This window comes from Glandiceps talaboti, chromosome 3, assembly GCF_964340395.1.
Source record: "Glandiceps talaboti chromosome 3, keGlaTala1.1, whole genome shotgun sequence".
In the NCBI taxonomy this organism is placed as follows: Eukaryota; Metazoa; Hemichordata; class Enteropneusta; family Spengelidae; genus Glandiceps; species Glandiceps talaboti.
In genome coordinates, this window is record NC_135551.1 from 29,309,773 (window position 1) to 29,381,861 (window position 72,089).

General features: G+C 38.2%; 4 protein-coding genes across 6 annotated transcripts in view; all 4 read left to right on the top strand.

Moving 5' to 3' along the window:
• Nucleotides 1-6,193: 6,193 nt before the first annotated feature.
• On the top strand, nt 6,194-15,765 carry LOC144432524 (uncharacterized). Of its 2 annotated transcripts, none has more exons than XM_078120749.1 (4): nt 6,194-6,320; nt 9,622-9,999; nt 10,663-11,576; nt 12,914-15,765. In XM_078120749.1, exons 1-4 carry the CDS (start codon nt 6,200-6,202, stop codon nt 13,013-13,015), a joined length of 1,515 nt encoding a protein of 504 aa, XP_077976875.1. In that variant the 5' UTR covers nt 6,194-6,199; the 3' UTR covers nt 13,016-15,765. The 2 variants fall into 2 exon arrangements, with proteins under 2 accessions (XP_077976875.1, XP_077976876.1); XM_078120750.1 differs by having other exon boundaries at nt 10,663-11,570.
• Nucleotides 15,766-23,694: 7,929 nt separating this feature from the next.
• Nucleotides 23,695-32,066, top strand: LOC144432906 (L-rhamnose-binding lectin CSL3-like). Its single transcript, XM_078121208.1, has 7 exons — nt 23,695-23,784; nt 24,838-24,921; nt 25,899-26,168; nt 29,022-29,131; nt 30,026-30,041; nt 31,154-31,423; nt 31,895-32,066. The coding sequence occupies exons 2-7, from the start codon at nt 24,867-24,869 to the stop codon at nt 31,909-31,911; spliced, it is 738 nt and encodes a 245-aa protein (XP_077977334.1). The 5' UTR covers nt 23,695-23,784; nt 24,838-24,866; the 3' UTR covers nt 31,912-32,066.
• A 10,015-nt stretch (nt 32,067-42,081) lies between these two features.
• Nucleotides 42,082-45,870, top strand: LOC144432844 (uncharacterized). The gene is made up of 4 exons (XM_078121138.1): nt 42,082-42,164; nt 43,201-43,273; nt 44,169-44,438; nt 45,330-45,870. Exons 2-4 carry the CDS (start codon nt 43,219-43,221, stop codon nt 45,713-45,715), a joined length of 711 nt encoding a protein of 236 aa, XP_077977264.1. The 5' UTR covers nt 42,082-42,164; nt 43,201-43,218; the 3' UTR covers nt 45,716-45,870.
• A 17,348-nt stretch (nt 45,871-63,218) lies between these two features.
• Nucleotides 63,219-72,089, top strand: part of LOC144432823 (dapdiamide synthesis protein DdaC-like) — a 9,526-nt gene continuing 655 nt past the window's right edge. For both annotated transcript variants that reach the window (XM_078121110.1, XM_078121112.1), the window contains exons 1-4: nt 63,219-63,768; nt 67,287-67,469; nt 69,180-69,312; nt 69,714-70,026. In XM_078121110.1, coding sequence (XP_077977236.1) covers nt 63,226-63,768; nt 67,287-67,469; nt 69,180-69,312; nt 69,714-70,012 — 1,158 coding nt within the window. In that variant the 5' untranslated portion in view covers nt 63,219-63,225 and the 3' untranslated portion in view covers nt 70,013-70,026. The remainder of the gene's footprint in view (nt 63,769-67,286; nt 67,470-69,179; nt 69,313-69,713; nt 70,027-72,089) is intronic.

Sequence of the window (72,089 nt, forward strand, 5' to 3'; positions counted from 1 at the left end):
TGACGTGTTCTTTCACTAATATTCCTCAAATAATAGCCTTTGCCCTGTGGGTTGGAATCCATTTTCACAGCACGTGATAAAATGTCTTCTAGGAATCATCACTTTCTATGCTTCGTACAACTATGGATGGGAGTGAATCATGGACGATTGAGAAGAGAATGATCAATGCTGGTAGCAATACCAAATCTTTCCTAGACGAAAAGGATCAATGTTGCTTATTTTCAAAAATCCTTTTATAGCAAAAATAATACGCATGCATAATAACATTCTGAAACAAATCAATTATTTATTATTTTTAAAGATTCACATCTCTTATTGATGTTTCTGTGTGACATGTTTATGGCTTTGGATTTGCTGCTGATAAGGAAAAAAGTTATCAGTGTAATACATTAGTTGAAATTGTTGGGTGACGATTCATCAAACAATGACATTAGATTTTAACGTGAATATGGCTTCTAGGGAAGAATGCACTGCCACAATACAGACGTTTGCGTCTTAGGTTCGGACTATAAACACCCATATATAATATTTGTATTGCGTGATCGTTCATATGGTTAGAACTATTAAATGATATTTACCTCCAGCAAAGTGAGGTTATGTTATGGACGGCGATGTCTCTGTCTGTCTGTCTGTCTGTCTGTCTGTTAATTTTCCTAAATTCAATTTGGTTCAATTTAATTTACATATTAGCATAATAGCTAAAACCGGTTACTTTTCAGGCGAGATGTAAGCAATCTAATAAGAGAAATTTTTATCGTTGACATTTTTACTATTTTCGTTTGATATCTTATATGCACATACCAATTTGAAATAATGACACTTTGGAGTTTTTATCACATTTGTTACATCATCAAATATATCTTTAAGTTAGTCACGTTCGTATTATCATCAGAAATGTGACTGGAGACGCTACCCACTTGTTATTGGAAGCATGTCCCATGCCCAATTCATCCCCCCCCCCTCCGGTCCATTGCACACTGGTCATTTTGCCACCCCCGCCCCCATTTCGATCGAAAAAGTTTTGTTCTACCCTTAAGTAACGGACTTCATGCTATATAACAAACATGACATGGTAAACGAATGACTTTGACTTTACCTGTTATGCCTTCCGTGTACAGTAAATTAACTGTGGCACTAATGTGGTGTGTCATACAAAAACAAAACAAAACAATCTTTTCGCGCGATTTGTCGCTTTTATTGGTGATAACGTCTTTTAACACAAACTCCAGAAAAGAAATATTCGATCAATTGCGACTGGTACAAGAGGTGATATATATGTCGTTAAAATAAAGCAATCACTAAGCAATGTACATATTTCATGACTTGGGGTGATGTAAGACAGCTAAAACAGAGACCATGGTCGATAATGTCGTATTTGGTATATGCACAAAACGTTTGAAAAGTAGCCGGTCATGTTATCGAACGAAATACTGTGGGCATAGTTGGAATACTTCCATAACCAACAATAAAGTATTCCAACTAATCACACAACCATCTCTGACGCCACAGTAGACGTAGGTATGTAATTAATAATCTCATTGCACAGGATGCCTTTTTTTAGATGAATACAGATAAAAATTATGATTATGACAGAAATATTCCCTGAGTTATCATTACAATGTATGATTGGTGAGGCTAAACCAACAGCAGACATTAAAAAGAGATCATAATTAGTCATCGTTCCTAAATTGAATAATGAAAAATGATCAAGATCTCGAACACATATTGAAACGAAACAAGTGACTCATGACAACTGAAATGGTGTGTCTGTAGCAATGATATTCAATTTGTGAAACGTTGCCTATAGCAATGACACTGAAGTTGTGAAATGTTGTGTCAGTAGCAATGGTATTATTAAAAGTTGTCACAGACAGCCCTACATTTGAAAAGATGCAGACTCAATCGAAAATGCTAAAGATGAGTAATATTACATACTTCAAATGAATTCATCGTCAATGTGGGTATTTCCGAAAACATTCTGCACTTTTCTCGTTGCAGAATAACATGTATGACGTCACATGACATGTAATATGTCATCTAATCAAGTACCTTGGTATGAATAGTAAGTCATACAGAACGGAAGTCAAATAACTTAAGTGTTGGTTACTTACATATGTTGGTTTTCCTGTGTCTCTGTTAGTCATTGATATGGTCAAAGGTGAACATTTTAAATAAAAACTAGACACGTGGGTTAGCAATTCAATATATTTAATTTGTTCTACAAACAGTAGTCATTCAGCTCATATGTGCATTTTCATATTATTATTTACACATCCTTCTCTCAAACTCATATAAGCCGAGATAAAGTGAATGCGTCAGAAAAATTATAATTGCGTAAATACACGCTCATATTAAATTACAAATTACATTTTTGCCTTTAAAATCCACATACAAATGTATCCGTTTATGTAAAAACAAACATCTAAGGAAATTTAAGTACCCAATTATACATCTGAACGAAAAGTAAAAATGACATAAACGTTATCTGGTTGAAAACTAACATAAGATACAATCATATTATATATGACGGATGTCGTATATGCTTGCTTGATTCGCTCCTAGTTTTCGACTATACATCTGTTACAAGTTAAAAGATGTGGAATTACTGTCTATAACAGTAGCAGCGCTAAGGAAAGTATAGCATATGATGTATAACCGTTACAGTAGCAATTGTCCTGTTACTCCGCTCTTATGTTTATACTAACCACTGAAGGGATTTAGTTGTCAAAATTTTACCCAAAACAGAGTGATGAGAATGGACAGAGCAGCTACAATAACAGAGTGTATGAGCTGCAAATCTTTAAAAGGCCCATTAACTCCTCGGTCCCATAATCGTAAAAACTTTAATTGTGTGGTTTAATGTTTCACTTTTTCCTTGTCTACCCTAGGTTTTTATAACTTATATTCAAGATGAGACATTGATCATACTTTAGTTGATGGGCACTGCTGAAAAATATCACGCTGATACAAATAAAAGGTTTTTTTTATAAATGTTTTCTGGGTTTGTTGACTTTCAATTCGAATAACACATTCTGCGATCAATGTTCGAGTGTTAGCAACACTGAAATAGAATCGAACTTCTGACTATTGGATTTCTATTATTCATGTTGCCTAATACGTAAAGGACATGAGATTGGGAACAATACATATTCTTTAACATAATAATACATAGTTAATGGTATCATTTTTCCGGACATATCGTGACCAACTTTAATAAGTAAAAATGAAATTATCAAATGTTTCAATCCGGCAGACTGAGTTAGAAACATAATATTGAGACAAGCATCAATTCCGAGCAGCGAGTCAAATAACCGTAACTCTATTTGTAAGTTATTGAATTGGGTGACATTCTAAGCATAGTGTGAGATCACCTCGTGCCATAAAAAAAAACTCGTGCCGTGAAATTACGATGCTAACTGTAATCAAATTACTGACGCCTCAAGGAACGAAAAAGGAAATGTTTCCGGAACTATATATATTCTAGCGTCAATCATGTCTAGTTTTATTGACATTCTATCATAAACCCATGGGAATCAAGGAATTCGTCAAGATATCTTTACAGCACCTAATATAAATCTGTATAAGCTCAACAAACATGTTTTAGTAAACTTTAATGTCAATGATTTGAAATGTCCTAACAGTTGGTTATAGATATTACTGGTTTCTTACAAATGGTTGCTAATACCAATGACATCATTGGCAAGACATGTTGAATAATAAAGTTCCGCCAATATATGGCTCTTTCTAAAACAGACATATTTAGACGATGCGTGGTAGTACTAAGGAGACAATCACGTCAGCGTGACGTCAGAAGGCGAATAGTCATCTTAAGTTTGGCGTGGTGACGTTTCCCTGTTTACTTCGGAATGCATTTTCAAAGCCTCGTTATGGATTTGCTAAAGTGGTAAATAACGATGAACACGAAACATCGAAAAATATCGTTGATTATCATTTGGCTGATTATACGTCTGCGCCATCCTGTAAAATATATAAAAATGAGATATATTTCTTTAAATATTTTATCAACTGCCTTAATTTGAAATAATATAAAAACAACTGGAGAAAAAGGATATCTCCAATCAAGGTATAAAGTCTTAGATCTTAAAGGATGTATCCAATTAAGAATTAAAGAAGTAAATAAAATGAATACAATCGTGAAATTCATTGAATGATGGGAGTACATCCCTATAGAGTAGTGACATCAACTTAGAGTTATGCACCTCTGCTACCTTCAGTATAATTGAGTTGGGGAAAGCAATTATACATGACTGTACAATGTGTTATTTGGTTTAAACTCTTAGCAGTCACGTTGCATATTGTAATTTACTTGCACGTTTCCAACGGTTCCCGTGGACTTAACAACCGTCTTTTCTTGATTCACAATGAATGCCTGGTTCAGTTATAGAGTTGGTTGATCAAATATTAGAATTTGTCATGAAATCGATCGCCTGACTATCAAACCATTGTTAGGTTAACAGTTTCATGAATTTTATACCTTTTATATACATAATACAATCTTTTGATATCTCTGTTAATTTTGTATAGATTATTACATCAATTTTGACGATGAACTGTCAATCGATTTGAGAATGTTTAGTAATATTAAAAATATCATGTGGCATATTTTCTATATGTTAATTTCTATTTTTTGATGTTTGACATGATTTGTATATGTCATCATGTATTGGTCGAAACATTCATAGTGATATACAAACGGTTGTACCGTAGTTGGAAATGCCACTCCAGGGAATAAAGGTATTTTCATAAACTTTGGTTTCATAATTTCACATCACAAAAGATTTGTTCGGTTGCCAAGAAATACCAAATTGAAACCCTGTTTCTTTTTCACCACTATTGTTCTTTCACGGATACACCATTGCATGATGGGTCTTCTCAGACATAACTATTCATAAGATGCGCACTGAATAGTCATGACTTCTAAGAGGTATTTCCTTCATTTCAATAGTCATGAATATCCATTATGCAAGTAATAAATCAATAAAGGAAGTGACCTCTTAGTAGTCATGAATATTCAGTGTTCATCTTATGAATAATCATGTTTACGAAGACCCATCATGCAATGGTGTATCAGTGAAGAACAAAAGAGGTTTCAATTTGGTGTTTCATGGCAACTGGATGAAAATCATGTGATATGAAAATCATGAAATGACTCGCTAGTCTACTCCAGAACCCAAAGTTTATGAAAATACCTATATTTTCTCGAGTGGCGTCCCTTTTAATGACAAATGGTAGCAGATAAACGAAATTTGTGTTCATATCTTGGGTTAATCACTTCATTTAAAGACAACATAAAACTGGACCTTTTTTGATAATTCTCATAACTCTAAAGAAATTCCTTTATTTTTGGATTGTTAATTAGGTTATGGTTTGTAGCAAATATCTTGTTTTCCTTGTCATATAACGGCATTGTTAAACCTCCGTTATACGCAGATACAAATTGATGACATTTCAGCAACAAAATGTGATATGATATGATATGATGTGTATCTGCATGTGTATAATCACATTAATTTAAATCTTATATAATAGTCCTGCTGTGTATATATAATAATTGCCAACTTACGGTTGTGATTCCTTAACATAGAAGTACTTAGCTCCACTGTTCCTGTCTATGGGGATATTTTTGTCATAACCACCTTTCTACACGAAATGTACTTGAATGCGTCATCTTATCAGCAACATGGTACATATAAAGTGTTATCCGATTTTGTTCAGAACATGTAGAAATCAGAATAATGTTTCTTCCCAATCTTTTAGATATGTTTTATTATTCATGACCAGCATTGTAATATATAAGACTTCTTTGTAGTAGCTAACGGCAGTCTGTTAAAAATCAGAACATACTTAGCATGTCACATGACATGATTCCTTTAAGTTCAATTGGGATTTTAGCTTCAAGCGCGACACGTGCATAGTGACAGTACGATGCCGGTGATGGTGGATCAAATACACGATCATTCGAGTCAACAAATCACATGATCGTTCATACACTATAAGTGCGTCATGCACTTACAAGACGTCGCTTCCTGGCAACACTACAAGCACAGGGCATTGCTGGAGGGAGGCTGTCTCATTACCATACTCCCACTCGCCGGTATATCTACCTATAATAACGTTTAAGGTGTCTTTGGCTTTCATTTCAGGTGTTGTTAGAATGGCGTTCGCATCGTCATTATGGATGGTATGGATGAATACACTAGCGGTTTTACTTTTGGCTATTTCAACAACGTCATTTCCATTATCCAACTATGGTAAGGAAACCCAAGACGTTCTGGAGGACCTTTTTGGTGAAAACTTTGGTAAGTTTAATCCTTGAGGCTGTAGCGCTAGCAACGAAGCCATGAAACTGACGCGGTTAAGCAGGCATGATAAAATATTTCTCCTAAGTGACTTGGAAAATAACAAAATGTGTTTACACTTCTACGTCGACCGATATAATAATAATATATTTATTTTTAGTTCATTTTAATTTCTAATTATTTACACTATGTATAAAGTTTTGAGGATTTTACGACCTACATTAGTATTTCTCTTCTGTAATTTACAAAGCATTCCTAAAACTCTACAAAAAAAATCTCAGATTTAGAACAACTTAACTCCAGTCAGTATATATTTGTTTTGTATACAAGATTCTACACTCACCACTAATCCCAATATACTTAACTATCCAGTCGTTGTCCTGGTTAGATCATAGACGTTACAAAGAGAACGCCTATGGTCAGATATAATGTACATAAAAACGGTTCTCATGCTTGTATTTATGCGACATTTTCTATTGGTACCAGTGGAATATACAAGGATTTAACCTTGACTTGATCTTATACGGCTTTGATCGATTGAAATACTTGTGTCAAAGACAAATTAATACACGAAGCAGCGTCAACATATTATTAAACCGTTGAATGAGTAAGGAGTTTGTTGTTAACATGAAAATATCTCATTAAGGAAAATAAATTTATTTTTAATCTCGTTACATTTGATAAATGCAAATCAATCCCTTGGCGATGATACTGGCTTTGACCACACTGTTTTCAAGTTGATTAGTTGTACAGTTGCAAAGTCCCATTGCAATGATCGACATTGAAAATTTGCCAAACCAATTCCTTGTGTGATTTTAGAAACTAATCTAAGAAAACGCAATATGGTGATGTCCCTAGATAGAAAAGTATGATAAAATATTAAAAATCAAATACAATATTAGAATGGAAGGTTGGCTTAAATATCAAGGATGATTGGCAGGCGTTAACATCTGTTCAAAGAACAATTTATAAACTAGAAATTGCACACTTGAAATCAACTGACTTATTGTTGATATTTCACATGTTGAGTAATGATATCAAGAGTCCACGTTGTGACATTTACGATATTGTGTGATTTAGGAACACTCAACTTACAACATCACAATTGACAGCGTTGAATGCTCAGCAAACTAACAAGTTTTCCTTACTCCTACACAATAAATTATGAATGATGTTTATAGTATTTCAATATTTATGAAATATCCCTGTCTATCTGTGATTTGTGAAAGAAATCTTCCGGTATAGAGTATTCAAATCCGCGGATGACGTCATAATTCAGTTAATATTATGAGATTGTGCTGGTGTGTCTGTTGGCAAAACCTAGCTCCGTGGAGTTGGTATTAGCTTTCGATAATTCCCAATACTGTAGCCCGGGGCCATATGAAAGCTATTATATAAGGTTTCATAAAAATTTTATATATGATATGTTGACATTACGAACTTGCCATGGTATGGAATCTAACACAAAGAACACTTTTAGATCCAGTGTTTCAACCCTCATGTTTGAATAAACATACTAGATTGTATGTGAATGTACAAAGTGATGTTGGCGTGACGGTATATGTCGATGTACCAGTAATAGATCGAATTGCTCTAGCAAAGTATTATGTGCTAGTTTTCAAAGTAAACCGAAAAGCATTCTGGGGCTGATCTTTAAAGTTTTAAAATTCAGTCGACGTAAATGTAGTAAATGAAAAGAAATGTGACATAAAGCTTTTAAGTTATCGAATTGTAGAAGATTGAGTTATTTGTGGAGGAGGGATTTGCGAGAAAACCCGCTCTGAACACTCATCATTCTATCTCTAATGTGCAATAAAAATTGTCACGTGAAGTTAAATCCTTAGTGCAGAAAGTAAGTAAGTCAGTCAGTCAGTCAGTCAGTCAGTCAGTAAGAAGGCAAGTAAGCAAGCAAACGAGCAGCAAGCAAGTACTACTTTTTTTCCAACATGCCTTCTTAGCGTGTTCATAGTCACGCAGCAAGACGAAAACAGAGTGTTCAAAGCTGTTAGTTTGTAAATAATTACAGTATGTATATTTATCATATTATTTACGATTTTTTACTTTTGACCCAATTTGACAATTTTGGCGAGTACGTCTTGCTCGATTTCGCACATTTTTCTGTTCTATGCATAAAAATGAAACGTGTCTGTTATTTCACTCCTCATGTTCGTAATACAATTTTCGGATATATGACGAACTACTGTTTCTTTATATAGCCTTACAACCTAAAGCTGTTTGTAACTGTAATTCTAAGTTTAATTAGTTTATGTTATAACAACCATTTCCAAAAAAGATTATATTTAATACTTTTATAATGACAACATGGATCAATATAAATTTTCTATCAAAACTCTAGAAATTATTTTACCACTATTCTCAATCTAACATCATTATTCATATTATATTACACGCGATTCGCTTCACTGAGTTGTACATAGGCTTTGAAAGTGCAAAATATTAGCATTTTCTTAGCTGAGGTTTCATTCAAACTACCAGGAAGGTTGGCTGCCATGTTGACTGGCTAGCTTGCTCACATACAGACGGACTGGCTGTCTGTCACAGGTGTGCGTTTATATTTCTCACTCATAGTACGTATTTGCCCGAAGTTATCTAGAGTTTGCACATAAACTGCATCTTATCTTTCACATGTTGTGAAGGAGCCGGGGTTAGGATTTCTTAACAGATCAGCAACGATTCACTACAGCGTATCGATACTTATCTGCGATATAACCATATGATAGTGATAGATCTGATAATGACAGATTGCTCATTATTACACAATTGTCAACATTAATAGCATTCACCCTTATCAGCTCCCGTCCTCAAACGCCAGTCCAAAGGTAAAGAGGACGCGTTATTGGCATAGATGTGTCTTAGCCACACAAAATGTTTGAGATTGGTTCCACTATGGTCATTTATTGTTCTATTTTCTGTAGAATAAGTATCGATCGCCAGTATGTATGTATGTATGTATGTATGTATGTATGTATGTATGTATGTATGTATGTATGTATGTATGTATGTATGCATGCATGCATGCATGTATGTATGTATGTATGTATGTATGTATGTATGTATGTATGTATGTATGTGTGTATGTATGTGTGTGTGTAAGTATGTATGTATGTATGTATGTATGTATGTATGTATGTATGTGTGTGTAAGTATGTATGTATGTATGTATGTATGTATGTATGTATGTATGTATGTATGTATGTATGTATTGATTTTCCGTAATAATGATACACAAACATTAAAAATATCATTCCATTCATCTGTAATTAATTATTTTTGACTACAGATAACAAAAATTACGAACCAGTACGCCTTACTCAACGTGATCAAGAACGACTAGAATACGAAGATTGGCCTAGAAAAGATGAGAAGCTAAGCCGACACAAATACAAATTTGACAATGAAGATATGTATGGTACCAAGTATGATTTATTAGGTGACCCAGAATATCTGAGAGAAGTCTACAAAGAGTTATTCACTTTGGTTTATCCTGTAATTTACCAAGAATATTTGAATATTTTTCTGTCGGAGCTTAGAAAAAATCAAGAAGAAAATCAAAACGCCAATGATTTGGCGCCATTGAAGAGAGCCGCCGACGATAATGATTTCTGGAGATACTACGTCACACAGGAGGACGATTTACCCGGATTGAGGAGACGAAATAGTAAGTAAGAATGCAGTATGCTCACAATTTAAGGTGAATTTGAAATTTTAAAAAAAATGTCTTTTGTTGACACTATTGTTGACACAAATTATATCGTAACTCATTTAAACGTACGGTTGTTAATGACGTCATTATATTGATACAGAAGGGCATGTATGGTTTGTTTACAGTCACGTGATATCTTAACGTACTTCATGTATTTGAGTCAAGCGGTACAAACTTTAATCAAAATTTCTATGCAAGTTTTTTTGTTTCAAGATGCGAGGGCGCTCTTATCTTGATATTTTCAGGGAAAGGGAGATTTTATCGGCAACACATTCTTAATTCAATTTTAGGTCAACAAATGACACTTTATCTGTCAAATTCAGTTAAAGTAAATAAATCATTCGTTAAATACCAACTAATGCAGATTGTAAGGTTATCAAATTTCAACTGACATCAAAACGATTCACAAGTTCAGTTTTCCAAAATAATATTGCACTTGTCTAAAAAGTTGCCGATGTTTTCAAAATAGACAACTTAGGGTTTTCAGTTCCAATGTTTTAAGTAAGTCTAAAATATCCACTTTTTGGTAAACTACTGTAAAACGTTTACCGCCAAAATAACTGAGTGCGTTATTATTCAAATGTAAACTAACTTTGTTGTCCTTCTTTCTTTCCCGAGGTTTCGAGTTATCTGACCAATACTTACTGAACGAGGGGTTGCCTCTTCGTCAACGCAGCAGTACGAGAGAAAATGGTGATTGGGGTGACCAGCATTTAGGTGCAAGAATTGACCGTGCCTTCGCGAAATCTTCAGGGGTGTCAGACAAAGACGTGTTAAACAAAAAAGCTGGGGACACAGACACAAACTTTGATCATTTTGACTGGGAAAATTTTCAAAATCTTGCGAAGCGATTTCCTAGTAAATTTGGCTATCATACAGAGAACGCCGGAATACCACCATTTATCCCCTATAGGTGGGAAGGAGAAACGTTAAATAGAGACCCTGGATTTGAAGTTTATAGACGAGATGGACAAAAGGACGGTTATTTTCCTGGAGATGAAGATTTGAGCATGCGTGATACGTACTTGACAACCCTCCTTAACAGACGCGCGGAACCAATATTAGATCTAGTTGGACCCTATGCTGGTTACAACATGTATGGTAAACTTTTATCGGAAGGTAAACGCACTCGCCATGATGACATTGACCCGTACTTTGTACAAAATCCCAATTTTCCATTCAGTGATGACGAAACCCCTTTCAATGAAGACATATCGCTTGACGATATTTCCGTTGATGAAGATGATTCGTACGATGAAATTCTGGAAAACGATTCTTCAATCATGTCCGACGAAAGCGAATCGGAGGAGGAGGAGGAGGAGGACGAAGAAGAAGAAGCAGAAGAAGAAGCAGATTTGTGGGATCCTCTACTTAAGAAGATCGATGACCTACCTGATATTCCAGAACAAATGAAAGAAATACAAGAAGATGAAAAAGAAGGAGTTGACCTCGACAATGACCTTGATGGTGTATGGGTTCCTCCAGAAGTGGCTGCAGCTCTGGAAGAAGAAATAGACGAAAATGAGGTGAAGGTAATTGACTACATTTTCAAAAGAGCACAAGTACTTAAGTTGAGTCTATACGTTTTGGGCGTAACTTGGCTGTAGATCAAAAAACACCAGAAAACAAACCTGACATGTAGGATAATACATAAACAATTCAATAACATAATTTATTATACGCTTACTAAAATATCAAGGAAACCACTATTCTGTTATTACCCCATCGTCTTCATTACAGTTACATGGTTCATGAACCGAAACAGTAAGCAGAGCGTGAAAGATTCGTCATTCTTTTATTGTGGTGTATACCCGTTATGGTTAACAGGTGCGCCACCAACGTCGGATCTTTTAGTCTGTCACGAAAGACGAGTTTTTCTAAAATAAAGTACAGGATGGGGAGGGACCACAATTACTGGAGAAATAAGAAAGAACACACACACACACACACACACACACACACACACACACACACACACACGTCAGGTTTAACTTGAACTGGTCTAATTTTTCTCTAAATAAAAATACAACTATATTTGTACAGGGAAATCGCTTGTACAAAAAATACTTTGCCTATAAACTTAGAGTACACTTGAAAATTACTGATGGTTGGTTGTGTCAAATACAACTACTCACAATGTTTGACGTGCAGTCTCATTTGTCTTGTATCAAAGCGAAGACTTGGGACACACTATTAGCACTGCAACACACACAACTTGTGGATGGAGATTGTTCATTATATTGTTCACGAATGCAAAGTTTAGTTCCACACAATGTAGTATTCACAGTCCCCTGCAAAATGTTGAGTTTCCAAGCAGGCAGAGTTCAGAACTTGCTCATACAGGAATCCCACAGCATACTACAACAACGTTGTAGGTTAATCACAGATCAAATTCTGAAGATTAGCTCCAAGAACTGTCAAATATTGTCCCTTGCATATTAGTGTCTAAACTATCTTGCCACACACGATTGGGTGATCCTAGTAAGTGGCACCAGGTGTCCTTCATAGTATATGCAAATTCAGTCAACTAGTTTATCTACTAGCCAGCCATCTGTCGAAACATATTACCACTAGGCTGAAATTACATACATGCGAATAAACATGTTTTCGATTTTCATATATTGTCATCAACTGTGAGCTGTCATTTTTTTTATCAACAATATTGAACAATTCTAATAACCATACCATATTTATATGAGGCACAAAGTAAGAATCACTATATAACATACAATATAAGACCTAATATACGGACATCGAGTGTGCACGATTGTTGGTTACTACCCACATTAACACAAATTTTAGCAGCAGCAATAATAAATTCAAAGTTTTCCCAAAAATGTAATACAGCTTCCCTTTAATTTCATTTCAGGGAATGCCTGAAGTAGAGACAGAAAGAATGGATATAAAAGCACACTTACGACAACAAATTATAGAATTGTTGCAAAAAATCGGCACCCTGAGAAGACGGTAATACCTGTGACGTCAGAATTACTCAACAATGCAGAACTATCTGATACCTGGAACCGGATTGGTCGATTGACGGTGTTTAGAGATGAACTGTTGAGTCCATTGTCAATGGTAAATAGAGCAGACGACATTTTTGGAGGAATGAAGAAGGGCACAGTATTCACCTTATTTTCTTACACTTGGAAATTTATTATCTTATTGTTCAGAAGTCAAGACATTGCTATTATTAATCACGTCAAATTGTTGTTTGTCACATTCATTAAAGTGTAATTGGTGTAGTCTTGTCTCTTCGTCTCCTCATTTTGCAAATTAAAATGTTTTTTACATATCATAAGTCATGGAACTTGGCGAGAGTGCCCTCCCACGGTCAAACAAAAGGCAATATTGCGTCAAAAGCGATTATTGTGTTTACTTCAAAAGACATCAATTAAAGTGGCACTAAATGAGTTTGTAAGATTTTTACCAAAGTAGAAATACCTATATAAAACTTTGAGTAAACTATGCTAGTATAATGTTAATACCATTGATGCATACCTTCTATAACATTGTAATTGTCTTCTGGCAGTTCATTGCATAGTAAGGGTTTCCTTGACATTTTATATATATGATAAATTACGTAATCAAATCGTTCATAAAGTTTTATATCTTAACATCAGGTTTGAATTCAGTTAATTGCCAGTAATGGTTAAACGATCTTCAGTAAGCAGAACAGTGTGAGTACCATTTGAATGCAGCAACATTTACGCCATAAATGTATCAACTCGGCTTGTGCCCCTTTAAAAGACAAATAATTCATGTAATTTGTCACAAATTAAAATTGAAAATATCGATATTAATTCATAAATTCATGTGATGTTATATGGTCGTCAGGGTAAGGGTGTTTTCTTCAGTAGCTGTTACGTCATTCAACAAATAATTCAAAGATAAACATTCGACCTTACAAAATTACTGGAAATAATTCGATTTTGTGTTATATTCTGGCGTGAAAAATTTTCCCGCCAAAATATCTTGTCTGTTAAGTTTTGGACATTATACAGACCTCTAAAATTGGGATTGCACAATTTAGTATGTAGAACAACATCAGGAGTAAATCACATAGCATGTGAAATGAAATATGTACCAATGCGTACAGCTACTCTGACCAAATCTTAAAGGCATTTCTCATTGGTTTCAGTGAATGACATAACAGCTTGAATAAAGTACTACACCATGTTGTGATCAAGTTTGACAATTGAAATATTGATCAAATATCACTTGTTTGTTCTATATCACGATATACTTAGGCGCAGCATATATGATTTCAACAATTATCACAACTTGTCACCAGACCTTTCATCGTAATTACATTGTGAGTTCTCTAAAGGTGTATAATAGACACACTGCATTATAAACTATCAATTATCCTGATATGAGTTCGATACAAAATGACAAGAACTTGGTCCCAATGTGGTTGAATTTTATTCTGGTACACCGATAAAGCCGTAACATGAGGCCAAAACTGCACAAGTTGTGAAAATGCTTTGTATCTTGAATAATGACTTAGTCGTTGCTATGGAAAGTCTATCATGCTGACAACTTTGAGATGTTTGCATTCTCTAAAAAAAACATGATTGACTTTTATTGTAGTGATGTTTCCCGATTTTACAATAATATTAGATATTTCTGTCGCTTTTTTGTTCCGTGTAAGTATACAAATCACGTTGTAATTAACTATCAAGTTCCCCATCCTGATATTTTCATTTGAGGGAATTTCTGCGATGACGCTTGTGGAAATAAAACATTGCATCTTTCATATTTGTAATAAGATGTGGATTACTTTTGCCGACAGTCTGAGATGTAACAATTATCTTGACTGTTTTCTTATCTCACACATGAATAAAAACATCTTCTTGTACTTGTTTGCTAAACCTCCACTTCCTTTCACAGTTTTTTTAGAGTACAGTCTGCGCAACATCATTATAATTTAACCAGTCTTAGTGTCCCTGAAAACGTGTATCACATGTATTGATGACATGTATCTGTACAGACAAAATGTTACAATGTCATAACCACAGAAGTGGTTTGCGGTGAAGGCATCGTTTTAAATACACCGTGGATGCTGTGTTCGCTGTCAGACATACGCCAACTGTTTCTGGTATTGTGTTTGGTACAACCTTGATTGATAATAACTTTATTCAATGTATATTGCAGTTACATTAAAACAATTAATACAGACTAATCAATAGGCTCTAACTAAGTGGATTGGAGTTTACAAAGGGGAAAACAAGTCGATAGTTGGTTGGTTCAGTTATAATATATTGAGCAGACTATATTTTATAGACAAAACTGTGACCTTGCATTGGTTGTTTCAACCACGTGTCCATCTGGACAGGATATACGTTGTTAATGTTGTGCTTTAATTCACTTGCACAGCGGCGCAAATTCTGCTCAAAAATAAAAATCTTTAGATTATATGCTATTTCATTCTGTCATTGTTTATTTTTTATGTGGATTGTATGAAGGATTTCCTGTCACGTGTCAAAAGTTCAAAAGCTCTTAACAAGGCCAAATGCATGACCAAAATAACGGCATTAGTGATTTGATATCATATGTCATGTTTACATAAATAAAGTTAGATACATTGTGTATGCTGGTAAGAACTATAACTTATAAGTAGCAATTTTAATTGGTAAAATGACTAATTTTCATCTGCTGTACATGATCATGTCTCGTCACTGTTGTCAATGTGTTTTGTCATGCAACCTTAAAATCGAAATGTCACTCATTAAACAACATATCAATAAAAATATTTCTACTTTATGGCATCTGGTTTAAGCTTCTGCTAAAAGAAGAAATTAGAAACAAAATGTCTAGAAACACGGCTAACTTGTTATATTTACAATGTTTTAGTAAATAAGTCAGAGGACTTGCGATCATGAGTTGAAATTTAAATCTGTCAAGTAGCATTTTTTACTAACCAACAATGAAGTCGACATCAACGTATTTTTGTTAAATACAGAGAATCCATATTAACAATTATATTGGCATAATTGTGTGACCTCTGTTGGTGCATTGTTCCCTAAAGCTGAATAGCTACAATATTCGAACAGCAAACTATATGTTGCTCTAAGAATAAAAATGATCCGAGGCAATGTGCTGTTCTTATGCTCAGCTATTATATATACTTAATGATATTATGAGTAGTGACTCGGAGATTCACACTTCTGCTGCGATCTTTAGTACAAGAGGTCTGATTATAGAGGATTTCGTTGGATTAAAATATTCGCAATTCTAATTTCTATATGCTTTCTGTTTACAAAATCACATCACGAAATATCATATCGAGCACACTTGACAGGTTTGTATTGTTATATCAACAGAAATCCAAGATATTTTTGACGTTGAAGGGAATATTCAAACCTATTGTGTCATGTCACGTCACGTCACGTCATGTCACGTCACGTCACGTCACGTCACGTCACGTCACGTAATGTTCGGTTCTTATATAGTGCTTTCCCACACCGTGCTCAAAGCACTTTACAATTATTACCCCTGGCCTGGAACAGAACGGCACAACGGCCCTTTAGTCTTCCTCAACTTCCCGGGGAGCACACATTGCAGCCATTTAAGCGCATAGAATTAAAGCCTTCACATTGCAACCTACATCCTACCAGGTCCCCAATTATACAGCTGGGTTGCCTGAGGCACAGTTGTGGTTCAAAACTTGCCCAAGGACTTTAGCCACTCAGAAACAAACAGCGAGCAGCGACAGAGCTCGAACCTGTAGATTCCAAGCCGGTCACGCTAACCATTCACCCATCATGACTCCATGTCATGTCATGTCATGTCATGTGTTATGTTACGTAGAAAGGTACCAAAGATAACTTAGTAATTGTGTTAATTGTAGATTAAGATTGTTGTTTGTACAATAATATTGTAATATTCATCTAAATGTAAGACCCGTTTGATGGAAGGATTCAAAATTGACCATGAATGTCTCTGGTAATATTTAATGAATTAGCTATATATTTACATGTTTGTGAAATGTGCTCAATTTGAATATATATCAAACTGTGTTCTGACACCCTGAAAAGTACTCTCTCTCTCTCTCTAGAGTGTACGTGTAAGTTTCAATATACTTGTCATTTGTTTATTTTGATTTTAATAAAACGGCCGAACAGTAGCATTATTGTTTGAATGTATATAAACCTAATCTGAAACCTGAAATACTTCGGGAAAACCACCATACATCACCACAGAGAATTACGGAGCAAAGCTAGTGGACGACGCCCACTATAGGTAGATTTATGAATGCCATAAGATTCATTACCTCGAAAAGTTACGTTATGTTTTTTATTGTTTAGCAGTTTTTTAAGATTGAAATTCCATACGTGCTTTTTGATTCCCCAGCACCATAGCAAGCAATAACATTAAGTATGTTTGATATAAATATCGTATCAAAAACAATAGTGTGTGGTCAATCAGTCAAAAGATGTAAGAGATGATGGGTTATTGTTCATGGCTTCTAGAGATCCTATTAACAATATTGACACGTAATGTAAGTTATTACAGTATATACAAAAAGCGTTCCTTTGTGAAAACACAGGACAGCTTACCAGCACATATTTTCGACTTGGCGAGTTAGTGACAAGGGTTATGATTGGTAGCATTAATTTACATATCTTTGCAAGTACTGTATTTCTACCATAGATGAACCAATGGCGCATATTTTTTACAATTTTTGGGCTAAGATGACATGATATATATTTGGTGACTATGAACACCCATTTATGATTAAAGTGGAGGGATATACAAATGTAGTTAGTTTTAAATACTGTTATAATTTGGTATGTGAACTTTTCACAATAAACAGATAATTCAGTAAATGAAACAGCATATATGTACAAGATAAGAATGTTGACACTTTTCAAAATTATAAATGTCATTTGCACAAGAAATAAAAATTGATTGAGCGAGCGAGCGAGCGAAAAACAGGAAGGAAGACAGACAGACAGGCAGGCAGACAGACAGACAGACAGACAGACAGACAGACAGACACACACACACACACACACACACACACAGACGGGTGGGCTGAAGAACGGCCAGAGAGACAGATGGACGCAGACGGACGACGCAGATTCTGGTAGAGTGAAAATATGGTATATAATAATCTTTTTCTATTATGACATATTAAAATAAGGGAAATAAACTAATAATTATTAAAAGAATGGAAGAAAAGAAAAGCAACAGGTTGGTCTCTTTGTACTAACTCCAAACGTATTGTATTGAATCATTGTGGTCTTCAGACAGACATTGGAAGATTTGGCATTACGTTTAAAATTGATATACCAGTATCTTTCAATACTATCGACCTAGGTGACCTAGAGCTCATAAAGTCATACATCTCCATAGGCCGTCCTCCAAATTTGGATATCGATACTATAAAATAATACTATATCTATTTACAAGTTTGCCAACAGTAGCGTGTCTCTCTGCCTTAGGCCAGAAAAAAAAGCTGTTCAACGGGCCCTACCTACCCATATTTTTGGCATTTCAATTTTTTTTTGTTTGGTGATGGGCAAAATATCCTCATGCTGGCTTTGCATGTCAGTGAAATGCACACTTTGTTTCAAAATTAAGGGAATTTCTTTATATTTTCTGAATAGTACATGTAACAATATACATTTGAGTCAAATCCAAATTATGTACTATCAGTGGTTTACTTGGCTCTGATGATGCATACAAGCATGAATTGAGATAAAATTAAACTGTTGCTTATCCAATATTCACTAAACGAAATGAGCAAAACTTTATGACCATGGGAAGGGTAGTCATTGGGCCATCAAAAGTCTGATAGTCTGAAAGTCTTCAAATGTTTTACTCTTTCTTTATTCATAAATTTTTTGGAATCAAATTAAAGTTCAGGAGAAGTCATTTACCACATCTGCAAAATATCTTTCAGCTTTGCCACAACAAAATACACTTCATAGCCAGATAAAATGTACTGCATATCATAATTGTCTCTCAATTCTGGTATTTTAAAACCACATTCAAGCTTTGTAAGACTTTAAATTATGTTTTTTTGCTTGATATTTTATGCCTCTAAATGGCCTCCTATATTGTCTTATTTTCAAAATAGTTTGCATTTTTGGGGATGTATCCTTCCAATCAGCAGCAATCACGGTAATAATTGTCTTTCTCCCAAAAGAAGATGGAAGGTGGCTGACTAAATACCTCCCTTCATAGGTCAGAGCTAATTATGAGACATCTCCTTACAAGTATCCATGTGAAATGCACATCCTTTGTCAAGTAATATCATTTGGACTGTTATTGTAGTTGATTATCACTTATTTTTAATGAATCATTGTACCTGTCCTACCATATATAATTTTATATCTCCTCTATAGTGTAGGTGACAGAAGGAGTGGCTAAAATAATTCTGGAGTTTCATTTGGCAGGTCTTAACATATTTTGAGAGGAGCTACAAAATTTGTTTAACCGTAAATTGTGCACATTTCCTAACTAGAGCTGATGGAAATCAATTGCAATAGACAAATTGCAAGAGATAAAATCAAAATGAATGAATAAGTACAATGCAAACTCAACTTCAAATGTTTTGCCATCATTACATGTGGTTTGTTTTTACATCCTTTGTAAAAAAAAAATTATAAAAAAAATTCGACCTACCTACCCAATGTGTCGGGCTATGTTGCCCGTTGAACAGCTTTGTTTTGGCCTTAACGAGAATAAAGTAAGAATAATCAAAAACACACTGTGAATTTTGTGGAAGATGTAATTAATGTCGATATTCTACAGTTTTGAAGCATATCTGATAATACACATATATGCATTAGGCTAAACAAATCTGTATAATGCTACAATTCTATTTTTACCTAGATACCACTATGTACCGTCTCATTGTTCCCGTTTTGGGGTGACACGGGTTCTTTTTACAATATAAAGATATGTTGGTCTATTGTACATACCCTGAGTTATGATGTTGCATACTCCACTCCGATCTATTCGGATGGATACTTTGATTAAGCTTAATTGATCACAAATGTGGATGAAATGGTTATGTATGAGTCTATAGGCATGGGATATCATATGGGGCACGGTAGTCGAGAATTTGAGACATTCCTTATAACATCGGCTAGGTATACACGTCTTTATTGACCCCTTGTTTAGGGAAATTTAAACCTCTCTGGTGGCATTTATTTTCTCCCGGTTCACGTTTTCATGGGAGTATCCTATCCCATCACAAACTCCCCATCCCCCGAGGGTTATGGACCTTATGGCACCGTGTTAAGCAAAGGTTATAGAATGATTGGTCACACAATGATGGTACGGTTCTAATACACAGTCCTGTCCCATCACAAACTCCCCATCCCCGAGGGTTATAACACCGTGTTAAGCAAAGGTCGTGCGATGATGTGGTATGGTACTAATACACATGAATTATTTGGAATGCCTCAAAACTGACCTTCCAACAACGATTGGCAGCCATGGCTAGATGTGGTCTCAGTTTTCTCAGTTATACACTTCAGTTGGTCCCAGCTATCAGTAATCGACATTAACAAAAATACATTTAACCACATATAACGAAGCCGAAAACTTTCTCATTCTTCATAAAATGCTATCATTTCAATTTAAAGTATAAATTTTGTGTTTAAGCATTGAAACATATAATTTAATAGTCAACTTTTATTACATAAGAATTGGAGTGGCCATCCTTACACTGTTTCTTTTACTGAATTTTAAGGTACATATTCTACAGTCACCTCGAGCCCGGGTCCCATCCCCACGAACAGAAACTGACATGATATTTGAACTCTGATGTCCCCTAATATATTCACGGTAATTGTGATATCGAAATATATTGTAATAAATAAAACTTCGAAAGAAGGATTTAAAAACTCAAAGTTTAATTTCACATGTAAACACGAATGTAATTTAGACACATACATGTCACCTCGGAATAAAAATTGTGAAAAACAACGTTATGTGAATCTTGTTGTTCTAATGCAAATGTGACCACTTGTACATTATATATTTTTAACTTCCTGACACTTTTTGTCTGATGGATAAACTATGGCGTGTTGTTTACAACCAATGCTTAAAGTGTATATATGGCTAAAATAAAAACAATTGTGATGAAATAGTACCAGCGTTTTCAATGCACGCATATAACATTAGCATAACATGTTTTCAAAAAATGTATCACTAGATTATTGTCATGCATGTTTTGACTCAGGGTGACGTGTATGTAACTAATTTATTTCAGACACCAAAATTGAAATTGTACTGGAATTTTTAACTATGTTCTCTAAACAATACAGCATTGTTTATCCATCGCACAAGAACTGACAAGATTCTGAAATAAGGCTGGTTTTAAGATCTTAGGCTGCAAAATGTACAAGGGGTCAGATTTTCATATATAGGATTCACGTAATGTTTTTTTTCAGGATTTTTGTCACTTTTAGGGTGTGTCTCTAAAACACATTTGTGTCTATATATGGAATTACAATTTCCAATTCTATAATTAATATTCTTTCAAAGTTTTACTGTTTACTATGTATCTTCAGATCACAATTACTGTGAAAAAGAGGAGGGGAATCAGAATTGAATGATGTATTCCTGAGTTGGAGTTTCGGGGATGAGGTGGAATGGTAACCGTAGAATGTTAATACCTTCCCAATCAGAAAAAAGGCAAAATTTGAGTTTTCAATTGAAACGATAGCATTTCATGTCTAGCCATTGCTACCAATCTCTGTTGAAATGATTTACCAGTTAAATAAATTATTTTGAGGCAGGCTTCCATGTAGTTCCTGTGTATCACAACCGTACCACATCATCGCAGCAATTTTCTTGATTAACCGTTGCCGTAACCATCGGTGGGGTAATGGAAGGATGGAATGGGATGGAATAGCCCTTTAAAACGTGAACCTGGGGGTTAATAAATGAAACCTGAATGCCAAGTTTCTAAACCTGGTGCGCTTTCCGTCTGAAAATTCCCTAAACGTTTTAGACCTACAGAATACATATTGCATTCTTAAGGAATGTCTCCAATTCTCGACTACCGTGCCCTATGTATGATATCCCCATGTCTAGACTCGTGTATAATCATTCCATCGAAAAAACGTCAACAATTACTTCACCCTTTGAGTCAGCAACAGTGTACGTTGTTTATATTACTTTAGTATTCTGTTTCTTAGGGATGACACAATTAGAAAATACTTTATTGAATCGTGGAGTTGGTAAATACATGCCAAATACATAATGTTATTCCAGAGTCAATGATGTGTTATTGACATGTTGACTAATGACGGGATTGGATGTTACAGTACATGTCATCAATTGGTCTGTAAAATTCAGCATATCCATAAATGTACTGGTGCGCACATTGCAACACTGCCACGACCATCACCACCACTACCACCACTACCACGACCATTACCACGACCATTGCCACCACCACCACCATCATCATCATCATCGCCACCACCACCATCGCCACCCCTACCACCACTACCACGACCATCACCACCACTACCACCACTACCACGACCATTGCCACCACCACCACCATCATCATCATCATCGCCACCACCACCATCGCCACCCCTACCACGACCATCGCCACCACCACCACCACCACCACCATTATCATCACCGGCACCATTATCATAATCAACACCATCACCAGCACCAACAACAACAACAACAACAATAACAAACAAACAAACAAACAAACAAACAAACAAACCACCACCACTACAACAACAACAACAATAACAACAACAACAACAGTTTCGTTGTGACTGTTGTCGTTGTTGCTGTTGTAATAAACATCGTTGTTTAGTCATTACCATTCTTACTGTGCTAAATAAGATAACATTCTCAAAACGAGTCATTTTTCTGAAATTATTACAGAAATTTAAAACATAGCTAATAAACACTTATTACATAATTTTACGTTTGATTCAAGACTGGAGGGGAAAGTGAACGCTATTCGTATCTGCCCTCCCACTGCGATATTACACGACCTGTCCTCCCGCCAGATTTGCCTGCCCACTGCTCGCTCCCCACAATTTTCGCCAAGGTTTCCCCTCTCTCCGCTACCCTCTACCATACATGTGTCCTCTGTCCACTATTCGTTAAAGCCCTAATGTTAAATTTACTCATGATGCTATTTGATATACTCACAACAAAACAGTTCTCCTTTTAATATATACGTATAGACAATTGTCAGTTGACATATTAGATTGTGTTTTAAACTCAATGCACTGCCTCGCCAGTTTCGATGACATAGGTGGTCAAGAATTGATTATTGTATTACACAATCAATTCATATCTTGTAAATATTGTAAAAGAATAGTAAAATTTGTCCATTAACTTCCTGAAAAAAAAATCGAAAACTGCCCGCTTTGCCCACTGCCTTCCCCTTTCCCCATATCTTACAGCTGAAATATATGTTGCCCGCTGAAATACCGGGCCATTTTTCCCTTGCCTCTGGCCAAGCTTGGAAATTGCCCGCCCACTGAAATATCGCGTACCAACAGCTTTTTGCACGAACAACTTCATTGGCTGCACCTGTTCATATCATCATTTATTATTCATAACACGTGAGTACCTTTAAATTCTTCTCATTGGTCACTATTGATAATAAAGATTTGTTGCCACTGTCAATTCTGCTGGTATGTAAGAAGCGTTATAAACATTATTAATATTGAATACTTGTCAGTCTCTCCATCTAGGTGGTCACGCAATATACATTGGTTTATCTTCAAGGTAAGTGTCTCAGCTTTTTGAGAGGTTGCATCTCTGTTTTGATTCAGGACAATCAATTTTTGTTCAGTTCTGATCTCTGGAACATTTAGTGTTGTTTGAGAGATAACTGTTCCACAGTAAACTTTTTTACCAACTGCGATGACAGTTCTGCATCTAATAATGCCACATTCTTTAGAGACCTGGGATTTTGGTAATTTGTGAAATGAAACCAATGCGTTACGATAAACATATAGAATACATGCCTTGTAAAGAATGTATTACTGACTAGCAATTGTCCATTGCCCACATGCCTACCAAATATTATACTAGATAGATAGATAGATAGATAGATAGATAGATAGATAGATAGATATAGATAGATAGATAGATAGATAGATAGATAGATAGATAGATAGATAGATAGATAGATAGATAGATAGGCCTAATGACACAAATGTTTGGTACGGTTACCCGACCCCGCCTAGTTTTTCACGCCAACACTTAACTTTTTCACGTATTTGATAAACAAAAATAAAATCGCAAAAATTGTGTGAAGTGTCGCAAGAAATAGTGGATGAGGAAATTGACATTAACTTAAAATACAGTATAAGACTATTCTTCCAATCTGTAGATAATCTGATGTGAAGAAACCAATAACACAGATACTATGTTGAAAACAACTGAAAACATAACTATCCGAATTAGACACTCACATTATCACATATGATATATATGTGATCGGAACTTAGCAATTTTTTGTTAGGTCTTAATAGCATATGAAAGTCACATCAATTTTGAAAACATATATAGTGTTCATTTCAAGATGAAAAGAACCTTCAACCTATTGCAAGCAAGAGACTATTTAGGGATAAATTCTTCTGTTGCTCGTTGGTTTTAGTTTCATTTTATTGACTGAGAATAATTTTAATTACAAGAGCTAGAGTGTTTATTTACATTCCAGTATTTTGTTCTCAAACTGTCGATATTCTAGCGTCAATTTACTTAGTAATATGCATCCGTAGTTCGAACGTTTTGTTCTTAAACTATGTTCGTTTCATTGATATTCATTTTCAGAGTACGTTTGAGTTGACATTGATCCAACCATGCAGTTGTCCATTGTACTGTTATCTCTTACTCTTCTATTTGGCTATTCGCATGGTGAGTTCACAATAATGTTCTGTTAAACATATTCTTTTATTTTGATATTATGAGAATGTAATGATCATACCTAACCTGCATAATGTTTGTCTTTTGCGCGGTTGATTTGGGCTATGTGCTGTAAATACCCACTCTAAATCATAGGGTTTTTGTATTCAAATCTAACATTAACAAATTTTGATTTTGCGTAACAAAGACCCAACCCACTTAGATACTAACATTACGTCAATCATGACATCTGTCTCGCTGTGATTGGCTGCTCATGTCTATCCGACTCTGGCTATGGTAGGTCAAATGATCGCTCTACTCTCCTCGTTGATTCAGAGTACGTGATGACGTCACTGGCATCAGCTGATACACCGGTAGATTTGAACACATGTAAGGCTTTGCTGTCCATTTATAATACTGAATTCAAATGTCTGAGCACGTGTTGGGAGGACATGGGCAAAATCAACCAAGCAAAGGGTTTACAATGGCATCATTCAACCTTTTATTTCGTAGTTAGAGAAAAAATAAAATACAATGACATTGAAGGCAAAGAAAATAATATGTATAAGTTAACTATTATAGCAGTATGTGAAACCGCTCACGTTTGCCTATGTCTTTCATCATGAATGTCAGTGGCACATCTTTTACTGTCATTGAAGAGTCTCTGTCGTCTGAGGCGATACGCGAATATAACTAGATACAAATAGATTAATCTTACGCGTTAATATACACACAATGTCTGCTATATGAATAGAAGTATAAGATACTTTGAGTTATTGAGTTACAAACACCCACTTAGCATATATCATTTCACATTGATTTTTCAAGTAGGACGCCAGGATAAAATTGTTTTATAAACTAAAAATCCAAAATAAATACCCAATGCTCATCAATATGGCCACTTTAAAAGGTTTTTAAGTCAAAAGTAACATTCATTTAGTAGAGATTTACATAGGTATAACGATATTTTGTCATTTCTCTTGATACAGCTAGACAGGCAAAAGCATGTGAGGGCGAAGATTTGACGTTCATGTGTGATACTGGTAAAGTGATAGATTTTACAGCTGCTAACTTTGGACGTACAGATGACAACACGTGTGGGTTTGACTCAGTAACTGATTGCATATCTGATACAAAGAGTCTGTCCATTATGAAGAGCAAATGCCAAGCTATACATTCTTGCACAGTCAAAGCTAGCGCCGACATATTCGGAGATGCTTGTCCTGGAACTAGCAAGTACCTGTGGGTCAGATACAGCTGTAAGTAAATATTATATGATTATTAGTTATTACTTTGTACAACTTGTGTTGTGTTGTGTTGTGTTGTGTTGTGTTGTGTTGTGTTGTGTTGTGTCGTGTCGTGTCGTGTTGTGTCTTGTCGTGTCGTGTCGTGTCGTGTCGTGTCGTGTCGTGTTGGTTGTGTTGTGTTGTGTTGTGTTGTGTTGTGTTGTGTTGTGTTGTGTTGTGTTGTGTGGTGTTGCGTAATTGTGCTGTGTTGTGTTGTGTTGTGTTGCGCTGTGTTATGTTGTGTTGTGTTGTGTCATGTTGTGTTGTGTTGTGTTGTGTTGTGTTGTGTTGTGTTGTTTCGTGTCGTGGTGTTGTGTGGTGTGGTGTGTTGTGGTGTGGTGTGGTGTGGTGTGGTGTGGTGTGGTGTGATGTCAAACTGTGTCGTTAGGTGAGCGTCATGTTATCTTTTCCTCTGAGATTTTGCATTTACACCCTTTATTATGGTTCTACATTGTGTTTGACATTGTACGTTTTGTCTTCTATAATTACTTTTAGGGGTACAGCATAGCGCAGAACAATGCTGTACAGCACGGGGCAGTTCAGTGTAGTGTAGTGTAGTGTAGTGTAGTGTAGTGTAGTGTAGTGCAGTGCAGTGCAGTGCAGTGCAGTGCAGTGCAGTATTGTAGTGTAGTGTAGTGTAGTGTAGTGTAGTGTAGTGTAGTGTAGTGTAGTAAAGTGTAGTGTAGCGTAGTGTAATGTTGAATAGTGTAGTGCAGTGAAGTACAGTACATTAGTATAGTGTAGTGTAGTGTAGTGTAGTGTAGTGTAGGCTAGTGTAGTGTAGTGTAGTGGAGTTTAGTGTGAGGCTTCGTGTAGTGCAGTGTAGTATAGTGTAGTGTAGTGTAATGTAGTGTAGTGTAGTGTAGTGTAGTGTAGTACAGTATAGTACAGTATAGTACATAGCATAGCATAGCATAGCATATAGCATATAGCATATGATCATAGCATAGCATAGCATAGCATACCATAACAAAATAGCATAGCATAGCATAGCATAACATAACATATAGAATAGCATAACATAGCATAATATAGCATAGCATAGCATAACATAACAAAACATAGCATAGCATAGCATAACATAACATAACATAACATGACATAGCCTAGCCTAGCATAGCATAGCATAGCATAACATAGCATAGCAAAACATATCATAGCATAGCATAGCATAGCATAGCATAGCATAACATAGCATAGCATAGCATAGCACTGCATAGCATAGCATAGCATAACATAGCATAAAATACCATACCATAGTATAGCATAGAATAGCATGGCATAGCATGGCATAGCATAGAATAGAGTAGCATAGCATGGCATAGCATAGCATGGCATAGCATAGCATAGCATAACATATAGAATAGCATAGCATGACATAGCATAACATGGCATGGCATGGCATAACATAGCATACCATAGTATAGCATAGAATAGCATGGCATAGCATGGCATAGCATAGAATAGAATAGCATAGCATGGCGTAACATAGCATAGCATAGCATAGCATAACATAACATATAGAATAGCATAGCATAGCATAATATAGCATAGCATAGCATAAAATAACAAAACATAGCATAGCATAGCAAAGCATAACATAACATAACATAACATAACATAACATAACATAACATAACATGACATGACATGACATAGCCTAGCCTAGCATAGCATAGCATAGCATAGCATAACATAGCATAACATAGCATAGCATAGCATAGCATAGCACATCATAGCATAGCATAGCATAACATAGCATAACATACAATACCATAGTATATCATAGAATAGCATGGCATAGCATGGCATAGCATAGAATAGAGTAGCATAGCGTGGCATAGCATAGCATGGCATAGCATAGCCTAGCATAACATATAGAATAGCATAGCATGACATAGCATAGCTTGGCATGGCATGGCACAACATAGCATACCATAGTATAGCATAGAATAGCATGGCATAGCATGGCATAGCATAGAATAGAATAGCATAGCATGGCATAACATAGCATAGCATAGCATAGCATAACATAACATAACATATAGAATAGCATAGCATGACATAGCATAGCATAGCATGGCATGGCATAGCATAACATAGCATGGTATAACATACCATAACATACCATAGCATAGCATAGCATAGCATAGCATAGCATAGTATAGCATAACATAGCATAGCATAGAATAGAATAGCATAGCATAGCATTGCATAGCATAGCATAGTATGGCATGGCATGACATAGCATAGCACAGCATAGTATGGCATGGCATGGCATAGCATAGCATAACACAGCATAACGTAGCATAACATAGCATAACAGCATAGCATAGCATAGCGTAGCATAGCATGGCATGGCATGGCATAGCATAGCATAACATAGGATAACATAGCATAGCATAACATAGCATAACATAACATAGCATAACATAGCATAGCATAGCATAGCATAACATACCATAACATGGCATGGCATGGCATGGCATGGCATGGCATGGCATAGCATAGCATAGTATAGCATAACATAACATAACATAACATAACATAGCATAGCATAACATAGTATAGTATTCCTCAAAATTACATATGTAAGTACATAAGAAACACCCGAAAATCAGAAATATAATAAAACATACACAAATTTAATGTAATAATAAATATGTAAATCTATAAAGCAATAGAAATGGGTGTCGTGTAGTCAAAGTTTTTCTTTAGATTCCTCTCTAAATATTCTGCGGTAAAGTATTGACATTGCGAATTGAAATCGTCAAAGTTCTTTCTCAGTATGAAAATTAAATCACACTTTTAAAATATTTTCTTTAGGTCGTAATCCTGGTGATGTCGAGGCCCCAGCACCCGAACCCGAACCTGAGCCAAAACCAGAACCCGAACCCGAACCAGAACCAGAACCAGAACCAGAACCCAAACCACAGGTAAACTACAAACTTTGAAGTGACCCGCAAACAACTTTAGTTATTTTGAAATATCTGAAAGGTAGCGTTGGAGATCTTTTCCTATCAGATATATATTATACCAATGTATTAGTTGACTGTCTAAGGAAAACGGATAAACCTCAAACATCATTGTATAAAGAAAACATTGGTTGCAGAATTGATATATTTCACCCTACTAGACTGTTTAGGGGCCTGTTTATACCTGCACTAGCTGCAACTGGAAAATTTATATTCATCAAATAACAAACGATATATTCACTAACAATTAGTCAATTACTTGTAAAAAAAAAAAAGACATTGTATCTGTTCATTAGTTGTCAACATTATATTAGTGTAGTGTAGTGTAGTGTAGTGTAGTGAAGTGTAGCGTAGCGTAGCGCAGTGCATCGCAGCACAACACAGCGCAGCACAGCGCAGCGCAGTGTAGTGCAGTGTAGTGTAGTGTAGTGTAGTGTAGTGTAGTGTAGTGTAGTGTAGTGCATGCCAGTGCAGTGCAGTGCAGTGCAGTTGAAATCTCGAGCGAAAGCTCTGTTTTGAATCTGTAACCGTGTTAAAACTGTACTAGTTGTAACAAGAGTAGCATTTCTGGATCAGACAACCACAATATATTCTCTGAAAATTGTTGAAATGCCAATATTTAGACATTGTAATATCAATCAGCGGTCGTAATTATCCATAAGCAGTACAGAAACAGGTTGAAATCGTGATCGCGATAGAGAGCGCTGAATTTTGGGTGCAGACCCAAAAAACAATTTGATTACCATATGATATGATGTATACAACTATACAAAAAGGTAAATTTTAATACTTTGACCAAAACATTAACGAAGTATTGGCACAGACTTAATGGTGTTTCTTTCTTTCTTTCATTAGTACTGCACAAGCAGTGGTAAGTAAAACTATTCATACAATTATCGACAAAATGAAAAATTATTCTACAAAGAAAACAATACTATTGACTATATCATATATATCCACTTTGTTTGAATCCCCACCCCCCGGTGATATTACAATGAACTCCGTCCATCCATCCATCCTTCCTTCCATCTATCCACCTTAATGTCCATCAGTTCGTTTCTCTGAATGCAACACCTAAATTCAAACTCGGCACAAAAGTGGCATGTCATATGGCACTTATGCACGTCACTTTGTTTCGTGATATTATTGTTTGCACAATTCGAAAAATGTAATATTATAATATTATATTTTGCATAACTAAATGCAACACATACAGACTCCATTCAAGTGTCTACTCCCACGTTATCTGATGCAAGCTTTCTTTTAAGATATTGACCTCAAGGATCAGTTATCAACTTAATGCATTGCTTGCATATTGCACACACATTGTAGTATTTATTTGTGGCCAACATACACGTACACACATATAAACTTCAATGAACTAACTGCTGTGAACACAAATTTGTTTCATGAATGCATTGTATTTTTAAACAGTGGAAATGACAATCATAAGTAACAACATACATTTCGAAAAAAATACCTTACGGACATAAGCTTGTATTGTTATGCTCGTTCCGGGGCCGCGATGCCCAATAACGGAGTACATTATCAGTAATAATGTACAGCGATGACGTCACAAAATTCACTGGAATTGGTAATGCTATAATATAATTACTAATAATGTAACAAGAGTTCATATTAACGAATTACAGGTCTTGAATATCATGCATATAATATATTAAATGATAGCGGCGATTTGCATCTTATTCCGCCATTTGAGGGCATGATGCCTTTCTCAAGGACTAAGTTCAAATGATTACGTTGATTATATTACCATTCAGCCATATTTCAAGGAAATATGAACAAGATAAGGGGCCTTGCCACTCCAAGTCAAAGACGAGCCATTCTGGCTGAATGCAGGAAATATCACGAATGATATACGTGTAATTATCTCTGTGCTTGCTTGATATATTAAACGTTTTACCTGAAATTAATATTTCCATCTTAATATAATGTCGTTTCTATGGTGACTTTAATCTTTAGAAAAAACAATCCATTCATGTGAGGGTTCAACTGCCAACCCATCATGCCCAGGTGGCTCTATCACCATAACCTATGCAAATTGGGGACGAACTGACATCTGGATCTGTTGGGCATTTCTGGAATTGTCAACCAATTGTAGAGCATCGTCCAGCATGCCAGTGGTGACCGGTCTCTGTGAAGGCAAAGACAGCTGTGTTGTATCTGCCGCTAATGCAGCATTTGGTGATCCATGTCCCTTCCACAAGAAATACTTGGAGATCAAGTATACATGTACGTTCGGTCTATAAATCGTGGCAGCTATGCAATATGACAACAAATGTAAATGACACAGTTCAAAATGAATAATTGTAAAATAAATGATGTACAGATAAAGATTTTGCAAATAGAAAACGTCAAAAGGAAATGATCCCATATCAACGTCGTAAATAACTGTTTTTTCCACGATTATGGTTTGTTTTTCTTGTTGTTTTTGTTTTTGTTTTGTTTTTGTTTTTGTTGTTGTTGTTGTTGTTGTTGTTGTTGTTGTTGTTGTTGTTGTCCTTATTAGATGACAGTGGGTAAAATCCAGAATCTAATCATTAACTATAACAAATATATGCATACATTTCTAAGGTTCCATGTCTGCTGTGCTTATACCTTTTTAAGTTAATTTCTCTTATGTAAAACAACAGTACTCATGGTAGGGAAACCCAATCAAATACTAGTAAACTGTTTTGAATTGTTTCGTCTTCTCCATTCTAGGTTCAAACCCATGTTAATCAACCACTAGTTGGATCGGAGACTTTGGAAATGGCCAAGTCTTATGAACAGTGATCAATATACTTTCGCATCCATTAATAGTATATTGCTTGTGTTTCTACTGTACTTTATCATTCTTGGTTTGTGATCTCTCTTTGGTGAACAGCATGACAACGAATCAAATAAAATTCAATCTGAAACAAATGACCGCCTTTGTGTAATTTTCTGTTTTATTCGTTCATTTCCCTATGTACTAGCGAAGTCTATATGTATGGAAACATATTTATATGTGCTATATAAACAGTCAAGACCACATGTAAACTGCATGCTCTTCGTGGGTGGAAAACTTTTATATTGTTATTCCTACATACATTAATTGTTGGAATGCAAACTTCAGAGGTACAGCTATCATATCTCATACATTGCATACTCCTTAATTGGCAAATTGTACCGAACTATATGATATTTGGAGGTTGCATACTTCAGGTATTGTCTAATTACAGAAAGTCATTAATTATGCAAATGAATCATTGGGATAACTATCATCAACGAACTATTTAGAGAACGTGCACTTTGTTCTTATCAATGTATGTGCTAAATTATATGCAACTTGAAGCTTGCAGTAAAGCTTATGAAGACCAAACATTGCTATTTATGCAGATACCTAATTAATATAAACAGAATGTTTACCAAAACCTAACTCGGTCTAGCCTTTATCCTTACAAATATGTTTTGCACTGAATTCCGTTTCAATTGAGCAAGTCATTTTTAAGAAAACGATGAGACAGACACGGGCAGGCAGGCAGGCAGACAAACAGACAGACAGACAGACAGACAGACAAACAGACAGACGGACAGACAGACAGACAGACAGACAGACAGACAGACATGAATTTGGAATGCGACAAAAGTACAAAAATAACGATACCATAGAAGACGTTAATAACTGTGACGTCATAATTTTAGGGGTACGAACATTAATGCAGGACTATTTGATATTTAAAACTTTGTTGGCAATGATTAGTCGTCGGTGTGTTCAAATGAAATGTTTTTATTTATGTTTTTAGTAAGACACTAAGGCCTGCATAAAGTAACACAAAATGTTGAGTTCCAGTTTGCCATTTCACATGTTCATCATTTATTAGTTGTTTATGTTTTATAGAGGTAGATAGTTAGGAGCATTAAATTAGTCATATGGATGAGGATTGGGTATTTATTTTGGATTTTTAATTTATAAAACAATTTTGTTATGGCTTCCTACTTGCAACATCGATGTGAAACAACATTGGCCAAGTCCCCCTTTGTAACTCAATACATTGCAAAAGATTCATAAATGTGTAAAAATGTTTGTTATTGTACGAACAATGACAAACTTTTTACATATGTTTTAACTTTTTGCAGTGTAATTAGTTACAAACAAGGACTTGGCATATGTTGTTTCACATTCATTGTTCAAGTTGGGAGCAATAATGAAATTGTTTCACTCCACTGTCAAAATACAGATTACGCCATTGGTGAAGCCGATACAGCCATATGTCATTTTGACCACAAATTATCAAAATGTGTTATATTTTGAATAAGGACTTTCAGGGTAGTCCTTGCTATGGAAAGTCCACCATTACACTTTTTGTCATAAAACCTTAGCATTTGGGTGTGTGAGACACACACAATTCTTGTTTGAGACACACTGAATCCTGGTCAAAATAGCTTAGCATTTGAAGTTTTATGCTACAATTTACTCTAAAAACAGAACACATCAAAGATGCGTTAGTCGGAGGTGACTTCTTCAAAGCATCCTGCTTTACAATTTCGTGTGGTGTCTACGTCTAAGACATACTAACTTCTGGTCTGTCGAACAGAGTAAATTGTTGACATTAAGTCCCAAATGCTAAGCATTTATGACCATCAAAAGATGTCGCTTTTTCGCGCTTTCAACGCTGACGAGAGCGCTCGAGCAGTCAGTAGACGCGATGTCCAGTATGTTCGGTGACCATCCCGCTTTCCACTGATGATGTTTCTCGTGTCTCCTTTTTAACCCCTCTCTCGCTGTGTCTTTTCGTAGAGTACATACGTCCAATGTCTACATCAAATTTTAAAAAGTGGTGTATGATACGCTCAAACTTCAATGATTCTTCATCCAAATTAGATGGTACTCTGCCGTGATAGTAGTCCTGCTTACTTACCGAGTAAGTCGTCCCTTGAGCGAAACGCGTACACCGGTCTGCGAGCATGCCTACCGTAAAAGTGACTCTTCAGAATCGCAATATCACAATTTACGACCTGTTTTCTTAGTCGCGGTCTGTCTGTCTGTCTGTCTGTCTGTCTGTCTGTCTGTCTGTCTGTCTGTCTGTCTCTCTCTCTCTCTCTCTCTCTCTCTCTCTCTCTCTCTCTCTCTCTCTCTCTCTCTCTCTCTCTCTCTCTCTCTCTCTCTCTCTCTCTCTCTCTCTCTCTCTCTCTCTCTCTCTCTCTCTCTCTCTCTCTCTCTCTCTCTCTCTCTCTCTCTCTCTCTCTCTCTCTCTCTCTCTCTCTCTCTCTCTCTCTCTCTCTCTCTCTCTCTCTCTCTCTCTCTCTCTCTCTCTCTCTCTCTCTCTCTGAAGGAACTTCCCCGACGAAGGCCCGGGCCGGGGAGAAAGGTCACGTAATCCAGGACAGTGTGCAGTGTATGGATTAGGTGTCGTTGTAGGTATAGCTCTGGATTTATACCCGTAGCGTAGAAATTCAGAGCTAGTTGACGGTAAAACCTCCCGGATTTCGGAAAAAAAGGGGTTTTAGAAGTGATTTTCTCCCAGATACAGTATACAAAAAAGAGAGGTTCTTTTTCATTGAAATATTAACTGGAAAAGGGGTACATATGAAATTTCGCTAACAAGCTGGGGTACCCACCCAACCATGATCGAGCGACTGCCACCGCTGGGGCGTCGGAGAGTCAGAATTGTACGGGGTGTTGGTCACCGAAAACACCCGTCGTGTAGACTCCCCGAACTGTCAATCCGTGTTCACGGCCCTTTGATGTGTGCTGTTTTAGAGTGAATTGTTGCAGAAAATCCCCAAATGCTAAGCTCTTATGACCAGGATTCAGTGTGTTTCGAACACCTCAATTCTGGCCATAAGACCTTAGCATTTGGTTGTTTTCTGCAACAATTTACTCTAAAACAGAAGACATCAAGGGTTCCGTCAATGAGAGTTGATGCAGACACAAGTTGGTGTGGTTTCGACTGGAGTGTCTGTTTTGTCGCCTGGAACTGACGCATCTTTTGATGTGTCCAGTTTTAGAGTAAATTGTTGCACAAAACGGCAAATGCTAAGCTCTTTTGACCAGGATTGTGTGTGTTTCGAACAAGTATTGTGTGTGTTTCAGACAAGAATTGTGTGTGTCTCAAACACCTAAATGCTAAGGTTTTATGACAAAAAGTGTATGACATACACGAGATATTTAAATTTGTATTCGCCAAACAAAATTGTACAACCATTACAGATTGGAAGAACAGTTTTATATTATCTTTTTAAGTTGATGTCAGTTTCCACATCCACTATTTCTCGGGAGACTTCACAATTTTCGCAATTTTATTTTTTTTCTCGAATACGTTTAGGGTCAGCAGTGAAAAAACTAGATGGGGTCGGGTTACCGGAAACAAACAATTTTTTTAGGCCTTATATAATGCATTAGGGAAGATCGTGAAGATGTTTGGACAGAATATCGGTGTATTTGTATTAGAGTGGGACATTGTTTCCCCTTTTATGGAATTACAATATATCATACCAGCACATATTACGCTCTATTGAGTTGATGACAAGGAATATGATTGATAACATTAATATTAATTTGTTTCAATATTTATATTCATAACAGTTAGCTGAGGTCAATTATACCCGGTGTACACAAACAATTTATTGTATTTGAATTTATAGTATTATCGTATTAGAATATTTGAATTAGAAAAACAGTATTAAGATGAAGTGATCATATACACTTATTTACAGTTACAATTTTTTGGTAGTTGGATTTTTTTACAATTCAACATATTCACATACACAGAAATGGTATATGTACAAGAGAAGACAAGAATAAGAAAACTTTTCTAATTTAAAAATACAAAATTCAGTTGCATACGAAATATACAGACAGACAGACAGACAGACAGACAGACAGACAGACAGACAGACAGACAGACAGACAGACAGACAGACAGACAGATAGATAGATAGATAGACAGACAGGCAGTGAGGCGGGCGGGCAGGCATACATACATACATACATACATACATACATACATACATACATACATACATACATACATACATACAGTCGCGCATCCACGCACGCACGCATGTCTTTCTCTGTCTGTCTCTGACTCTCTCACAGAATTTAGTGTTATAAACAAAAAACTAAAGTAATAACAAGAACTGTTACAACAACAACAACAACAACAACAACAACAACAGCAGCAGCAACAACAACAGTAATTTACTTAGTTTGTACTGACAATAATGTTTATTGACAAACCTCATGGTCCTCAGATAGATGTTGAAAGTGTTGTCACTACATTTAAAAGATATATACCAGCATCTTTCAATGTGACCGAAGGAGGTAACATATAGATCATTAAGCCGTCTGTTTTCATGACCCATCCTCCAAATTTGCATATCGACACTACTAAATAATCTAGTTTTAACTTTACCGAGATTATCAGAAAGACGGAGTGAATTTTATGAAATATGTAATATGTCAATAATTTACTGTTATGGAGCATAACTAATGAAATGTTCTAACATGTATGCATTAGGTCAAACAGGTCTGTACATGCGCAAGATCTATTTTTACTTATTGTTTGCATTAATCCGCACCGTGGTTATACTTGTAAAAAGGATGCTAAACTGGCCTAATATGAATAAGATCACTTGTGCAATAGGTGAGGTCAGTAAGATAAACATGCTGGTATACCAATTAGTAAACACGAGTCTTCGTTTCTAAATTAGGATATAACCATTTACATACAAAAACAGACTAGATGTAAACTCAATGACTCTCATAAGGACAAGTGCTTTTCTCATACGTCACTTCCGCTTAACTTCGGATCGATGCCGACTCTATACTGATAAGTTAAAGTGAATGAAGCCAACATATTTTATCTTATTTAACATCCAAGTATTTATTAACCAACGTGAATTCCCAAGGCATCCCTACATCTTTCATAAAATTCACTCCGTCTTTCTAATAATCTCGGTAAAGTTAAAACTAGATTATTTAGTAGTGTCGATATGCAAATTTGGAGGATGGGTCATGAAAACAGACGGCTTAATGATCTGTATGTTACCTCCTTCGGTCACATTGAAAGATGCTGGTATATATCTTTTACATGTAGTGACAACACTTTCAACATCTATCTGAGGACCATGAGGTTTGTCAATAAACATTATTGTCAGTACAAACTAAGTAAATTACTGTTGTTGTTGCTGCTGCTGCTGTTGTTGTTGTTGTTGTTGTTGTTGTTGTTGTAACAGTTCTTGTTATTACTTTAGTTTTTTGTTTATAACAATAATTTCTGTGAGAGAGTCAGAGACAGACAGAGAAAGACATGCGTGCGTGCGTGGATGCGCGACTGTATGTATGTATGTATGTATGTATGTATGTATGTATGTATGTATGTATGTATGCCTACCCGCCCGCCTCACTGCCTGTCTGTCTGTCTGTCTGTCTGTCTATGTATTTCGTATGCAACTGAATTTTGTATTTTTAAATTAGAAAAGTTTTCCTATTCTTGTCTTGTCTTGTACATATACCATTTCTGTGTATGTGAATCTGTTGATTTGTGAAAAAATCCAACTACCAAATAATTGTAACTGTAAATAAGTGAATATGATCACTTCATCTTAATACTGTTTTTCTAATTCAAATACTCTAATACTATAATACTATAAATTCAAATGCTATAAATTGTTTGTGTACACAGGGTATAATTGACCACAGCTAACTGTTATGAATATATGTATTGAAACAAATGTATATTAATGTTATCAATCATATTCCTTGTCATCAACTCGATAGAGCGTAATATGTGCTGGTATGATATATTGTAATTCCATAAAAAGGGAAACAATGTCCCACTCTAATACAAATACACCGATATTCTATCCAAACATCTTCACGATCTTCTTAAGGCCTAAAACATTGTTTGTTTCCGGTAACCCGACCTCACCTGGTTTTTTCACTGCTGACCCTAAATAAAATTGCGAAAATTGTGAAGTCTCCCGAGAAATAGTGGATGTGGAAACTGACATCAACTTAAAAAGATAATATAAAACTGTTCTTCCAATCTGTAATGGTTATACAATTTTGTTTGGCGAATACAAATTTAAATATCTCGTGTATGTCATACACTTTTTGTCATAAAACCTTAGCATTTAGGTGTTTGAGACACACACAATTCTTGTTCGAAACACACACAATCCTGGTCAAAAGAGCTTAGCATTTGCCGTTTTGTGCAACAATTTACTCTAAAACTGGACACATCAAAAGATGCGTCAGTTCCAGGCGACAAAACAGACACTCCAGTCGAAACCACACCAACTTGTGTCTGCATCAACTCTCATTGACGGAACCCTTGATGTCTTCTGTTTTAGAGTAAATTGTTGCAAAAAACAACCAAATGCTAAGGTCTTATGACCAGAATTGAGGTGTTCGAAACACACTGAATCCTGGTCATAAGAGCTTAGCATTTGGGGATTTTCTGCGACAATTTACTCTAAAACAGCACACATCAAAGGGCCGTCAACACGGATTGACAGTTCGGGGAGTCTACACGACGGGTGTTTTCGGTGACAAACACCCCGTACAATTCTGACTCTCCGACGCCCCAGCGGTGGCAGTCGCTCGATCATGGTTGGGTGGGTACCCCAGCTTGTTAGCGAAATTTCATATGTACCCCTATGTTTCATAACAGTTAGCTGTGGTCAATTATACCCGGTGTACACAAACAATTTATTGTATTTGAATTTATAGTATTATCGTATTAGAATATTTGAATTAGAAAAACAGTATTAAGATGAAGTGATCATATACACTTATTTACAGTTACAATTTTTTGGTAGTTGGATTTTTTTACAATTCAACATATTCACATACACAGAAATGGTATATGTACAAGAGAAGACAAGAATAAGAAAACTTTTCTAATTTAAAAATACAAAATTCAGTTGCATACGAAATATACAGACAGACAGACAGACAGACAGACAGACAGACAGACAGACAGACAGACAGACAGACAGACAGACAGACAGACAGATAGATAGATAGATAGATAGATAGACAGGCAGTGAGGCGGGCGGGCTGGCATACATACATACATACATACATACATACATACATACATACATACAGTTAGTCAGTCGCGCATCCACTCACGCACGCATGTCTTTCTCTGTCTGTCTCTGACTCTCTCACAGAATTTAGTGTTATAAACAAAAAACTAAAGTAATAACAAGAACTGTTACTACAACAACAACAACAACAACAACAGTAATTTACTTAGTTTGTACTGACAATAATGTTTATTGACAAACCTCATGGTCCTCAGATAGATGTTGAAAGTGTTGTCACTACATTTAAAAGATATATACCAGCATCTTTCAATGTGACCGAAGGAGGTAACATATAGATCATTAAGCCGTCTGTTTTCATGACCCATCCTCCAAATTTGCATATCGACACTAGTAAATAATCTAGTTTTAACTTTACCGAGATTATCAGAAAGACGGAGTGAATTTTATGAAATATGTAATATGTCAATAATTTACTGTTATGGAGCATAACTAATGAAATGTTCTAACATGTGTGCATTAGGTCAAACAGGTATGTACATGCGCAAGATCTATTTTACTGAAACTGATAAGGCTAACATTGTGTGAAACCTGAAATGCTAATATGATTCCCAGGATGTGACCTCTGGTATATGGTTCATTTTACCTGTCTTGGCTTTGTGAGCGATGGATAAACAACATGGTATCCCTTTCCAACGAATGGTTAGAAGTACCCGTACAATTTCGAGTTTGGTGTTTGAAATAAGTTAGTTGCAGCCATGCCCTGATATTTGATCCAATGTTAAAAGGTGCATAGTAGTAATCTAACGGTATGGCGAGAGGTCACAAGATCACACCAATGCTATAGGTGTGCATTTGTACTTCCTCAGGCTGATAGAATAAGATATTGGTATCACTTGACGAAAATATTATTAAAGAAAAGGGATGCCTTGGGAATTCATGTTGTTAAATACTTGGATGTTAAATAAGATAAAATATGTTGGCTTCATTCACTTTAACTTATCAGTATAGAGTCGGCATCGATCCGAAGTTAAGCGGAAGTGACGTATGAGAAAAGCACTTGTCCTTACGAGAGTCATTGAGTTTACATCTAGTCTGTTTTTGTATGTAAATGGTTATATCCTAATTTAGAAACGAAGACTCGTGCATACTAATTAGTATTATACCAGCATGTTTATCTTACTGACCTCACCTATTGCACAAGTGATCTTATTCATATTAGGCCAGTTTAGCATCCTTTTTACAAGTATAACCACGGTGCAGATTAATGCAGAAAATATGACATGAGTGTTTCCCAACACACAATTACAAAAATGAAACTAATGGCCTTCCCACCAAACTCCAAGATAGCTGACGTGCAATCTTATTATTGTAGATTTTAACATTTTCACTAAGACGTCACACTGTTCATAAACTGGAGTAGTCAGACGTCGTTGGAGACGAAGTACAGACACTAGGAATAACGTGAGATTGAATATACTATACGACTTTCATGTTAAATATTCTTTTACTCAGGGTTTAGAATTCGAAATTCAGTATTGAATCCCTGAGTGCCTACCAACTGTGTGTCTGTATAAGGTGTAGGTCATTTTTAGCTGGGGGTGTCATTTTGGAAAACACCACTTAAAAGGGTGGCTAAAACAACAGGACTGGCTCAGTGAATTTGCCATTTCCGTTTTCGTGCCGTGAAATGACTCCTGAAAAACTATAATTTGTCAAACATTTCTACTATGGGTTGGGGATATCCTCCCCTATCAGTATTTCCGTATATACATGTACTATGTTCATTTTTTCATAATTAAGGAGTCAACCATTTAATATTTGGGTATATATTATTAAGACTGACTAGTTGTGTATAAGGACAAGTTTTATCTTCCCACTTTCTTTAATTTCACGAAATGCTAGGTGTGTACTCAGATACGATGAGAATGATATACACATATCATAGATTCCAGATAAACATGAATAAAGAAAAGAGAAATTGTACCAAAAGTAATCACTCCTCTAAATAACAATATTTTATTATTCGGTGTTATTTAGTAAAAACGTGATAGTAAGACACCTGTATTGCTTTATATATAAAGTGATATGTCAACAATATCCATGGGATGCCTTCCCCCCCCCCCGGGGGGGGGGCAGTTAAAAATGACAGGCAACTAATGTTACATCAGAATAATTGTTGTGTGTTTTGTTATATATATATAATACCTTGCGTGGGCGTGGTGAGTGTGATAATTCATCAATTGCTCTGTTATACTTTGTTATCCTGTACCAACATGCTATATGTTGACACTAAGGTTGTGTGCTAAATCCCGGACGTAAAAAGTTTTGTAAACTGAAAAATGTAATAAATTTCATAAGTGCTTTACTTAACAAGAGATTTATATTCTTAGAGAATGTAGCATCATTTTCATCATCATCATCATCATCATCATCATCATCATCATCATCATCATCATCATCATCACCACCACCATCATCATCATCACCACCAATACCACCAGAACAATCCCTATCATCTCCACCTCCGCTACCTTGACCTATACTACCATTTCTACAGCCACCACCTTCACTATCGCAACCACCAAAACCACACCCATCAACAGCACCATCACCACCACCACCATCATCATCATCAACAGCAACTTCGTCGTTCTTTTAGTGATATTCACCATTTTCTTTGTGATCATCATCCTTATAACCGTTTAAAAAATAGTCACGAAACTTCCATCTGTGTTTATCTGCCCTGACTGACTTGCTCAATATCATGATAATTTACTATGCAACACCACTCTCGTTAAATCCTCTCCCGTCATTGGTCACAATAATGATATCTGCTATTATTAACACTGTCAATTCAGATGAAATATAAGAAGCGCCACACACAAAATTGATACTGTCTACCAGGCAGACTGTCCATTGAGGTAGACACGCTCGTACACTGGTTTCTGAGGTAAGTATCTTGGAGCCTTTTCAGGGTTTATGTCTTGATCTAGGGGAATCCATTTTTGGTTAGTTCTGATTTAGGGACGTTCTCTAAAAGTTCTATGTTGTTTTGGAACTACTGAATTTGTGTACTGTAACTTGTTTTCCAACAGCCATTAAAAGTTCTACAGGAACAGAATGTCGCGCTGCAACTCAAACTGATTATGAAAATAAGTGGTAAAACGAAGTATTGATATTGGAATGGAAAACATCGAATCCATCAAATTTCAGACATTCATTCCAAAAGAAAAAAAAAAAACTTTTCAATTGGGGTTCATACGAACTGTCAAGTTACAATACCTCTTTAGATACCTTGGAGTTTGGTATGTAAGGAAATGAGATAAAAAAAAACACTATTAACTATGTACTTATTTCAGATTATTTTTGCCAAACTTAGACCCAAAAAATATTTTTAAAAATCGCATCGAATTTTTTTTTATTCTTAACAAACCTGTCATTAATGTACTTGTTCAAGATTGGTTTTGCAGTTGTCATCACTGTAGTAGGGAGAGTTAATATGTTTCCATCGGATCTGCAGATTGCATGGTCTAGACAAATACGGGGGAAAAAAAGACCGACGCGGGGTATTTAAGTGATGCGCACGTTGACTAGAAACAGTTCTTTTTTTATTTTTTGGCCTTACATAGTTAAATTTCAAACAAGTATTATCAAACAAGTGATTGTCCACAAGCCTACAACATATTCTAATTTTATGTACAGATAGTTTTATGCTAACATATAAAACTCACATCAGTGTTCAAAACTGTACACTGCAACAAAACGTTGACTTCTTGAGCAATGATACTTCTAGGGATGAATTCCTTCGTTACCTGTGTGTGTCTGGTTTTAAATTTCTCGACAGGATCACTTAACTTCATTCAATTTGTGTATTGTCCTCAGACCATCAATATCTTAAATGTCTTTAGTCGCAATTTGCTGACACATTCGTGTATAGTGGAATGTTTATGTTTTTAAAATCATTCATGTTCGTTTCATTTTCAAAGACCGTTTGAGATCCAATCATGCAGTTGTCCATTGTATTGTTATCCGTTGCCCTGATGTTTGGCTATTCATATGGTAAGTTAACAATAGGGTATACATTTATCTTTGATATCATTAAAATGTAAAGATCCTGAATGTGCATGCTTCATCATTTCATTTGTCGGTCAAATACAGCACAGCTGCCATTGACATTCACATGCAATTATCCAATATGTTTGTCAATACATAATAGCTGTATTTGAAACTGCTGACGTGTGTCTTGCATCACGAATATCAGCAGTACAACATGTTTGGCATTGAAGTTCCAGTGTCATTTCGGCTGAAGCGCAAGAAAACTAGCTACAAATAGTTTAATATACACACAATATCTGCTATATGAATAGAAGTATAAGATACTTTATACAAATACAACATATAATATATTTCATATTACAACATTTAAATAAATTATACTTTCAGAAAAGCAATGAAATTATCCGTCAAATCGGAAGCTGGATACCCTTGCGATAAAATTATATATTAGTTCATGTAAAATATAAAAAGGAAAGTCAGACATTAAATGTACGGCATTTGTTTCAAACGCCCAGATCTATCAGCAAGTGTATATACTAATTATTTTTGGAACAATGAATAATATATTTTCCAAATGTATGCACATCAGCGATAAAACTAACCAGAGCCACTATTCCAACAAAACGTGTTTTTTAATCATTCATGAAAGTTTTAACGTAAAAAGGAAATCCATGAAATTAGTGATGTTTTCCACACTGTGGGAAATAAAGACATTTTGGTGACTCCAGCTGATAACTAATGTCAGATACAATGACAATAGAACTACAAAACATTTCAATTTCACATTTATCCATAATCTGGCTTAACATACAATGTAAATGGAAAGAAAAAAATATTTACGTCAACCTTTAACATTAATTTAACGGTATAACGATATTTGTCACTTCTCTTGACACAGCTAGACAGGCAAAGGCGTGTGAGGGCGAAGATTTGACGTTCATGTGTGATACTGGTAAAGTGATAGATTTTACAGCTGCTAACTTTGGACGTACAGATGACAACACGTGTGGGTTTGACTCAGTAACTGATTGCATAACTGATATAGAGAGTTTGACCATTATGAAGAGCAAATGCCAAGCTATACATTCTTGCACAGTCAAAGCTAGCGCCGACATATTCGGAGATGCTTGTCCTGGAACTAGCAAGTACCTGTGGGTCAGATACAGTTGTAAGTAAATATTATATGATTATTGGTTATTACTTTGTACAACTTGTGTTGTGTTGTGTTGTGTTGTGTTGTGTTGTGTTGTGTTGTAATGTATTGCTTTGCGCTGCGCGTGCGTTCCTTCGTGTCGTGTCGTGTTATGATGCGATGTGATATATAATGTGGTGTGGTGTGTGTTGTGCTGTGTCATGTTATGATATTATGTGATGTGATATGCAGTGTGGTGTGGTGTGGTGTTGTGATGTGTTGTGTTGTGTTGTGTCTTGTTGTGTCGTGTCATAATTGTGTTATGTTTTTGTTGTGCGGTTTTACATTGCACCTTTTTTATGGTGTTCTACATTGTGTTGTGTTGTAGCGAGTTCGACAGTTTATGTATAGTATCTTCTATAATTCCCAAACTGTTTGGGTTTGTGTTTTCTACCAGTCTTCAGTTTTCCTCCAATTACTCAGGCTCTTCTTATCGTTCTATTTGCTTTCTTGTATTCTATGGTATATTCCAACAGTTTCGTCTATTTTTATATTTATCCTGTGTTGTCAATAATTATAATTATGATAGTGCTATCCTGGGATCTTATAAAGTATTTGCAAGACAGTCAAGCAGTCCACAGTGAGTCATGATCAAAAATACCTGTCATGTGAATAGTATATATGGGATCATCATGTTTTAGAATCAAGTGATAGGGGTCAATCTGTTTTTGATTTTACAGATAGGGGGTCAGTGACTTTTTGTCGGCCCGATTTAAGAATCCACTGCAAACCCCCCCCCCCCCCACGGCTGGAGAAACTGACCGGTCCCTAAATTTTCTGCGGTAAAGTATTTGGATTGAAATCGTTCTTAAAAAGGTTCTTTCACTGTATGAAAATTAAATCACAATTTTAAAATATCATCTTTAGGTCGCAATCCTGGTGATGTCGATGCCCCAGCACCCGAACCGGAACCGGAACCGGAACCGGAACCTGAACCTGAACCTGAACCTGAACCAGAACCTGAACCTGAACCAGAACCAGAACCAGAACCTGAACCTGAAGGGGGCTACCGACCATGGGATAATCGAGGACCTTGGCAGAATCGAGGACCTGGGTCCAACAGAGGGCCTTGGCAGAATCGAGGACCTTGGCATGAAGAAGGACCTGAGCATAACGGAGGACCTGGGCATGAAGGAGGACCTTGGCATGAAGGAGGACCTGGGCATGGGCGAGGACCTTGGCATGAAGGAGGACCTGGGCATAACGAGGGACCTGGGCATGGGCGAGGACCTTGGCATGGGAGAGATGATTAGTGTAGTCTCATGAATGGTGATAAAAAGAATTACTCTTTTGCATCAGTTTACTAGATTGGTGTTAAGTTCCTTTCACTTTTGGTGTGGGCATCATTTATAAATTATTTGATGAACAGCATGACATATAGATCAAAATAAAATTCATGTGAAGCATTTGACTGTCTCAGTGAGTGTAATCTCCTTTTAACATCATTAACTATTCTTCCATTTATAACACCGAATACAGGTAACCCTAATTAATTACAGACACATGTGAAATATATTATTATTATTATTATTATTATTATTATTATTATTATTATTATTATTATTATTATTATTATTATTATCAAACTTTATTTCAGGATAGAAAAAGAACACAAAAACGCTCATAAACATCCCATACATAAAATTACACACAAAAACAGCATTTTAAAACAAGTAGCGCTTTAGAAAGACAAACTGACAATTACTTACAAAAATATAAGTATTTAAACATACAACAGATCTCTTTTACAATTTAAAATTCATATCGGAATTAAGCACCACTGCAATTAAACTGTACAGTACTACAAAATTATATCAATATATTAATATCAAACTTTATCAATGCCAACATTGGCCAATTAGGTTTTTTTTGTGATTACATACAGAATACAAACTGTAATACACATTATTAAAAAAAAACATTCAAATGAATATTACAATGAATACAATATACTAAGAAACATAATCATAAATAACAGTCATTTAGAGATATAATTTTTTAAAATCCGCACTGCAGTTGGAATGAAATGTCAAATGCTGGTGTTAAAACGTGGTAAGAAATGACTAAAATTATGTGTTTTTGTCCAGTGGATTTGTTGATTATAAAAGATTGGCGGCTGTCTCTTTCACATTCCAATCATTTTGGAATAAATTAAAACAATCTTTTGAAGTGTATTCTTATTTTGACACTCAAATTTAGAAGCCAAAAGATGAAGATAAGATCAAGACACTTTCAATGAACTTGTTATTGTCTAGGGCTAAGGTCGTTCCGTCAACCTCACAATAGCTCAAAAAATAGATACTAGTATGTATCTGTTGCTGACCGTACCCTTCTTCACAATAGCATCAGTGAAATCTCGCTTTAATTTGTCATATAAAATCAAACCAAGATAGGTGGACTTTAAATTGATACTATTTCAACTTCCTGATCATGTATGATGATACTCTCAAAGCTTTGTGCAGATCTACTATAGGAAATCATGTATTTTATTTTGGTCACATTTAAAGACAGAACTGCCCTATATAAAGAGGATTATGGCTAATCTATGCAAATACGGGAAATTAAAACTGCTGTACAGAGCACTAGCTTCTGGGTCTTGTTTTCAGCATTTTGTCTGTGCTCCGAGAAACACACAGGTCATGTATCATGTACAAATTGTTTGTGAATGTCGTAGGATGGTAACTTGATACACAAATTAGTTGAAAATCAGTTTGTTTGTTTCATAGAATGAAAATAACTTTCCAAATGAGACAAATTCCCCTGCAAACAGCTGCTTAGATTGTGTGTCATTCAGGATTATTCAAATATGTGGCATTTGCATCTGAAAAACCCAGATATAGGGAATGTTTATATTTTGGTGATTACTTGCCAGTGAGTCATCACAAGTTCTCCACCTCCAAACATAGTCAGTCATATGCACAATAGGGTCTCAGGCGCCGCCAGTTGCATGTTTAAATTTAATATATTATCACACCAATTCATAAAGTCATCCAGTACAGGTTCGTGGTGTCGTTCTGACCCATTTAGAAGTGAACCTAAGGCGCTATCATCCACAATCTTAACAAGAAGTCTACCTTCATGATTACTTCTAATTTGAACGAAGACAAAGAATCAGAGAAAAGCAAAAAAGCAAGTAAACTATCTTCAAATTGTTAAAATACTAGATTTAATATGCTCACACAAGAGAGTATGTCAACATCTTGCAGGAAAGGTAAAAGTCTTTTCGTTGCATTTTCACCGCAAATTTAGCACTCAGTGCAGTGCGGATTAGGATATGCAAATTGTTAAATATGAAACAGTGCAGAAGAAACATACAGGAGTTAACGTTGGGGAAGAAACAGGGGTAGTGAAAGAATGACAGAGGAAGGGGAAGGGCATAGGGGTAGTGGAAGAATGACAGAGGATGGGGAAGGGCATAGGGGTTGGGGAAGAATGACAGAGGAAGGGGAAGGGCATAGGGGTAGGGGAAGAATGACAGAGGAAGGGGAAGGGCATAGGGGTAGGGGAAGAATGACAGAGGAAGGGGAAGGGCATAGGGGTTGGGGAAGAATGACAGAGGAAGGGGAAGGGCATAGGGGTAGGGGAAGAATGACAGAGGAAGGGGAAGGGCATAGGGGTAGGAGAAGAATGACAGAGGAAGGGGAAGGGCATAGGGGAAGAATGACAGAGGAAGGGGAAGGGCATAGGGGAAGAATGACAGAGGAAGGGGAAGGGCATAGGGGTAGGGGAAGAATGACAGAGGATGGGGAAGGGCACAGGGGTAGGGGAAGAATGACAGAGGAAGGGGAAGGGCATAGGGGTAGGGGAAGAATGACAGAGGAAGGGAAAGGGCATAGGGGTAGGGGAAGAATGACATGAAGGGGAAGGGCATAGGGGTAGGGGAAGAATGACAGCGGAAGGGGAAGGGCATAGGGGTAGTGGAAGAATGACAGAGGAAGGGAAAGGGCAGAGGGGTAGGGGAAGAATGACAGACGATGGGGAAGGGCATAGGGGTAGTGGAAGAATGACAGAGGAAGGGGAAGGGCATAGGGGTAGTGGGAGAATGACAGAGGAAGGGGAAGGGCATAGGGGTAGTGGAAGAATGACAGCGGAAGGGGAAGGGCATAGGGGTAGTGGGAGAATGACAGGAAGGGGAAGGGCAGAGGGGTAGGGGAAGAATGACAGAGGATGGGGAAGGGCATAGGGGTAGTGGAAGAATGACAGAGGGTGGGGAAGGGCATAGGGGTAGTGGAAGAATGACAGAGGGTGGGGAAGGGCATAGGGGTAGTGGAAGAATGACAGAGGGTGGGGAAGGGCATAGGGGTAGGGGAAGAATGACAGAGGAAGGGCATAGGGGTAGTGGAAGAATGACAGGAAGGGGAGGGGCAGAGGGGTAGGGGAAGAATGACAGAGGAAGGGGAAGGGCATAGGGGTAGTGGAAGAATGACAGAGGAAGGGGAAGGGCATAGGGGTAGTGGAAGAATGACAGAGGAAGGGGAAGGGCATAGGGGTAGTGGAAGAATGACAGGATGGGGAAGGGCATAGGGGTAGGGGAAGAATGAAAGGGGAAGGGCATAGGGGTAGGGGAAGAATGACAGGAAGGGGAAAGGCATAGGGGTAGGGGAAGAATGACAGAGGAAGGGGAAGGGCATAGGGGTAGTGGAAGAATGACAGGAAGGGGAGGGCATAGGGGTAGTGGGAGAATGACAGGAAGGGGAAGGGCATAGGGGTAGGGGAAGAATGACAGAGGAAGGGCATAGGGGTAGTGGAAGAATGACAGAGGAAGGGGAAGGGCATAGGGGTAGTGGAAGAATGACAGGAAGGGGAGGGCATAGGGGTAGGAGAAGAATGACAGAGGATGTGGAAGGGCATAGGGGTAGTGGAAGAATGACAGGAAGGGGAAAGGCATAGGGGTAGGAGAAGAATGACAGGATGTGGAAGGGCATAGGGGTAGTGGAAGAATGACAGGAAGGGGAGGGCATATGGGTAGTGGAAGAATGACAGGAAGGGGAAAGGTATAGGGGTAGGAGAAGAATGACAGAGGGTGGGGAAGGGCACAGGGGTAGTGGAAGAATGACAGAGGAAGGGGAAGGGCATAGGGGTAGTGGAAGAATGACAGGATGGGGAAGGGCATAGGGGTAGTGGAAGAATGACAGGATGGGGAAGGGCATATGGGTAGGGAAAGAGTGACAGGAAGGGGAAGGGCATATGGGTAGGGGAAGAATGACAGAGGATGGGGAAGGGCATAGGGGAAGAATGACAGAGGATGGGGAAGGGCATAGGGGTAGTGGAAGAATGACAGAGGAAGGGGAAGGGCATAGGAGTAGTGGAAGAATGACAGAGGAAGGGGAAGGGCATAAGGGTAGGGGAAGAATGACAGAGGAAGGGGAAGGACATAGTGGTAGGGGAAGAATGACAGAGGATGTGGAAGGGCATAGGGGTTGGGGAAGAATGACAGAGGAAGGGGAAGGGCACAGGGGTAGTGGAAGAATGACAGGGTGGGGAAGGGCATTTGGGTAGTGGAAGAATGACAGGATGGGGAAGGGCATAGGGGTTGGGGAAGAATGACAGAGGAAGGGGAAGGACATAGGGGTAGTGGAAGAATGACAGGAAGGGGAGGGCATAGGGGTAGTGGAAGAATGACAGGAAGGGGAGGGCATAGGGGTAGTGGAAGAATGACAGAGGAAGGGGAAGGGCATAGGGGTAGTGGAAAAATGACAGGATGGGGAGGGCATAGGGGTAGTGGAAGAATGACAGAGGAAGGGGAAGGACATAGGGGTAGTGGAAGAATGACAGGAAGGGGAGGGCATAGGGGTAGTGGAAGAATGACAGAGGAAGGGGAAGGGTATAGGGGTAGTGGAAGAATGACAGAGGAAGGGGAAGGACATAGGTGTAGTGGAAGAATGACAGGAAGGGGAGGGCATAGGGGTAGTGGAAGAATGACAGAGGAAGGGGAAGGGCATAGGGGTAGTGGAAAAATGACAGGATGGGGAGGGCATAGGGGTAGTGGAAGAATGACAGGAAGGGGAAGGACATAGGGGTAGTGGAAGAATGACAGAGGAAGGGGAAGGACATAGGGGTAGTGGAAGAATGACAGGAAGGGGAAGGGCATAGGGGTAGTGGAAAAATGACAGAGGAAGGGGAAGGACATAGGGGTAGTGGAAGAATGACAGAGGAAGGGGAAGGACATAGGGGTAGTGGAAGAATGACAGAGGAAGGGGAAGGACATAGGGGTAGTGGAAGAATGACAGGAAGGGGAAGGACATAGGGGTAGTGGAAGAATGACAGGAAGGGGAGGGCATAGGGGTAGTGGAAGAATGACAGAGGAAGGGCATAGGGGTAGTGGAAGAATGACAGGAAGGGGAGGGGCAGAGGGGTAGGGGAAGAATGACAGAGGAAGGGGAAGGGCATAGGGGTAGTGGAAGAATGACAGAGGAAGGGGAAGGGCATAGGGGTAGTGGAAGAATGACAGAGGAAGGGGAAGGGCATAGGGGTAGTGGAAGAATGACAGGATGGGGAAGGGCATAGGGGTAGGGGAAGAATGAAAGGGGAAGGGCATAGGGGTAGGGGAAGAATGACAGGAAGGGGAAAGTCATAGGGGTAGGGGAAGAATGACAGAGGAAGGGGAAGGGCATAGGGGTAGTGGAAGAATGACAGGAAGGGGAGGGCATAGGGGTAGTGGGAGAATGACAGGAAGGGGAAGGGCATAGGGGTAGGGGAAGAATGACAGAGGAAGGGCATAGGGGTAGTGGAAGAATGACAGAGGAAGGGGAAGGGCATAGGGGTAGTGGAAGAATGACAGGAAGGGGAGGGCATAGGGGTAGGAGAAGAATGACAGAGGATGTGGAAGGGCATAGGGGTAGTGGAAGAATGACAGGAAGGGGAAAGGCATAGGGGTAGGAGAAGAATGACAGGATGTGGAAGGGCATAGGGGTAGTGGAAGAATGACAGGAAGGGGAGGGCATATGGGTAGTGGAAGAATGACAGGAAGGGGAAAGGTATAGGGGTAGGAGAAGAATGACAGAGGGTGGGGAAGGGCACAGGGGTAGTGGAAGAATGACAGGAAGGGGAAGGGCATAGGGGTAGTGGAAGAATGACAGGATGGGGAAGGGCATAGGGGTAGTGGAAGAATGACAGGATGGGGAAGGGCATATGGGTAGGGAAAGAGTGACAGGAAGGGGAAGGGCATATGGGTAGGGGAAGAATGACAGAGGATGGGGAAGGGCATAGGGGAAGAATGACAGAGGATGGGGAAGGGCATAGGGGTAGTGGAAGAATGACAGAGGAAGGGGAAGGGCATAGGAGTAGTGGAAGAATGACAGAGGAAGGGGAAGGGCATAAGGGTAGGGGAAGAATGACAGAGGAAGGGGAAGGACATAGTGGTAGGGGAAGAATGACAGAGGATGTGGAAGGGCATAGGGGTTGGGGAAGAATGACAGAGGAAGGGGAAGGGCACAGGGGTAGTGGAAGAATGACAGGGTGGGGAAGGGCATTTGGGTAGTGGAAGAATGACAGGATGGGGAAGGGCATAGGGGTTGGGGAAGAATGACAGAGGAAGGGGAAGGACATAGGGGTAGTGGAAGAATGACAGGAAGGGGAGGGCATAGGGGTAGTGGAAGAATGACAGGAAGGGGAGGGCATAGGGGTAGTGGAAGAATGACAGAGGAAGGGGAAGGGCATAGGGGTAGTGGAAAAATGACAGGATGGGGAGGGCATAGGGGTAGTGGAAGAATGACAGAGGAAGGGGAAGGACATAGGGGTAGTGGAAGAATGACAGGAAGGGGAGGGCATAGGGGTAGTGGAAGAATGACAGAGGAAGGGGAAGGGTATAGGGGTAGTGGAAGAATGACAGAGGAAGGGGAAGGACATAGGTGTAGTGGAAGAATGACAGGAAGGGGAGGGCATAGGGGTAGTGGAAGAATGACAGAGGAAGGGGAAGGGCATAGGGGTAGTGGAAAAATGACAGGATGGGGAGGGCATAGGGGTAGTGGAAGAATGACAGGAAGGGGAAGGACATAGGGGTAGTGGAAGAATGACAGAGGAAGGGGAAGGACATAGGGGTAGTGGAAGAATGACAGGAAGGGGAAGGGCATAGGGGTAGTGGAAAAATGACAGAGGAAGGGGAAGGACATAGGGGTAGTGGAAGAATGACAGAGGAAGGGGAAGGACATAGGGGTAGTGGAAGAATGACAGAGGAAGGGGAAGGACATAGGGGTAGTGGAAGAATGACAGGAAGGGGAAGGACATAGGGGTAGTGGAAGAATGACAGGAAGGGGAGGGCATAGGGGTAGTGGAAGAATGTCAGAGGAAGGGGAAGGGCATAGGGGTAGTGGAAAAATGACAGAGGAAGGGGAAGGACATAGGGGTAGTGGAAGAATGACAGAGGAAGGGGAAGGACATAGGGGTAGTGGAAGAATGACAGAGGAAGGGGAAGGACATAGGGGTAGTGGAAGAATGACAGGAAGGGGAGGGCATAGGGGTAGTGGAAGAATGACAGAGGAAGGGGAAGGGCATAGGGGTAGTGGGAGAATGACAGAGGATGGGGAAGGGCATAGGGGTAGTGGAAGAATGACAGGAAGGGGAGGGCATATGGGTAGTGGAAGGATGACAGAGGAAGGGGAAGGACATAGGGGTAGGGGAAGAATGACAGAGGGTGGGGAAGGGCATAGGGGTAGTGGAAGAATGACAGAGGGTGGGGAAGGGCATAGGGGTTGGGGAAGAATGACAGGATGGGGAAGGGCATAGGGGTAGGGGAAGAATGACAGAGGAAGGGGAAAGGCATAGGGGTAGGGGAAGAATGACAGAGGAAGGGGAAAGGCATAGGGGTAGGGGAAGAATGACAGAGGAAGGGGAAGGGCATAGGGGTAGTGGAAGAATGACAGAGGAAGGGGAAGGGCATAGGGGTAGTGGGAGAATGACAGAGGAAGGGGAAGGGCATAGGGGTAGGGGAAGAATGACAGAGGAAGGGGAAGGGCATAGGGGTAGTGGGAGAATGACAGAGGAAGGGAAAGGGCAGAGGGGTAGGGGAAGAATGACAGAGGAAGGGGAAGGGCATAGGGGTAGTGGAAGAATGACAGAGGAAGGGGAAAGGCATAGGGGTAGGGGAAGAATGACAGAGGAAGGGGAAGGGCATAGGGGTAGTGGAAGAATGACAGAGGAAGGGGAAGGACATAGGGGTAGTGGGAGAATGACAGAGGAAGGGGAAGGACATAGGGGTAGTGGAAGAATGACAGAGGAAGGGGAAGGGCATAGGGGTAGTGGGAGAATGACAGAGGATGGGGAAGGGCATAGGGGTAGTGGAAGAATGACAGAGGATGGGGAAGGGCATAGGGGTAGTGGAAGAATGACAGAGGAAGGGGAAGGGCATAGGGGTAGTGGAAGAATGACAGAGGAAGGGGAAGGGCATAAGGGTAGGGGAAGAATGACAGGGGAAGGGCATAGGGGTAGTGGAAGAATGACAGGATGGGGAAGGGCATAGGGGTAGGGGAAGAATGACAGGATGGGGAAGGGCATAGGGGTAGGGGAAGAATGACAGCGGAAGGGGAAGGGCATAGGGGTAGTGGGAGAATGACAGAGGAAGGGGTAGGGCATAGGGGTAGGGGAAGAATGACAGAGGAAGGGGAAGGGCATAGGGGTAGTGGAAGAATGACAGAGGAAGGGGAAGGGCATAGGGGTAGTGGAAGAATGACAGGATGGGGAAGGGCATATGGGTAGGGAAGAATGACAGAGGAAGGGGAAGGACATAGGGGTAGTGGAAGAATGACAGAGGAAGGGGAAGGGCATAGGGGTAGTGGGAGAATGAAAGGGGAAGGGCATAGGGGTAGTGGGAGAATGACAGAGGAAGGGAAAGGGCAGAGGGGTAGGGGAAGAATGACAGAGGATGGGGAAGGGCATAGGGGTAGTGGGAGAATGACAGAGGAAGGGGAAGGGCATAGGGGTAGGGGAAGAATGACAGAGGGTGGGGAAGGGCATAGGGGTAGTGGAAGAATGACAGAGGAAGGGGAAGGGCATAGGGGTAGTGGGAGAATGACAGAGGAAGGGAAAGGGCAGAGGGGTAGGGGAAGAATGACAGAGGATGGGGAAGGGCATAGGGGTAGTGGAAGAATGACAGCGGGTGGGGAAGGGCATAGGGGTAGTGGAAGAATGACAGAGGGTGGGGAAGGGCATAGGGGTAGTGGAAGAATGACAGAGGGTGGGGAAGGGCATAGGGGTAGGGGAAGAATGACAGAGGAAGGGGAAGGGCATAGGGGTAGTGGAAGAATGACAGAGGAAGGGAATGGCATAGGGGTAGTGGAAGAATGACAGAAAGGAGGAGGGCATTGGGTTGGGGAAGGACACAGTGGTAGGGAAAGAATGACTGGGGGAAGTTCAACAACCTCGGGTTTTTCGACAAATACTCCCGGCTATAAACAATGACGGCTCCCTAAACATGCCTGTGTTACTTTTGTATTGCGCTTTATTTAGGCTGTAAGAGGCAAGATCAATAGTTCTATGTAGGATAAAAATCTGAATTCTTTTACTTTGGGGGTGGGGAAGTTTTAAGCCATTTTCTTTCTCATTCTACAAAATAAATTTTATTTTAATGGAATTTGTTTTGTACCCCTAAATACAAATATTTCTAAAAAGAAATGTCATCAAATTGAAGAATTTTCACCATGATATAGTAAATGCATGGCACTAAAATATATTCGCAGCCACCACGACATACTACTACATACTGGCTTTGTATCCATAGCACTACATACTACTACATACTGGCTTTGTATCCATAGCACTACATACTATAGTCTCGCTGCCAGACTCGTGACTATCGTCCCTAATCTGTTTATGTATACCGAGCGGCCCAGCCGCGAGAAGAGAGGGACCAGTTCCGACTGGTCCCTCTCTTCTCGCGGCTGCGCCGCTCGGTATAAATAAACAGATTAGGGACGATAGTCACGAGTCTGGCAGCGAGACTATACATACTACTACATACTGGCTTTATATTCGCAGCACGACATACTAAGTACTGTCTTTGTATCCATAGCACTACATACTACATAAGACTTACTACTACACCGATTTGAAATTGATTTGCTGTCTGAAACAATTGCCAATTTTGGCCAATTTAGTTAGAAAGGGGGTCGGGTGGGGGTCTGAGGCCTAAGAATAAGAATTTAGTTGTTTGTCCTACATCGAACTATTAATCTCCCCCTAAGATACATGGTGTCGCACCGTCCTCCTCTCTCTGAGAGAGGTTGACCTGTCACGATAGACCTCACGCTCCATATGCAGTGCCACCTTGCGGTCATGTCTTCCCTACACTTAGTTAGTGAGTGAGTGAGTGAGTGAGTGAGTGAGTGAGTGAGCGAGTGAGTGGAGGGAAGGGGATAGGAGAAATAACTAATAGGAGGCGCTGCATATGGCGAGTGGGCGTACCTTAAAAGGCCTTCCTTACAGCCTACGCTTTCTCCATGTCGTACATACTTGGCAGGGGCACTTTGCGCAACATACTGCACATTACCACAGTACTTTGTATTTTGTTTTGTATTAAGTTTCCGCAGTGACGTCACTCCATCATATAGGTCATTCTTTGACGTTGACATAGGGTCATCTTCCTGTATCATCACGTCAATCTTGATACAAGGTCACTTCCACTGAAATGTGGCAGTCATTGAGGAGTGACGTTTTCAAGGACAAGTCACATTCAATCAAACCAGTGATCCATTAGAAGTCTACATATTGATCATTGGGGATAGTCCTGCTTGCATACGGAGTAAGTCGTCCGTTGGTCATGTAGACCCGTGCACCGTCTGCAAGCAGGACTGGGGGGGAGCGACTGTCAAAATCAAGTCACGACTTACATGTACTCCATCTGCAAGCGACAAATATCACTTATAAAAATGCTAAGTTTAAAAGCCGTAGATGGACATGTAACCCTTTTATGGCCCGTCATAAAAGTACATGGGATAAAGGAACTTACACGAAAGAAATTTATAAGAATACACACACGGGCTCGGTTCGTGGTTCGACTGCTGACTTCGTAATACCCAATTTACACCGGGGTGAGAGCAATAGACAACACACACAAGCAAGTTGAATGAAAATATATTTATATAATACCAACAAGTGGAAAGACTCGCTTCCAAAAAATGATGAAGGGTGCTTCCATAAAAAGTGGAAACTCACAAAAAAAGTATCTATCAACAAAACTTATTGTACCAGGTACTTAAGACTAATGACAAAATAAAATACTAAAAATGTGGAGCGTTTATCCAGTCAAAAATATAATTTAAAGCTACAAGAAAATAATTATCGTGTGAAATACTAAGTCTCTGATAACTGGTTGAGTTCTTTAAAAGTATACAAGGATATCACAGTGTCTCTGCATGTGGTTCAGAAGAAGATCCGACGACGCTGTAGCAGCACAACGGTTGATGAAGTCCCAAACAAAAGTTTCAACTATCTTGACACTGGTGGCGCTGTACTCCCTCCAATAGCCACCCACTTGACGTCCTCAGTGACGATATATGGTTAAATACACTGCACGTTGGAATTGAGTTTCAGTACCTCAATGGTTCACTGATCAAGTAGAATACATCCAAATTACAGGGTTCTGGTTATAAATCTAACCGCTCTCAAAGTGTTCTGTTCTGACTTGATCAATCTATTTCCCTATGCAGAAACGTTCTGTCGCACAGGAACTAAACTGTTATTAATGGTTCAGTGGCTTTACTTGGCAACACAGACTATCGGCTTACTTACAGCTGTGAGAAATTGGCATTGTAGGATCAGCGTCACATTTGGCTAATTTCCTCTTCCAACTTCACTGTACAGTTACAGACTTCGGATCACATGACACGTGTTGATTGGTATCACATCCAGTCTTTTCATGAAAACTGACATCGAAGAGTAAAATCAAGCCGTAACTCACTCAATACAGCTACTGATCCTTCCTCTCACTATAAGTACACTTCTGACTGGCACTATTGTCCGAAAGATGCCAAATTACGACAATTCTTAGACGAATTTCGCCATCACCAACAGCAGCAGTCCGTGCGCCTTGCATCATAACATCACATGCTTGTCTAGTCATCACTTTTTAAACTTTTCAATCAAATCACTACATCACAACTCAGATTGCTATGCCGAAACTTGCAATGCCTAGTTGTACAAAGGATACCAGTCTAAAGAATATGTGCAGTGACCAAAAATACAATTTTTGATCCCATTTGCATTGCTCAAACCAATAGCTTGAGATACAATCATATGGACTATATTCTCAAGTCAATAACACATACAGAGTATTATAATATACCTAGTGATAATGCTGTGCCATGATTCGCTAGAATCAGTCACGTGATAGGAAAATAGAATGACTACTTCCCTTGGGGAATAGTCCCATCAATTTTTACATAGTCACGTGACCACCGCGCGTTCACAGCAGGTCAAAATGGCAGCTTCTGACGATGTCGTCTGCCACCGCGAGTTCACAGCATGAGGTATATTATAAAACACATATTGCCTGGCCTATATTCGGGCTATAGCACCCGTTCATTACCCCCTCGTGACTGTGAGTTACCAGAATCACATGCTATTTCCCGAGGCCGTTGGCCCTCTAACAACTAAGATTAAACTAGTTTTAATACATTGTCTGTTAGTATACAGAAAACTATAAATGCAATATTGACCAAATGTTTTCCATGGTCACAGACAGTACAAGACGAGGTAGAGCAAGTCCTGTAACTTTGGAAGAGATATAGTCGATATCGCGTCCCTCACCGTCTGTAAGTAGGAGAAGGAAGGGACAATTGTCTTAGTCGAGTACCGGCTTATTCCGTCTAGCTGCATGCAGGAGTAAAGTGATACGTTATTAAAAGCCTTATCACGGAGTGAAATTACTACGCAATATGCAAATGATCGCATGAATATTAATGAGGATAATATAACCAGGTGAAGGGAAGAGGTCGGTGTCATCCCTTGTTCACGACACTAAAGTACGAATGAGGAGAGTAAGCAGACTCCAAAATATATAATTGGTGATGAGGGAAGGCAGAGCACAGGGGACGATGCCTGTCTTGTGACACGCTATCGCGTCAGCGCAATGAAGCTCATGATACACTGTCGAGTGCACGGTGGGCGGTCATTTCGTCCCAAAACCAACTCGTCCCAAACTAACTCGTCCCAATAAAGTTGTTCCCGGGCTAACTCGTCCCACAAGCAACTCGTCCCACCGCCATCTCGTCCCATTCAAAGAATATTTCTGTGTGGTTCATAATTAACTGCAAATAGGCATAACACATGTAGCGTCATAGTCCTAGATCTAGCCACAGGGGCGTGTAATATTGCATAGATTGTTGTTTTCCAGGTCTACAGACTAAATATAACAACCTTTTGAATATATATTCCTACCTGTATAGGGAAAGAGAGTATACGTAGTACTATAGATCGATACATTTGTAGCAGCAAGATTCGTATGAAATCTAAGCAATAATACACGCCCCTGTGGATCTAGCTGCAATAATTGTAGCGTTTTGTTGCGGTTTTGAGGGTGTTTTCGTCTGTTTTGGTGACTTTTTAAGTTTTTTGTGTTTAACCCGCACCTAACGGGTTAAACACAAAAACTTAAAAAGTCACCAAAACAGACGAAAACACCCTCAAAACCGCAACAAAACGCTACAATTATTGCAGTTATCCTAGATCCTGCTTGCCGACGGTGCATGGGTCTACGCTGACTTGAGGATCAAAGGGACGACTAACTCCGTATGCGAACAGGACTAATGGCGTCATAGATCGTACGTCAAAATTTCTGTCATCGTATTTTTTCATATCAAAGTTCGGAAACATAACTATAAAGTAATTGTTTGTAATTGCAAAACTTTCGACAGATGAAAAGTCGTGTTGCCTTCTCGACAGAATCTGCCAAAGTTGCGTCATTTCACGTTTGTGTTCTGAACGCGTAGCTAGCTAAACACAATATTATTAGTGGTGGGACGAGTTCGTTTTGGGACGAGTTGTCTCGCAACCGAGTGCACTTCCTGCCTACCCCTAGCACTGTGTACTCCCGGATACAAATTCGCTGTTGACAACAGATTGACAAGGTACGTACATTTTCACGTTTCATACGTTTTAAATTCGTCTTTCCTTTATTTTTGCCATCGTAATTTATAATGTGTACTGGTACCAAATCAGATCGAAAAGTATTCAGCGACGTGACCGTGTATACCGTACCGTACGTGTACATGCCGGCTAGTCCTGCTTCCATGACGGTGCACGAGTCTGTATTACTGACTTGACTCTAAACAGAATCGAGTCCCGAATTCCTCCGTATGCAAGCAGGACTACATGCCGGCCTGCAGTTCATTGTATTTGTAGTTCTGTAGGTCGCGGTCGCGTTTTTACCAAAATGAAAAAAGCACATGGATATTCCATTTTCTAGAATGAACTTCAAGGCAGCATTTGTTGGATACCTACATGTCCATTGATAATTAATGACTGTGATAGTTGTGACATTCAACGTCCAGCAAGCGACGTCTACGTCTAGTTAGTCTTGCTGCTAGACGTTCGGGCTTTCTTTCGATGCTATAACTATAAGCGAACGAAGTTCGCATGTGAGGGCTCGGATGTTCCATCCTCGATAGCGTTGTTCGGCTGTGTGTCGTATTTTATCGGAAGAACATCCGAGGGCTAGCTGATAGACTAACGTCTAGTACGCTAGTGTGCAAGCTCGAGGTCAGGTGATCAGTGCACTACGCCTGGCATAACGTACCGCACCCGGTCTAACGCCCATAAGTTTACGTTCTTTCTGCGTTCTCTATGTCTTGCCGTACTTACTGAAAAATGAAGTTTCATTCGTGTCGAAAAGTAAACTATGTAGTTGTTTAACATTTTTACATGTGTATTGTTTCAGATACGTGCTGTTCCCAGTGAAATGAAACTGGTTGTGCCTTCGACGCATTTCTTGCAGAGAGAGTGAGGAGTACTCCCGTCAGAAATATAATATGTGATCGCTGCATAATTAATGTATCCAGGGTGGCCCTAGTTATACGACAATGACACGAAAAAATGTATTATATAAAATGAAATAAAAATGTGAGATTTACGGTGTTTTTTTTTGTATTTATAACAGCATTTCTGGCAAAGTGGTTTGTTCGAAAGTGTATGGTACTATTACTAGTACAACGTTACATTAGGGGTAGACCATTCGATATCCTGGGGGGGAAATAAGATCCGAAGCCCCACCCACCCACCCACCCATAAATGGAAAATCATTCCGCTTGGGATTACCAACATTCACATCTCGTATCCACTCCTTAATACAGTAGGTAATAACCTTGAGCGGAGTGATAAGACTTTAAATATTATATAATCCGCACTCGTGACTAGGCGGACTAAGGGAGTCCTTCAGAGTAATTACAAGGGGGAGGGCCGGGGGAAATCAGGTCCTGGTCGTGGCGTAAAATGTGACTTTTCCCCCGATTCCGTCGTGCTAAACAGTGACCCTCCCTCAATTTCCTTTCACTAAAATATGAGCCTCTCCCTGTTCAAATATTTCAAAAACAAGGTTTAATTTTTTTCAGAAACGGAAATGGACATTAGTCCTAGAATCAATGGTTTAGAAGAATTAAACTACTACTACTACTACCACCACTGATCTAAACATGATACTCCTGTTAAGTAGTGTTAATATGGTGACAGATTCAAAACCACCATTGCCACTACATGTGACCATGTTACTCCAATTCTTCATGATTTAATCACTGATCTGAGCTTCTTCATGCAACCGTTTTAAAAGCAGTTTTTACGTCGTTTTAAAACTAGTCATTTTTATATATATATATATATATATATATTTTACCTTTTTGCATGTGAACCTTTTTACTAGTATGTTTCTAATATCGGGACATTTTTTTGTATTTTGTTGTCTTTTATGTTTGTTTTTTTGTTTTTCCAATCAGTTGTACAGCGCATTGTGTTTATGTTTAATTAATGCGCTTTATAAGAATTCAAGATTGTGATTACGAATACTACACTACCTACAGGTAATATTGGTCACAGATGTTTTTTATTGACCAATTTCGATGAAACATTTTCTAAGTTGCAGCTAGTGAAGGTTTAAAGGGTTCTAAAACATAATGTTGATCACTCAACAGAAAAGAAACGCATGGGAACGACATAAGAATAACGTTCATATGCATGAAATTACTAAATAAGTCTCACTATTCAGGCTTTTTGGGGTCCCCTAACATTTATGCGTCAATTCAACTTATCTGTTCCATTATAATAAATACAACACGAAATTGAATAATGTATTTGTTCTAAACTGAACTTTTCAACCCCACAAAACAACTTCCAAATTGTCCCCGTCCCATGTCCCCACCCATGTTGTAAATTCTGACAGCACTATTTTGCGTTATATGTTTACAAAGACGAGCCATCTCATTGTGGTCCGGACTACTTCACATTCAGTCCATTCATCAAGACAATTTATTTTCATCAGCTGCCACGCATTGAACATTTTGCGACGCACCTGTCTTTTGTCAATCTTTGGTTATGTACAGTTTCGTGAAGATATTTGTGGGTTTTATGACGAGCCTAGTTGCAGATTAGATTTTGCGAGAACTAGTGCGGCCCCATACTAAGTGAAAGCTAGCAGACAGTCCCAGCAGACATTGGAAGCAGGCAGATATGGCCTTTGACTTTGAACATCAAACCCTCTAGCTTATTGTACAGTAGAACTAGAAAGAAGGACTCTAGGGAGCCTTCAGTATTTACAAGGGGCAGAGGAAATCACACATACCTCCCCATTCTCCATTTGTAAAAGGTAACCCTCCCCTTTGTCCCATTTTGTAAAACATGACCCTCCCCATCACAATTACATATACTGAAAGTTAATGTTAATCAATATTCCCATTATATGTATGCATACAAATTGAATGATTTTGACTCTGTATAAGACAGCAATATATGTAAGCTTACATATAAAGTGACAAACAGTAAACAGTAAAACACTGGCTAGTTACATTTCTCTTATAGTCATACACAATCAAGTGAGTATCTAAAACGTGCTTTCCATGTTGTGCATACTCTGTCTGATCTGGTCACTTATAGAAGTTCCCTGATATCATCATCATCATCATCATCATCATCATCATCATCATCATCATCATCACCTTCACCTTCACCTTCACCTTCAGTAGAGCCATTATCAGTGTCACTTTAATCTGACTCACTGTCACTACTTGAGTCAGTACATGTATCACTGTCCGTGTTCTCTAAGCTTATAACATTCAAAACTAAATCATCATCATCATCATCATCATCATCATCATCACCATAATCACCATAATCATCATCATCATCATCATCATCATCATCATCATCATATTTTAACAATAACAATCACGGACAGTGTGAATGATTTCATTCAACAATTTTCTTACAATATATGTATTTTTATTTTTGTATTTTGGCATGTATAAAAGTACTCATTAAAATAAATGTTGAGTGCTCGTCTCACTTTTACATCTCAACAAACACACAAAACAAATTGACAAAAATTGAACCTTCAATTTGGTCACGAAACTACGGATTGTAAAATGTGACCCTCCCCAGACCTTGCAATGCGAAATATAACCCTCCCCAAGAACAGGTTTGTAAAATGTGACACCCCCCCCCCATTCCTCTGGCCCTCCCCCTGTAAATACTGAAGGCTCCCTTATTACAGCTCCATAAGCTGTCAGTGTCACACTTACAGCGCCAGACGCTTTTTGCTTTTGTCTGACCTTGGCATACCATACCAACGATGAGGTTCACACTTCACCTCCTTCGACAAGGGCGCCTGTCGACGATCACAAGATGCTTTTCTGTCAGCACACGAAAGAATGCCATCACTAGTGTTCGAGAGAATTACGTGTACAACAATCTTGTATCTGTACCACCTCAAACTACTGCTACATTGGCAGGTCGACAATGGCTTCCGGGATCTCAAGGTCGAAATTGTCAATACCCGACATACATAGCTAGTCCACGAGAAAACTTCCCAGCCCTGTACCAAAGTAATCAACCGGTTGGGGACTTACACGATTTGTCCAAAGAAGCCCGTGAAATCCTTGATGATGAACTGCACCTGCACGGAGCTATTCTGTTCAGGAAGCTACCACTGCCGACTGGCAATGAGTTTAATCAGTTTATCAACGTGATGGGTTATACTGTGATGGGCTACGAAGGTGGTACAGCTGTACGACACAAGGTGGCTGAGCACGTACTAACAGCAAGTAATGACCCGCCTAATTATACCATTGAACCTCACAACGAAATGTCCTACGCTGACAAATATCCAATGAAGGTAAGGCACACAGTCACACAACAACAACAACAACTACTACTACTACTACTACTACTACTACTACTACTACTACCACTACTATCACTACTACTACTTTACGATTCTCCTATACAGATGCATGGGTAATTTGTTTTGACTTTTGCATAGAACTCGATAGAATATGTAACTATTAAAATACGATGGGCCTATTACGTAACTTTATTTAAATCTTGTCCTCACAGAGGCATCGAATGACACGTAAAAAATAACAAAACACAATAAGTAATTATCGGAAGCAAATCTCTTGTGTATGAGTGCTGTTAACCTCAGGTGGAGTACTGTAGCGGTTTCGCTGTTGCTCCTACGCTCTTTGCAAACCTTGTAAGAAAATAAACAGTAAAACGAACAATGTTGAGTCACACAAAATAAAATATATATATGTCTAGCAACATCATATAATTACATTGTATGATATTAATATCTTTACTACTCATAAGGTGAACAAATTTCCCTCTATATCTTAGTATATTAGGAGAGCCAAGGTCCAAACAGGCTATGTGCCCACGCTACGGAAGTAGGTTTGCGCATGTGCAACGGAATACGTTTGTTTGTCTGGGAGGAGCATTTGGTAAATCCGACCCAGGTAGTTTATCAACATATTAGTGGTTGTTCACACATATTGGTTACATCATAGACAGTGGAGCATGTAGTTCTTGCCTAATCCGAAGAGTCCCCTTGTTATATATTTTTTTCAAGTCTAGTGGCAATGTTTCTGCTACGTTTTTTTCCGGTGCGTACGTACGGCCAGACACCCAGAGTCTGGGTGAAACACGTATTTCTATAAACTTATACATACAAATTATAACCCGAAAAATTATATTTTGAGGGACCTGTTCAAACACGATCCAAACACTATTACACAGTGACAATTTGTATCATTGAAATTTTAAACTGAACTTCTTGGGTACGAACAAACTTACTTATTTGTATCATTTGTACAAGGTACTAGATTACAGTTGCACACGTACACACTAGCGTCGGCATTTGGTCGATCGTTATCACACCAAAATCGTTAGATAGATGAGAATTTTTTTTACAGATTACATGTAGGTCGTGTTTTGACAACATAATCGTGAAAACTTCAAAATTAACTTCACAAGTATCGCACGGGTTAGAGCGGACTAAACTTTGCACTTCCATACTTACTGTACACTAGGTAGCTACGTGCGATCACGAGTTTGGTAGAAATGTCATTGATGTTCCCGTTATTTTCCTTCCGTGTTCTAATTCTTTGAAAGTATAGGTTATGGCTGTTTTATGATTCAGATTGATTAAACTTGTATTTCCAAACCCAATGTCCCATCTCAGAAAAGAGTCAATAAAATCACAAACATGTGCTTCTCCGAGTTATCCTGATGTGTACGAGTACCACCCCAGCTATTTCAAAACAAACGCATAAATGCATACGTCGTGATGGGGTGAGTACGGACTCTTGTTTGGTCTCCGCTCTGTCTCCGTGCGTATGTTTGACTACGATGTCAGTCGATGTCATTTACATGACGAGGATTATTGCTGGATAGTACCAAAAACATATGGAAACGATTTTTGAGAAATCTGGAAAGAATTTAATACGATTTCTCAACTTTCAAATTTGAATGAAACAAATATTTATGATGCCTCCATGATTGTATTTGTAGTCTTGTCAGTTCGCGTTACGTTCATCTCCACAACATGCACAGAGCTAGAAATCGTAGAGAACAGTCGACAGGTATAGGAACTAGACTAGGCAGTGATGTATGATCTATGTGTACAACATAGACAGTTGTCCTTGAAATTTGATGATCATTACAGAAATATGTAAAAGAGTTGCCAACGTTAGATTTGTTTATGAATTATATCACTCGTTTATCAGTATCAAATGTCGCACTAAATGTTTCAAACATGTCTTGCTTCGGGGTCATCAGAAAATTTAACTGAAAGTATGGGAATTCTTGATCGAAATATATTCAGTCATAAAATCCTCAGGTTTCTGACAATTTCCAATAGTTGTTACAAGAAAGGCTGCATTCCAAGAATATTTGGTTAGGGAGTGTACATTTTTAATTTCCAGGGGGAGGCCGGAGGATTTCTAATGAAGCAAGGGATTTTTATTGGTGGCCCCCCCCCCTACAAAAACTGGTATAAATTATCTGGCCCCCCCTAAGACTTCTTGTTTTTATTTCATGGCCCCCCCTGAAACCACTAACAAAAATACGCACAGATGAAACACAGATACAGCAACACATAGATTTGCCAGCAGTTGCTACATGTATTAACTTATTCCATATTTATACTTACTTCAGAATTGAACCAGTGCACAAAGTTGTTGAATCATGGACACTCATAAAATCACAAATAAAGACTATTATTAGTTAAATTGGCTGACAGGATGTCTACTTACAACTGAGGGGTGACAATAGACTACTGGTCTGGCTACACTTTTTCTTGGATTTTTAGACCATCACTGACATAAATAAATTAGCAAATAAATGAACAAGTATATATATATATTACTTATTTATCACAGGTTTGGAAAAAATAGTGCAAAATTGCACCATGAGGAAACTTTTTTCCATGTGAACATATTCAAATTTTAGGATTAATTTGCAGTGGTTGGTCACACAATCATTTATTATTAATTTAAACACTTCATAAATTATACATTTTAGAAACATTTTTAATTGCAGTGCAAATGGAAAACATGTTATTTAAGATTGAAATACATATTAAGACCCTTCCTATATTATAGTATTCATATTATCTCTACGCAAAATATAAAACACTTCTGGACTATATTTCAAGAGACTTTAGTAAACTGATGCGCTGAGGGGGGCAGTACATGTATCACTTCAAAGGGTTGAATAATATTTTTATGAATGCATGGCTTGTTATGAATACATTCCTCACCCAGCACCTGTGAATAATTTTGTGTTTAATTCAAACTCACAAAAGCTATCATATAATACTTGAACCCTACCATGGTGATAGAATGAAAATTTATTGAAACCCATTACAATATTGGTGAGCTCTATATGGAATTTATTAGGGATTCATGTATACAAAATGGCTCAAAGTGCAGTTACTGTTCCACTACAGATTGGGTATCGCCATCTATGAACAGAATACCACATCCTATGCCAGATATGCACTACCCAGGTCATTATATGGATGTGTTTGAAACACCAAACACAAATCGAACTGTTGATGACTACCACAACCAGGTGCTAACTTAAAAAAGCTCTATGTTTCAAAACAATTAAATGATGAAGTTGCTATTTCTCGTTTTGCTGAGAAATATATTGTCAGTGTGAACAGTGTTAAAAACTACATTGAACTTTTGAGAAATTTGGAGGTGATGAAAAACATTAGATCCAGACACGTAATCAAGAGAGTATGTGACTACACCTCAGCTAAAAACTAGCTATTAGAAAACGCCACCCTACTGGGAGTATAATTAAACTGAACAGAAAGTTAGAAATAACAGACAATCTGTGTTGCAGGTTTTCTTTTACTGTGATGTACCTGCCCAGCCCGGACAAGGAGGTGAAAGTGCTATTACTGACGTTAGAGAAATTTTGCCAAAACTGAACCCCGATCTTGTCCTGAAATTGAGAAAAGTTGGAATCAGATATTGTAGGTATCTGCCCACACGACAACCCGGTGGGTATACCAGTTGGCAAGAGGTGAGTATTTGTACATGTATATTTGCTTTGTCCAAAATTTTCCCCGCGAAAAATGAAAACCTTTTGATGTGGCTGTTCTTTAATAAACATTTGGCTGTCAATAGTCGCGTGATTTCACTATATGTTATATACAGCTCCGAAGTGCAATTTTGAGTTCGAGGATACGATCAGATTCGAATTTTATGAACTACAAATCGCTCTATTCCATAAAGACGGCTGTTTGTTATTGTATGAACACAGGGTAAAAGACGAATAACCAATTTTGTTCTCGTGATTTTCCGGAATTCTAATATTAATTTCTCTATATTTCAAATAAAGTTTTGAATATTGTTTCCTCTCTCTGTTTTTTTCCTATTCCTATCGTCATCACAGACTTTTATTAGTCGGATCAGTTGATGTTTACACTCACTGCAGGCAAATAGCCTGTGAGTTTGTTCTAGGATTAGCAATCTGCTAATTAATACAAAGCTGGTAAACTCTGATAACACAGTGATAACTGTGAAATAGGACACAAAAGTGAGAGGAAACAATATTTATAACTTTATTTGAAATATGCAGAAAATAATTTTAGAAATCCGGAAAATCACGGGAACAAATTTGATTATTCATCCTTTACCCTGTGGTATTAATGATTATAGGCAATGTATATACACGTACATGAAAGCTCAGCCCACTATAGTAGTCTGAGATAAAAAGGAAGGAAACAAATGGCCATGCAGAGTTACTTGCTTCTTACGACTGCATCCTGTGCTTGTATAACAAAAACCCACCCTTTGTATAATATTAAAATGACGTGTTGTCAAACATGTTTGGAATGGAATTTGGAAAGAGAATATTTGAAAGGATAGACAGCAAAGAGACATAATTAAGTTTTTTTTTCAATTTGGGCGATACATGTTGCAGCATGCAGTATAAACCATCTTTTGCACCATGCACCTTTTCACCAAGTCAAACAAATCATAGACCCCTACACGAAGTATGAACAAACAACATTTTAAAAGGATTTTGATGTGATCATAGACCCTACCGTACGTGTAGGTAGGGTCTATAATGTGGTACAAAGAGAATCGAAATCTGGTGACATGACATCTGAAGCAGATATAGGTGGGTTAATATTAGACTCAATATGATACAACGTTCAACCGCTTTGACAAAAGAACGGAGAAAACTAATGACTTTAGTAGCTTTGCTAATGGCTTGGGTTTTCTACTTTGTTGTGGTATGTGTTATGATCTATTCTTAAGTAAACCATAGACCCTCCACCAGGTGGCAGGTCTATGGGTAAACATAAGTAATTGCCCATTGTACAATGCAAACTGGAAGTGGATAATATAGTGCCCTCTAGTGTTGAATACTGGTATAGGGGAATAACATACTACGTCATGTCCGTCCAGTCTTTGTACATGTCTGTCGCTTTCCCGTATATATGGAAACATAACCATGCAGAAATATATCCAGCTTCTGTACAAATCTCTCATGTACTTACAAACTTATTGCAATTTGTAGAGTTACAAACACAGACTTGGGTTCTGTTCTGTCACATTGGGTTTTTATCAAGTAAAAACCATAGTGATTGAAGTTGTTTTATCAATTGAACGTACATATTTCTTATTCATATGGCTACTTGAATGTTTTTTAATTGTTATATATCGTCTAAGCCATTTATTAAAATACTGACGTGAATGGTAACTTGTATATCTCTTAACATAGGCATTTTTCACCGAGGACAAGCAACAAGTTGAGCAATATTTTGAAAAGCGTGAACGAGGTTACCGATGGGAGAAGGATGGATCACTAACTTATTGGTACCACTTGCCTGCGTTTGCCACACATCCCAAAACAGGTAGGTGATATCCCAGATCGTTTGATCTATAAATTTTAGAAAGTTTAATTGCTGGTCATAAAAGTTTACTTTAGTCTAAGGTATAACGTCATTGTCACGTGCTGACCACGTGAGATGAGATATTCTTAACGAATATTCCGACAATCCACTAATGAGATCAAATCATTTACATTTTAATATCTGATGAAATGTAGCAATGTAAGCAAAAAATTCATGCAGTCAGATGACGAAATGTAGCAATATTAGTTAGATTTTGTAGCATCAGACAAAATTCTGTTTCAAGTTGACTGGTTATGTATTGTAAATCATCAATGCTTTATCTTCTGATTGCTTTAGTGTGATATAAGTTAAACCGAGATCGATCCTCGAATATATATCTATTCTATCAAATTGTTATGTAGGAGAGGAAGTGTGGTTCAATCAGCTCCATTCCCATCATGCATCTTACTTCAAGGATCATCCAACATGGGCAGATCTCGACATCCCTGATGATAAATATCCCTTCCATTGTTACTATGGTGATGGTAGTGAAATCGAGGAAGAAACATTGCAACATATCCGGAATGTCCTATGGAATGTAACAGTTGGATTTCAGATGCAGAAAGGAGACGTCATTGTTCTTGACAACATATATGTACAGCATGCCAGGCTTGGATTCATAGGGCAACGAAAATTACTTGTCAGCTTGGCAATGGATTAAGCATTTGATCAGAAGTACATAAGCTAATTAATATATATTCTATCAAACTCAGTTTAATACGTTAAGTGTTTTAGTTTGTGTAGGTATACAATATACTAGGGTACCAATCTGATCACAGTTGACGTACTAGTACATGCATATATGTGTGTGTGTGTGTGTGTGTGTGTGTGTGTGTGTGTGTGTGTGTGTGGTTGTGTGTGTGCATGTGTGACAGATTGTGACCGTGTGTGTGTATGTGTGTGCATGCGTACGTGTGTGAGTGTGTGTGTCACAGTGTGACTGACTGACTGACTGTGTGTGTGTGCATGTGTGTATGACTGACTGACTGACTGACTGACTAACTGACTGTGTGCATGCATGCATGTGTGTGTGTGTGTGTGTGTGTGTGACCTTGTACGAGATCAATAATGAGATATGTAAACAGATAGACAGGCAAATAGAACAACTGACAGGCCAACATCATATAGGCTGACAGACACGAATGATAGATATGACTGCGACAATTGACTGAGCAATACAACATACCAACACATACCAGGATTTATCAACTTTACGATAAAGGATTATGATCGATGACATTTCATTAGATGGTTTAATAATTATATTCACAATATAGTTCACTGCAGTGAACTACACCCTAGGTGTATGAATGACCCATTAGTTATATTCACAATAGTTTACTGCAATGAACTACCACCCTAGGTGTATGAATGACCCATTAGTTATAGTCACAATAGTTTACTGCAGTGAACTACACCCTAGGTGTATGAATGACCCATTAGTTATATTCACAATAGTTTACTGCAATGAACTACCACCCTAGGTATATAAATGACTTATTAGTTATATTCACAATAGTTTACTGCAGTGAACTACCACCCTAGGTATATGAATGACCCATTAATTATATTCACAATAGTTTACTGCAGTGAACTACATCCTAGGTGTATGAAAATCATTTGTTATATTCACAATAGTTTACTGCAGTGAACTACCACCCTAGGTATATGAATGACCCATTAGTTATATTCACAATAGTTTACTGCAATGAACTACATCCTAGGTGTATGAATGACCCATTAGTTATAGTCACAATAGTTTACTGCAGTGAACTACATCCTAGGTGTATGAATGACCCATTAGTTATAGTCACAATAGTTTACTGCAGTGAACTACATCCTATAGGTGTATGAATGACCCATTAGTTATAGTCACAATAGTTTACTGCAGTGAACTACATCCTATAGGTGTATGAATGACCCATTAGTTATATTTACAATATTTTACTGCAATGAACTACATCCTAGGTGTATGAATGACCCATTAGTTATAGTCACAATAGTTTACTGCAATGAACTACATCCTAGGTGTATGAATGACCCATTAGTTATATTCACAATAGTTTACTGCAGTGAACTACACCCTAGATGTATGAATGACCCATTAGTTATATTCACAGTAGTTTACTGCAGTGAACTACACCCTAGGTGTATGAATGACCCATTAGTTATATTCACAATAGTTTACTGCAGTGAACTACATCCTAGGTGTATGAATGACCCATTAGTTATATTCACAATAGTTTACTGCAGTGAACTACCACCCTAGGTATATGAATGACCCATTAGTTATATTCACAATAGTTTACTGCAGTGAACTACACCCTAGGTATATGAATGACCCATTAGTTATATTCACAATAGTTTACTGCAGTGAACTACATCCTAGGTGTATGAATGACCCATTAGTTATATTCACAATAGTTTACTGCAGTGAACTACCACCCTAGGTATATGAATGGCCCATTAGTTATATTCACAATAGTTTACTGCAGTGAACTACACCCTAGGTATATGAATGACCCATTAGTTATATTCACAATAGTTTACTGCAGTGAACTACACCCTAGGTATATGAATGACCCATTAGTTATATTCACAATAGTTTACTGCAGTGAACTACACCCTAGGTATATGAATGACCCATTAGTTATATTCACAATAGTTTACTGCAGTGAACTACACCCTAGGTATATGAATGACCCATTAGTTATAGTCACAATAGTTTACTTATTGAC

Excerpts from the sequence above, each read along its gene's own strand:
- LOC144432524 (XM_078120749.1), top strand. The coding sequence starts at position 6,200 with ATGGTATGGATGAATACACTAGCGGTTTTACTTTTGGCTATTTCAACA. Across the intron at positions 10,000-10,662 it reads CGGATTGAGGAGACGAAATA|GTTTCGAGTTATCTGACCAA; the intron begins GTAAGTAAGAAT and ends TTCTTTCCCGAG. Across the intron at positions 11,577-12,913 it reads TAGACGAAAATGAGGTGAAG|GGAATGCCTGAAGTAGAGAC; the intron begins GTAATTGACTAC and ends ATTTCATTTCAG.
- LOC144432906 (XM_078121208.1), top strand. The coding sequence starts at position 24,867 with ATGCAGTTGTCCATTGTACTGTTATCTCTTACTCTTCTATTTGGCTAT. Across the intron at positions 24,922-25,898 it reads TCTATTTGGCTATTCGCATG|CTAGACAGGCAAAAGCATGT; the intron begins GTGAGTTCACAA and ends CTCTTGATACAG. Across the intron at positions 26,169-29,021 it reads CCTGTGGGTCAGATACAGCT|GTCGTAATCCTGGTGATGTC; the intron begins GTAAGTAAATAT and ends TATTTTCTTTAG.
- LOC144432844 (XM_078121138.1), top strand. The coding sequence starts at position 43,219 with ATGCAGTTGTCCATTGTATTGTTATCCGTTGCCCTGATGTTTGGCTAT. Across the intron at positions 43,274-44,168 it reads GATGTTTGGCTATTCATATG|CTAGACAGGCAAAGGCGTGT; the intron begins GTAAGTTAACAA and ends CTCTTGACACAG. Across the intron at positions 44,439-45,329 it reads CCTGTGGGTCAGATACAGTT|GTCGCAATCCTGGTGATGTC; the intron begins GTAAGTAAATAT and ends TATCATCTTTAG.